Source organism: Cajanus cajan, chromosome 10 (genome assembly GCF_000230855.2).
Source record: "Cajanus cajan strain Asha chromosome 10, NIPB_CcT2T_4, whole genome shotgun sequence".
In the NCBI taxonomy this organism is placed as follows: Eukaryota; Viridiplantae; Streptophyta; class Magnoliopsida; order Fabales; family Fabaceae; genus Cajanus; species Cajanus cajan.
In genome coordinates, this window is record NC_138526.1 from 41,349,615 (window position 1) to 41,421,703 (window position 72,089).

At 32.8% G+C, this 72,089-nt stretch overlaps 7 protein-coding genes and 1 non-coding gene across 11 annotated transcripts in view; 3 read left to right on the forward strand and 5 right to left on the reverse strand.

The window, feature by feature from the left end:
- The window catches only part of LOC145952496 (uncharacterized), a 1,482-nt gene extending 604 nt beyond the window's left edge, over nucleotides 1-878 (forward strand). The window contains exons 2-3 of the mRNA XM_083064867.1: nucleotides 1-383; nucleotides 661-878. The exon at nucleotides 1-383 is cut by the window's left edge and continues 215 nt beyond it. Coding sequence (XP_082920993.1) covers nucleotides 1-383; nucleotides 661-878 — 601 coding nt within the window. The remainder of the gene's footprint in view (nucleotides 384-660) is intronic.
- Nucleotides 879-19,664: 18,786 nt separating this feature from the next.
- LOC109787813 (rab GTPase-activating protein 22) lies at nucleotides 19,665-28,687 on the reverse strand. 4 transcript variants are annotated; one of them, XM_083065274.1, is made up of 11 exons: nucleotides 28,259-28,685; nucleotides 26,699-26,765; nucleotides 25,334-25,437; nucleotides 24,756-25,018; nucleotides 24,287-24,409; nucleotides 23,305-23,393; nucleotides 22,191-22,296; nucleotides 21,815-21,912; nucleotides 21,175-21,435; nucleotides 20,870-20,953; nucleotides 19,665-19,984 (listed from the first exon to the last, which is right to left on the reverse strand). In XM_083065274.1, exons 4-11 carry the CDS (start codon nucleotides 25,015-25,017, stop codon nucleotides 19,970-19,972), a joined length of 1,038 nt encoding a protein of 345 aa, XP_082921400.1. In that variant the 5' UTR covers nucleotide 25,018; nucleotides 25,334-25,437; nucleotides 26,699-26,765; nucleotides 28,259-28,685; the 3' UTR covers nucleotides 19,665-19,969. The 4 variants fall into 4 exon arrangements, with proteins under 4 accessions (XP_082921400.1, XP_020201973.1, XP_082921399.1 ...); XM_020346384.3 differs by having other exon boundaries at nucleotides 26,670-26,765; XM_020346385.3 differs by having other exon boundaries at nucleotides 19,885-20,088; nucleotides 26,670-26,765; nucleotides 28,259-28,687.
- A 4,668-nt stretch (nucleotides 28,688-33,355) lies between these two features.
- On the forward strand, nucleotides 33,356-34,888 carry LOC109787820 (early nodulin-like protein 13). The gene is made up of 2 exons (XM_020346392.3): nucleotides 33,356-33,652; nucleotides 34,117-34,888. The coding sequence occupies exons 1-2, from the start codon at nucleotides 33,451-33,453 to the stop codon at nucleotides 34,626-34,628; spliced, it is 714 nt and encodes a 237-aa protein (XP_020201981.1). The 5' UTR covers nucleotides 33,356-33,450; the 3' UTR covers nucleotides 34,629-34,888.
- Nucleotides 34,889-35,413: 525 nt separating this feature from the next.
- LOC109787825 (protein disulfide-isomerase 5-4) lies at nucleotides 35,414-47,077 on the reverse strand. The gene is made up of 15 exons (XM_020346399.3): nucleotides 46,812-47,077; nucleotides 45,509-45,599; nucleotides 45,244-45,338; nucleotides 44,576-44,633; nucleotides 43,689-43,873; nucleotides 43,487-43,544; nucleotides 42,091-42,131; nucleotides 41,869-41,943; nucleotides 39,611-39,667; nucleotides 39,059-39,125; nucleotides 38,771-38,914; nucleotides 37,225-37,446; nucleotides 36,040-36,192; nucleotides 35,873-35,950; nucleotides 35,414-35,790 (listed from the first exon to the last, which is right to left on the reverse strand). The coding sequence occupies exons 1-15, from the start codon at nucleotides 46,850-46,852 to the stop codon at nucleotides 35,713-35,715; spliced, it is 1,443 nt and encodes a 480-aa protein (XP_020201988.1). The 5' UTR covers nucleotides 46,853-47,077; the 3' UTR covers nucleotides 35,414-35,712.
- A 1,081-nt stretch (nucleotides 47,078-48,158) lies between these two features.
- Nucleotides 48,159-48,229, forward strand: TRNAG-CCC (transfer RNA glycine (anticodon CCC)). The gene has a single exon. It is a non-coding gene; the product is annotated as a tRNA-Gly (tRNA).
- Nucleotides 48,230-54,581: 6,352 nt separating this feature from the next.
- On the reverse strand, nucleotides 54,582-56,173 carry LOC109787824 (vascular-related unknown protein 4). The gene is made up of 2 exons (XM_020346396.3): nucleotides 55,588-56,173; nucleotides 54,582-54,989 (listed from the first exon to the last, which is right to left on the reverse strand). Exons 1-2 carry the CDS (start codon nucleotides 55,891-55,893, stop codon nucleotides 54,855-54,857), a joined length of 441 nt encoding a protein of 146 aa, XP_020201985.1. The 5' UTR covers nucleotides 55,894-56,173; the 3' UTR covers nucleotides 54,582-54,854.
- Nucleotides 56,174-68,690: 12,517 nt separating this feature from the next.
- Nucleotides 68,691-69,218, reverse strand: LOC145952497 (uncharacterized). Its single transcript, XM_083064868.1, has one exon. The coding sequence runs from the start codon at nucleotides 69,216-69,218 to the stop codon at nucleotides 68,691-68,693; it is 528 nt and encodes a 175-aa protein (XP_082920994.1).
- Nucleotides 69,219-69,229: 11 nt separating this feature from the next.
- On the reverse strand, nucleotides 69,230-71,218 carry LOC145952498 (uncharacterized). Its single transcript, XM_083064869.1, has 4 exons — nucleotides 70,510-71,218; nucleotides 70,238-70,294; nucleotides 70,003-70,185; nucleotides 69,230-69,915 (listed from the first exon to the last, which is right to left on the reverse strand). Exons 1-4 carry the CDS (start codon nucleotides 71,216-71,218, stop codon nucleotides 69,230-69,232), a joined length of 1,635 nt encoding a protein of 544 aa, XP_082920995.1.
- Between the last annotated feature and the right edge of the window lie 871 nt (nucleotides 71,219-72,089).

Sequence of the window (72,089 nt, forward strand, 5' to 3'; positions counted from 1 at the left end):
CGAGGTCTCCCTACATGCCATGCTCATGGCACTCAAACCCGGGCCATTTGTCGACAGCCTGTGTCGTGAGTCCCCCCGCGACATGGACGAGCTCCGTGCCCGCGCTGCAGGTTATATCCAGATGGAGGAACACTCCGCCTTCCGTGACCAGGTTCGCGGAAAAGGACCAGCAAAGCCAGAGCAGGGGCACAACGACAAGGTCAAAGTCAACAATGACAGCCAGTTCAAAAGGTCGGCTAAGGCAAACAGAGGGGGGAGATACGACTTCTACACTCCCCTGAACGCACCCAGAGTCCACATCCTGGAAGAAGCCAGCAACAACAACTTACTTGCCCTTCCACCACTAGGTCACACTCCCAACAGCGCCGACAAGTCCAAGCACTGTCGGTACCACAGGAACCACGGTCACACCACAGAGGAGTGTCGCACGCTCCAGGACTGCATTGAAGAGCTCATCCAGGTAGGCCACCTCGGCCAGTATATCCAGCGACAACAGGGTCACCGAGGAGGCTATGGTGGTCGGGGGCGTGGCAGAGGGCGAGGCTCGGGAACTCACACGGACCAACCCTCTGACTCCCAACAAAATGCCGCCGGCATAGTGCAGGCCGAGGTAAGCTAGGAGACAGGGACAGCCCCCTTACGGGGAGTGATTAATTGCAGGTGGTTTCGTTGGGGGAGGCGCCAACAGCTCGGCCCGAAAAAGGCACCTGCGGAACGTCAACTGCATTCACTCTACCACCTCGGCCTCACACCAAAGCTCACCGCCGATCTCCTTCTCTGACGAGGACTACGTGTGTGTCAGCCCTAACCAAGATGATCCCATGGTTATCATGGTGGAGGTCGCCAACTGGGAGGTACAGAAGACACTCATTGACTAAGGAAGTTCGGCCGACATCCTGTACTGGCCAATGTTCCTTAGGCTAGACGTCCCCCATTCTCTCATCCAGCCACACACGGAGCCCTTAGTCGGCTTCGCAGGAGAGCGAGTTCACACTCGTGGGTACATAGACCTACTGATAACCTACGGGGTACCCCCGGATACAAGGAGAATCATGGTTCGATACCTTCTCGTGGAGGCCAACACCTCCTATAACATCATCATCGGGAGGCCAACCTTGAATCAGCTCGGAGCGGTGGTGTCCACCCCACACCTCACCATGAAGTTCCCAGGGAATGACGGCAAGATCATCTCCGTCAAGGCAAATCAGAAGACAGCTTGGCAGTGTTACGCCGAGAGTCTGAAGATCTCCTCATCCGGAGCAAGGGGGGTCCCCCACCATAGCTCATTAGGTTCTATTCTCCTTTCTGTATGAACAAAATTGTGCACTCTTTTCCCGCCTCAGTCCTTGACTGAGAGGGTTTTTAACGAGGCACACAAAAACGATCAATAAAATTACTCATTTTGCTGAATCCATTTTCTTATTTATTGTTTTTATAAAAAACAAAATCGAACCAATCTCTTTCACCCTTACTGAGGTCGAGTACGAACCTTAATACTCCAAATCGAGGTCGAGTCCGAACCTCGTTAAAATTATGAGGTCGAATACGAACCTCAACACTCTCATCCGAGGTCGAGTCCGAACCTCGTTAAAATTATAAGGTCGAGTACAAACCTTAACACTCTTATCCGAGGACGAGTTCGAACCTCATGAAACACATATTACTCTAAATCCAAGGACGAGTTCGGACCTTGGTGAAATACACAAATTCGTTTTACTCCAAAACGAGGTCGAGTACGAACCTCGGCAAAATTCGTTTTACTCCAAAATGAGGTCGAGTACGAACCTCGACAAAATCCGTTTTACTCCAAATCGAGGTCGAGTGCGAACCTCGGCAAGATTCATTTTATGCCAAACCTCGACAAAACTCATTTTACTCCAGATTAAGGACGAATACGAACCCCAACACGCTTTGCACAAATTAGAGGTCGAATGCGAACCCTAACGCCCATACCCGAGGTCGAGTCCGAACCTCGCTAAAATTACAAGGTTGAGTGCGAACCTTAATACTCTAAATCCGAAGTCGAATACGAACCCCAACACGCTTTGCACAAATTTGAGGTCGAATGCGAATCCTAATACGTCAATTTGAGGTCGACTTTGAACCTCGGCGCTAATAAATTAAGGTCGAATTTGAACCTTCACGGAAGCACTCACTTAACAAAAAACCAAGGGCGAGTTCGAACCTTGACTTGGTCAACACAAGACAAAGGCATCACAGCATACAAAAGCCTACAACAGACATCAAACGTGTGCCTCAAAATGCGCAAACAACAAAAATCAAGAGCAAACGTAAGCAAACAATGAAAATATGTATATACAAAGCCATGTTTACGGAGTTCGATACATAAATCCGACAAAACAAAAGAAAAATAAAACACAAAAACATTAACTGGCCTAGGCTGAGGCATTCTCACTAGAACTGTGATCGACATCGTCCTCCTTAACCAGCCTCCCAAAGCGGACAACCTTCTCCACATGCATGGAGGAAAAGTCGAACCCGGGAGCAAGGAGTCGTGCCTGACGAGCAGCCTTTTGGAAGCCCCTCCTGTGCTCCATCACAACAGAGCGTTCGACCTCCGCAAGCCTCCCTTCCACAGCCGCCTTCCCCGTCGCCAGCTCCGCAAGCTCCGTCCTCAAGGTGGCAATCTCGTCCTCCCGACCACCAAGAATGACCTCGCTACGAAGACGCTCCTCAGCCACCGCCGCCAACTCTCCTTTAAGAGAGGTCACAACATCCTCCAGAGCTCGCACTTGACCACGAGAAGATGTCACCTCATCCTCCAAAGAGCGGGCGCGACCCTGAGAGAAGGCGACGAGCTCCTGCAGCTCCCCCACCTGGGAAGCATAAGCCTCGTTGGATCGCAAGGCGATCTCAAGAGACTTCTGCACCCTTGCAAGGTTGCCCCGCGCAGATCGAAGCCCGGCCTCCTGCCGCTTTGCCTCACCAAGGGCAGCACTAAGAGCCTTGTTCTCCTCCCTCAGGATCTTATTAGCATCCTTCCAGGGTTGAATTCGGCCCCTCAGCTTGGCCAGGTCCTCCTGCTGCTTGGCCAGATCCTCCTGCTGCTTGGCCCACCTAGGCTTCCAGTGGCCCAGGATGCCCATAGCCCTCTGTAGAAGGACCTGGGCAGCGTCGAAACTATCCTCGGGGCCGACCTCGTCTATCAATCCCTAGTCCTCGGAGCTCAACGAGCCCTGAGGAAAGAACTTCTCAGCGGTCACCCCCGCGCTCCACAGCGAGTCCATGTCGGCCGAGGCGCTCACGTGGTCCAGCCGCACCTTTGAAAGGCCCTTCCCGAAGCGATGGGCTAGGTATCGGCTCCGGGAAGCCCCTTGTGACGAGCAAGACGGCGGCGCCGAAGCTGCAGCGGTGGACACAGGAACCTCACGACTCGGACCCCCTCCACGAGCCTCAACAGAGGCGGAAGCCGGCGTCCCCTGCTCGGCATCTGAATGGTCCGCAATAGGAACCTTCGACCTCGCCTGCGAAAACCAGCCCCATGTCAAAAAATAAATAAGGTGACATACAGGAAACCACGAAAGTCAGGGAACACTACTTACCTCAGTAGCAGGAACACAGAAAAACACAATAGATGACATTAAAAAAGCAAAAACAACAAGGTACTCACCACCTCGACAGAATGAGCAACCTGCTCGGTGGCCGGAATCGCCACCTCGACAGCCTGAACCACCTCTTCAAAAGCCACCTGAGGAGCCCCCTTGGGCGGTGGACTCTCGGTAAGGTCCACCGCACCAGCATCAGAAGCCTTGGAGGTCACCTCCTCGGCGTCCGGAGGGGCAGAGGTCCCCCCGACCTCCTTCGCTCCCCTCTTCCTCTTCCGGCTGACCTTCAGAGAGGGAACATCCTCCTCTTGAGGCTCGGGGACCTCGAGCTCGGTTACGTTGTAGCGATGCTTGAGCTCACGCCACAAGTTCTTCCCCATGATACCTACAGATAAGAAGCAAAGCACATCAGCAAAAGAAAGCTACACAAACCCCAAGCCACCAAAAAACAAAATACTCACTCTCCAAGCCCCTCTCCCTGTACGCCGAGTTCGCAAGCGACAGAACGAGCTTGCAATCCAGCGGGCGAGGTAGTGCAGCGAGGTTGTCGATGACGGCCACCTCCGAGGCCGTCAGCTTCACCTGGCCTACCCCATGAAACCTAGACGGTCGGGGGCACCAGTAGAAGGGAAATTTTGGCAGCTCGCCGAAGTAAAACGCCCCATCCTCCAAGGGGTCGACGTTCACAAGAGCGACCCAGAAAAACTCTTGCTTGAAATTTTTATACGACTGGGAGTAGAGAGTAAACAAACCATCATCCCTACTCCCGCTCAGAGATAGTATACCGTAAGGCGGAACGCCTAACTTCAGTTGATAAAAATGAAGGAAAACGGGAAGAGACACCTCTACCCCCAAAACTGTACACATGACTTGAAAAGCCCTAAAAAAACTCCAACTATTGGGGTGCAACTGGCAAGGAGCCGAGTGGACATGGTTCAAAAAATTACACTCGAATTGAGTAAAGGGAAGACAGACACCTAAATCCCTAAAAAAACAGTGGTACATATAGAAATGGGGAGGGTCGGAAGACCTCCCCATATACACGCCCTCACCGGCCTGACAGGGTTCAAGCCGGATCATTCGGGAAATAGAAGGGTCGCAAACCCTACACGACCTGGAGATCCTATTAACCTCAAGAAAGGTCCGAAAGACGCTCTGGACCCCCGCCATCTCACACTTGACCCAGTCATAGCCAGGAATGCCTGGCTCCGGGCCCCGGGGTGGAGGCAGATCCCTCTTCTCGGCGGCGGCTCTCCCGGTAGCCACCGCCTTACCGCGCGCCTTGCCCCTAGCAGGCGCAGAAGAGCCGACACCACTCCCACCAGCCATTAAAAGAAAGAGAAGATCTGGGGAAAAGAAAAAAAAGAGAACTGTAGAAAGGAAGTACCTAGTACTCCTCGTCAGAAAATAACCCTAACAACGACGGGGTTACCGGAAACGATGGCGGAAACGGAAGAAATCAAGACAGAAGATGGACAGGAGGACGAAAGAGACAACGTGCGCAAGAAGTTGGAAGAGTGAAAAATGAGTAAAGTGAAAAGGGGAAGAGGCGCGAGGGAGAGAAAAAGGTCCTTCCAAAATTCAAAACGGTCATGCCATGTGTCAGCCAAGGGACAAGCCTGACGCCACATTAATGGAAAGCCATTATGACGGATATAAACCATCATTGCATAACCGTCACTTCCCTCCAACGCGTCACTTGCACGTTTCCGGGAAATGAACAGTTATGACACATAGCATCTTGGTAGGCCAGCGCATATGAAAAGTCACTTTCCCCAACGAGCTCGGTCTTAACTCCTCGACCTACGGTCTTCGGAGCTCGAGGGGCTAGTGTACTATCCATGCTGTGATGCCGAGCTCTGGGCTAGTGTACTGTCCGTGCTGTGATGTCGAGCTCTGAGCTAGTGTACTGTCCGTGTTGCGAAACTGAGCTCTGAGCTCGGGAGCTCGGCATCACAACACAAGATGACCTCGAGTACACGCTACGCGACGTCAGCTCGACATTTGAGCAGATCACAACTGATCTCAAGAGATCTCACTCCCGACGAGATCTGCTATCTAATCTTATCATATCTTATCTCGGGCCCAAGGCCCAAAGCAACCCTAATTCACACTAAGGTACATGCATTACATATACGAGACTCATACTCTCAAATACTAACTTTAGCATCGGAGTCTCTTTTGCAGGCACCACCCCCATCTTGGAGCACAAACGTACCAGTGAAGGAGGCTCACCGATCTTACCTGGCGGATCAGCTCCACAACAGATTTCCGGTAAGAACAGAAATTATAAGTCATCGTATGATGATGAGAACCAAGTTGGCAATAGAAAACGACATACGTAAACAGTTCTCACATTTTCAGAATGGAGATGTTTGTTATTAGGGAACTGATACGGTACCATGAAAACTGAAGGATTTTGATACATCACATTATGTGAACAAATAAATTTTAAAAAATAAATTTAAAATAACATAAATTTTTGATTAAAAATTTATATAAAATAAATCAATTAAAAAGACTAATTCAAAACAAAATAATTAAAAGGTCAATTTTCATAACAAATTTTATTTATATTTAATCAAATTAAAAAATTTAAAACAAAAAATTATAATAATATTATAAAAACATTAAAATAAAAAAAAATAAATAATATAACTGAAAAACTAATTTATACTATAAATTTAAAAAAGTTATCACAAAAAAAAATTAAAATATATTAGTAAAATATTAATATTAAACTTTTTTAATTATAATAGATGCTATATTAAGATATAAATTAAAAAATATAAAAATAATATAAAGATATAAATAAATTATTAAAAATATTAAATAAAAATAAAAATAAAACAAGTAATTATAAAAAAAAATAAAATAAAATGACTGTTCCGGTACCCTCACAATAGATATCGTAGAATTTCTCTTGTTATTATGTCCACTTATCGTTTGTGTGAACTAGCACACAAACACGCTATTTAATTAGTCAAAACGATTGACTACTCTCCTCCAAAAATAAGGTAACGTTAAATAATGCTTTGGGTATAGATTAATACAAGCTAATTATGCTAAAATTAGTTATAGTTATTCATGTATTAAAAAAGAGATTTTATTTTCATTATCAATTGAAATCTTAACACGATTACTTTTGCAAGTCTCATATATCACTGAGTCCTCCAAATTTAAGGTACTTTTGTTTAAACTATTTTTCATAGAAAAAACTTTTTTTCTTTTTAATGAAACAACACTTTTCCTTTTTTTTTTTTTAATAAAACAATTTTCAACTTTTTTAAAAATAAAATTTTCTCTGATTCTTAAAACTATTTAAACAAATTGACCCTAAAACTTAATCCTCCAAATTAAAATAACAATATGTAATATGCTCCCTCTAACTAATTTCACAGCAGATTAATTAAGAAAGTTTAATAAATACATTAATTTTTTCAATTTTATATAAAATATACACTGTTTTTTTTAAATATCATTAATTATATTCATAATAGATAATATCATCATTTATTACTATAGGAATATTTTTAGATTAAAAACATTAAATAAGATTGACTTGATTGAAATTTGTTAATATTTTAGTAAAAAAATTTAAGTATTTATATATTGTTCTTACCGGAAATCTGTTGTAGAATTGATCCGCCGGGTAAGATCGGCGAGCCTCCTTCACTGGTACGCTGGTGCTCCAAGATGGGGGTGGTACCTGCAAAAGAGACTCCGATGCTAAAGTTAGTGTTTGTGGGAGTATGAGTCTCGTATAAATAATGCACATACCTTTGTGTGAATTAGGATTGTCTTGGGCCTTGGGCCTGAGATAAGACATGATATGATAAGATATCATATGATATGATATGATAAGATATCATATGATATGATATGATACGATATGATGAGATATGATATGATATAATTGGAGGGCGGTTCTGATCTGGGACGAGATCCCCGGGTTCGGGAATGATCTGCCCAAATACCGGGCCCCAAATACCGGGCTGACGTCGCTCAGCGTGTGCCCGGGGTGGCTTTGTATCGCTAATCCGGGCTCGGAGCCCGGGTGCGAAGTACGGTCAGTACACTAGCCCCCCGAGCTCTGAAGGCCGTTGGTCGAGGAGTTAAGACCGAACTTGTCAAGGAGGACGATGTGGAGGATAGCTCCAGCGAGAATGCCTCTACGTAGGCCAATTTTGTTATGACCTAGTTTAATTTTCCCTTTGCTTTGATTTTCTATTTTGAATTCAAGCGTTGAACTCTGGGAACTTTGTTTGTATATGCATATTTTTCTTCTGCCTGTATGTGTTTGCGTTTAGTTTTTGCTTTGCACACATTTTTAGACACACGTTCGATGTCTGTTGTACACTCTCATTTTTGGTGAAAGCTCACGCTGAGATCTAAATTCGACCTTAATTATAAGTAGTTTCTCGTGAAGGTTCGAACTCGATTTCAATCGAACCAGGATTCAAATTCGATCTTAGATCTAAGTAATTTTTGTGAAGGTTCAAACTTGACCGTAATAAGCCGAGGTTCGAACCTGACCTTAGATTTTCATGAAGGTTTAAGCTTGATCTTAAGTAGTAGTGCCGAGGTTCATATTTGACCTCGATCATTTCAAGGTTCGGGCTCGACCTCAAGTTCGCGTGTTTAAGGTTCATATTCAACCTTAAACAAATACGTTAAGGTTCGTATTCGACCTCGAATAAACGTGTTAAGGTTCGTATTCGACCTCGAATAATCGTGTTAAGGTTCGTGTTTGTCCTTAATCGTACTATAGTTCGGATTCGACCTCAATCATACCGAGGTTCGAATTCATCCTTGGATTTTTCTGTTAGATAATTTTTGTGAAGGTTTGGACTCAACCTTAATCATGCTGAGGTTCGAACTCGACCTCAGATTAGCATACTAAGGTTCGTACTCGCCCTCGAATAAACATGTCGAGGTTCGTACTCGACCTTAAATAGACATGTTAAGGTTCGTATTCGACCTCAAATGAATGTGTTAAGGTTCGTATTCGACCTTAAATGGGCGTGTTAGGGTTCGTACTCGACCTCAAATTTTGAGTAAAATGATTTAATTAAGGTTCGAACTCGACCTTAGGCGAGGGCATCGAGGTTCGTATTCGACCTCGGATGATGAGGTTCAGACTTGACCTTAACAAGAGTGTCGAGGTTCGTATTCGACCTCGGATTTGGTTCGTACTCGACCTTAGATTTGGTTGAAACGATTTTATTAAGGTTCGGACTCAACCTTAAATAAGGATGTTGAGGTCCGTATTTGACCTCGACCTTTAACGAGGTTCGGGTTTGAATTCTGCTGAACAAACTTAAGGTTCGTACTCGACTTTAAATAAGGATGTTGAGGTCCGTGTTTGACCTCAAACTTGGACGAGGTTCGGGCTCGTATTCGACCTTGAGATAGGGTTAGGTAATCCTTCACAAGGTTCGTTCTTGACCTCGGATAGAATGTTTAGGATTCGTATTCGAACCTCAAATAAACGCGTTAAGGTTTGAACTCGATCCTCAAGTGAGCCTGTCGAGGTTCGTACTCGACCTCGGAATTTTAACGAGGTTCGTACTTGACCTCAAATTTTGAGTAAAATGATTTAATATTAGGGTTTTTACTGTCTACCGGCACATTGGCATTGTTAGGGTTTTACCTTGTGATTGCGGTGCGGTGACAAAATTGTATTTTTATTTGTTTGATGACGTGGCATCTTTGGGCCGATGTGGTATTTCGATATCCATGTTTCATGGCCGAGCTGAGGAACTCGACAATAATGAGTTTGCTGCTTGGTCAGGCTAGTAAACCTTTGACCGGGTCAATAGATTGGTGAGGGACAAGTTGGCAACTCTGATGGCCAGTACACTTGCCCCCCAGCACCGAGTGATGTAAGAGCAAAGGGGCTTCTGAGGAGCTCCCAAATTTGATGTTTGAATGTTCTAATTCGATCTTGTTATGTAGATGTGATTTTTAAGGGTCGAGCTCGACCTTGGCATATCAAGGTTCGAACTCAACCTTGGTTAATAAAATGTGATCTCAAGGTTCGAACTCGACCTTGGCATATCAAGGTTCGAACTCGACCTTGGTTGATAAAATGTGATCTCGAGGTTCGGACTCGACCTCGGCATAACAAGGTTCGAACTCGACCTTGGTTAAGAAAATGTGATCTCAAGGTTTGGACTCGACCTTGGCATATCAAGGTTCGAACTCGACCTTGGTTGATAAAATGTGATCTCGAGGTTCGGACTCGACCTCGGCATAACAAGGTTCGAACTCGACCTTGGTTAAGAAAATGTGATCTCAAGGTTTGGACTCGACCTTGGCATATCAAGGTTCGAACTCGACCTTGGTTGATAAAATGTGATCTCGAGGTTCGGAATCGACCTTGGCATAACAAGGTTCAGACTCGACCTTGGTTAAGAAAATGTGATCTCAAGGTTCGAACTCGACCTTGGTTGATAAAATGTGATCTCGAGGTTCAGACTCGACCTCGGATGAGAGTATTGAGGTTCGTATTCGACCTCAAAACAAAGTTGGATGAACTTTTAACGAGGTTCGGACTCGACCTCGGATGAGAGTATTGAGGTTCGTATTCGACCTCAAACTAAAGATGGCTGAACTTTAAACGAGGTTCGAATTCGACCTCGGATGAGAGTATTGAGGTTCGTATCCGACCTCAACTTTGAGTGAAACGATTGAACTAAGGTTCGAATTCGACCTTAGGTGAGAGTATTGAGGTTCGTATTCGACCTCAACTTTGAGTGAAACGATTGAACTAAGGTTCGAATTCGACCTTGGGTGAGAGTATCGAGGTTCGTATTCGACCTCAAACTGAAGTTGGATGAACTTTTAACGAGGTTCGGATTCGACCTCGGATGAGAGTATTGAGGTTCGTATCCGACCTCAACTTCGAGTGAAACGATTGAACTAAGGTTCGAATTCGACCTTAGGTGAGAGTATCGAGGTTCATATTCGACCTCAACTTTGAATGGAACGATTGAACTAAGGTTCGAATTCGACCTTGGGTGAGAGTTTCGAGGTTCGTATTCGACCTCAAACTGAAGTTGGATGAACTCGGGTGAGATACTGAGGTGGAGCCCCAAGTTGCTGAGCAGGTCGCTCCAGCTACTGATGTGAGTGGTGTGGCCTGTGGCTTTTTCTATTTGATGTCTGGTTTCTCTGTTTGATCTTTGTCTGAACTTTAACGAGGTTCGGATTCGACCTCGGATTAGAGTATTGAGGTTCGTATTCGACCTCAAACTAATGTTAGATGAATTTTAACGAGGTTCGGACTCGACCTCGGATGAGAGTATTGAGGTTCATATTCGACCTCAAACCAAAGATGGCTGAACTTTAAACGAGGTTTGGATTCGACCTCGGATGAGAGTATTGAGGTTCGTATCCAACCTCAACTTCGAGTGAAACGATTGAACTAAGGTTCGAATTCGACCTTAGGTGAGAGTATCGAGGTTCGTATTCGACCTCAACTTTGAGTGAAACGATTGAACTAAGGTTCGAATTCGACCTCGGGTGAGAGTATCGAGGTTCGTATTCGACCTCAAACCGAGTGAAACGATTGAACTAAGGTTCGAATTCGACCTTAGGTTAAAGTATCGAGGTTCGTATCCGACCTCAAATTCGAATGGAACGTTTGAACTAAGGTTCGAACTTGAACCTTGGTTAAGAAAATATAGTCTCAAGGTTCTGACTTGACCTTGGCATATCAAGGTTCGAACTCGACCTTGATTAAGAAAGTATAGTCTCAAGGTTCAGACTCGACCTTGGCGTAACACGGTTCGTTTTTGACCTTGGTTAAGAAAATATAGTCTCAAGGTTCGGACTCGACCTTGGCATAATAAGGTTCGAACTCGACCTTGGAATTTTAACGAGGTTCGTTCCCGACCTTGGGTAAGAATATTTAAGGTTCGTGCTCGACCTTATAATTTCAACGAGGTTCGGACTCGACCTCGGATAAGAGTATTTAAGGTTCGTGCTCGACCTTACAATTTCAACGAGGTTCGGACTTGACCTCGGATTATGGGTTAGACGGTTTGGCGAAGTGATGAGCGAAGCAGTTTGATTAAGGTTCGAAGTCGATCTTGTGGGGATGTCGAAGTTCGCATTCGACCTCGAATTTGTGATAAACTGGCTAATGAAGGTTCGAATTCGACCTTTAAGTGAGAATGTTGAGGTTCGTACCCGACCTCAAATTGAGATGGACGAAGGTTCAGACTTGACCTTAGGTGAGAATATTGAGGTTCGTATTCGACCTCGGATTTATGTGTTCGAGGTTCGTGCTCGACCTCAAATTGGGATAAACGATGGAGGTTCGGATTCGACCTTTAAGTGAAAATATTGAGGTTATGAAGGTTCGAATTCGACCTTTGAGTAAGAGTACCGGGGTTCGTGCTCGACCTCGGGGTTTATGTGAATGATTTGATTAAGGTTCGAATTCGACCTTTGAGTAAGAGTACCGGGGTTCGTGCTCGACCTCGGGTTTACGTGAATGATTTGATTAAGATTCGTATTCGACCTTTAAGGACAGTACCGGGGTTCGTGCTCGACCTCGGGGTTTACGTGAATGATTTAATTAAGATTCGTATTTGACCTTTAACGAGAGTACCGGGGTTCATACCCGACCTCGGGGTTTATGTGAATGATTTGATTAAGGTTCGTATTCGACCTTTGAGTAAGAGTACCGGGGTTCGTGCTCGACCTCGGGTTTACGTGAATGATTTGATTAAGATTCATATTCGACCTTTAAGGACAGTACCGGGGTTCGACCTCGACCTCAGATATTAATATTAAGGTTCGTATGCGACTTAAATAGAGTTTAGTGGACTTTCATAAGGTTTAAATTCTTCGGAATAGGCGTATTAAGGTTCGTATTCGACCTTAGAATAGAGTTAGGTAAGCCTTCACGAGGTTCATTTTCGACCTCAGGTAAGAATGTTTAAGGTTGACCTCAAAATTTTAATGAGGTTCGTTCCTCGGGTAAGAGTGTTTAAGGTTCGTACTCGACCTTAGAATTTTAACGAGGTTCATTCTCGACCTCGGGTAAGAGTGTTTAAGGCTCGTACTCGACCTCAGAATTTTAACGAGGTTCGTTTTCGACCTCGGGTAGGAATGTTTAAGGTTCGTACTCGACCTAAGAATTTTAACGAGGTTCGTTCTCGACCTCGGGTAGGAATGTTTAAGGTTCGTACTCGACCTCAGAATTTTAACGAGGTTCGTTTTCGACCTCGGGTAGGAATGTTTAAGGTTCGTACTCGACCTAAGAATTTTAACGAGGTTCGTTCTCGACCTCGGGTAGGAATGTTTAAGGTTCGTACTCGACCTCATAATTTTAACAAGGTTCGTTCTTGACCTCGGGTAAGAATGTTTAAGGTTCGTACTTGACCTCAGAATTTTAACGAGGTTCGTTCTCGACCTCGGGTAAGAATGTTTAAGGTTCGTACTCGACCTCAGAATTTTAACGAGGTTCGTTCTCGACCTCGGGTAAGAGTGTTTAAGGTTCATACTCGACCTCATAATTTTAAGGAGGTTCGTTCTCGACCTCGGGTAAGAATGTTTAAGGTTCGTACTCGACCTCAGAATTTTAACGAGGTTCATTCTCGACCTCGGGTAAGAATGTTTAAGGTTCGTACTCGACCTCAGAATTTTAATAAGGTTCGTTCTCGACCTCGGATAGGAACAAGGTTTGTTCTCGACCTCAGATAGGAATGTTTAAGGTTCGTACTCGACCTCAGAATTTTAAATGTTTAAATGTTTGTGGCCTGACCTTGGTCTTGCTTTCCTTGTGGTTTTCCGCGATCCTGGTCACGGAAGGCGGAGTGTTCTCCCATCTGGATGTATCCAGCAGCACGGGCGCTAGCTCGTCCATGTCGCGAGGAGCTTCGCGACATAGGCTGTCGACAAACGGTCCGAGCTTGAGTGCCATGAGCATGTCGTGTAGGGCGACCTCGGGATTCAAATTTCAAATTTTCACCGAGATGCTGACAAAGCATTGCATGAACGTCCGTAGTGGTTTGTCATCGCTCTGTCTGAGGCTGGCCAGAGCAGCTGACGTTATGTGATGAGGCTGACTTGTTGCATATTGCGCTGTGAACCGTCTGACCAGGGTGCCGAAGCTGTCAATTGACTCGGCGGGTAGCTGGGTATACTAGTTGAGTGCAGCCCCATTGAGCGAGGTTGGAAAAACCCTGCACAGTATAGCATCCTCATTAGTATAGAGGTTTACCTGGGTGGTGTATAGATTGATATGCTCGTCCGAGTCGGTTGTGCCGTCGTAGCGGTCGAGGTGGAAAGGCTTTCGCCCAAAGGGGAAAGGTGTCTCCATGATACCGTCCACGAAAGGATGGCGGCGGAAGGTTGTCTGATTCCCCGTGCTGTGGGCAGGGGCGTTGCTGACGTCGTGCGTCGACCTGTTCGTCGGCGCGTGAGGCTGATGTGTGGGAGGCTTGGGAGTCAGTGCCCTAGCCGCTGTTGGCGGTTGTGAAACCGAGTGCCCTTCATCCTTATTCAGCTTACTCTGCGGGGGGTTGATCTGAGGGACGCCGAAGGAGTTGGGTGTGAATGCACTCGTTCTCGCGCATAGTGCCACTAGGTCGGCTTCATTAGCGGTGCGCGTTGCTGCTAGATCAGTTTTGTGCTTGGCACACATGCTTTGTAGGTCGGCGGCGTGTTGTTTCTGCATCTGTTCGACCTGGTCGATCAGCCTCCTCAATGTTGCTGCATCCCTATCCATGGTAGTTGAGCGATCTAGGTCGTCTGTTGCGCGTCTGTTATGGCTTCTAGTGAAAACCATAAGAATGGCCGATAAGAGCTGGTCTTGATCGGCCCCACGGTGGGCGCCAAATGTTCTTACCGGAAATCTGCTGTAGAGCTGATCCGCCGGGTAAGATCGGCGAGCCTCCTTCACTGGTACGCTGGTGCTCCAAGATGGGGGTGGTACCTGCAAAAGAGACTCCGATGCTAAAGTTAGTGTTTGTAGGAGTATGAGTCTCGTATAAATAATGCACATACCTTTGTGTGAATTAGGGTTGTCTTGGGCCTTGGGCCTGAGATAAGACTTGATATGATAAGATATCATATGATATGATATGATAAGATATCATATGATATGATATGATACGATATGATGAGATATGATATGATATAATTGGAGGGCGGTTCTGATCTGGGACGAGATCCCCGGGTTCGGGAATGATCTGCCCAAATACTGGGCCCCAAATACCGGGCTGACGTCGCTCAGCGTGTGCCCGGGGTGGCTTTGTATCGCTAATCCGGGCTCGGAGCCCGGGTGCGAAGTACGGTCAGTATATATATATATATATATATATATATATATATATATATATATATAAGTTTTAAGGGAGTACCATCCATGTTTTTGGGCTCGACCGAATTATAAGATAACTAAAATTTAAGTTTTAGGTCCGTATAAAAATTATTTACTATATTTATTTGTATAAAGTTGACACAAAAACTCTCATGCATTGGAAAAACCAGTGTTTTAAAACCCGGACCGACCCGGCCGGTCGGACCGGTTGGACCGGGAACCAGTGGTCCAGCCGGTCCGAATCTGAAGTTGGATCGGTTATGCAGTCGACCCGTTTCAAACCGGATTGAACCGGTCAATTTTCCGGTTCAACCGGTGAACCGGTGGGTCAAACCGGTTCAACCACTTTTTTTTTTTTTTTTAAGGGACCATAAATCACAAAAATAATAATGAAAATTGAATCTCTTAATGAAAAAGCAAGGAGTCTTATTAAATATAACAATGACTACTTGTTCTAATATATTTGTTTGCAATATATACAACTTAAATAACTTTTATAGTATATTATTAATTTTAAATTATATATTTAATAATTCAATATCTATGTAAATATTACGTATATTATTTTGTGATATTAATTGCAAGCATATTATATATGTACATATTATTTATATTTTTAATTTGTATTAATATACCGTTTAACATGTAATTTTTTTATGTATTTTTTTACAAAATAAAAAAAAAATAATTTTAAATAAGATAAAAAAATTTAAATTTAAAATAAGATATGAATTTATTAAAATTTATAAGTATAAATATATTTAATATAAATATTTTTTAATAAAAATCGAGTCATGCGGTTCAACCAGTGACCCACCGGTTCAACCTTTGACCCACTGACCCAATACCTTAACCGGTTCGATGACCGGTCCGGTTTTTAAAACTATGGGAAAAACTATCCTAGATACACATTTTTTATTTAAATAAAAAATTCTTTTTCAAAGTTTGCTTTAGTTATTGTTGGACCAACTCCACTTGCATGTATTCTTAATTGCAAAATACTAGGGTATTTTGAAATATTAAAAATCAGAAGAGTAAAATGAGAAAACAAAAGATGAAAATAACGCTATTAGTTGCATGCATTTATGTTTTATATTATAACTAGTATTTAGCATGCAGTATACAAAATAATTGTTTATTTATATAATTAAAATTGATAATAATTAAACACTTTTAAACATATAAATTATTTTATAATTAAAATTCATAATAAGCACATATTTTCAACATATAAACTATATTTTATATTTGTAATTAATAATTTACATTATAATTAAAAATATTACATATATAACCAAAATTTATAATGAATACTATTAAATATAAAAATTATTTTATAATTAAAATTTGTAATAAATAAATAATTTTAAACATATAAATTATATTTAAATTTATAATAATAATTTAAATTATAATGTAAAATTATTTTTGACTATTGGGGCTCTTACATTGATAATAGGAAGTCCACATTGTGTTTTTGTTTTTCTCGGGCACAACCTTACATCGATCGAAGAAGCAGCGCTGGGTCTTGCTCAAGTCCCTATTACAAGAACTTCATTTGAAATCCAACACTTGTTGTATATGCAATAATTTGAGTAGTATAAACTTATACTACCACGATTCTTAGTTTTTAACGGTCAGATCGGTCAAATAAGGTCTAACATGGGAGAAAAATTGCTCTCAAAATAAGCTGTTTTGGGTTTTTATTTTTATTTTTTATTTTATTTTCTATCCTGTTTCACATTTTTGTAAACACTGGTGCTTGGGTTGTCTGACTGATTGTAATAACACTATTTTGTGAACTTGCTTGAGACTAAACTGAAAAATAATATTCACCCAAATCGAATTGTATCTTTGGGGTTAAGTAGACAGTTGAAAATGGTCTCTTTTTGTAACTCTTGGTTTATGGTTTATTTTAGTTCACCAATATTTTTTGAACAATCCTACTAAAAAGAATACTTAACTAGTGAAAAGGGCAACATCATGCTTTTCTTAATTATGTATATTTATAACATGTAAATAAGTAGGATATTTTATGTTATTTGGTTGTTGTTAGTCTTTGTGAGGTTGAGTTAGAGTTGAGATATCTCCAAACTTAAATTATAGAATATATAACTTAAGTGCATAAGAGTTGGTTTGAGGAGGACTGAAATATATATGGTTAATTTAGAAAAATAAATTTCATAAGTTTATAATTCTAGAATTTTAGAGAGAAGTTAGAAAGTTCAATCGTTAATTTGATTCCACCGAAAAGATCTCACTCTCTCTTTTTTTTTTCCTTGATCGGGTGTGTTAGAAGTTGAGATTCAAGTTGAAGAATCAAGAATCTTAAAGAGAAGTTGTTGTACGATGACGGCTCGGGAAGTCTTGTTCTTTATTCTATTTCTCATTTTTTAGGGATCCAAGGTAAGGGAAATTTTTTGTTTGATTCTTTGAAGTTGTTGCTTGTTGAATTTGTTGTTGATTTGCCCATAGGTGGCTTGATTTGTTGTTTTTTAAGGTGCTTGTTAAAGTTGTGAAGTTAGGGTTCGCGAAAAAGGTGAATCCAAAATCCAAAATTCAAAGTTGTTGATCTCTCATTATTAAGTGAATACATGTTGCATTTAAACTTATTTTCATGTTGTATATGTTGTTTAGAATCATTTTGATGGGATGCATACTAATTCGATGGTTTTAATTTAATTTTTGGGGGCTTATAGATGAGTCTTGGGATGGTTTGGAACTCTTTTGGAAATGTTGTTGAGTGGTATATGCTCATAACCCTATGTCCAAGAATCGTCATGGGCGTGACTCGTTAATCATAGTCATGATTGACACTACTTGAGGTTGAAATATGTTGTAAGCAATAGAACAGAGCTTCTTATGGGCATGACTCAGTGGTCATGACTGTGATTTTTTCTGCCAAAAGTAAAAAACATTTGTAATAACAAAATAGAGTTTGTGATGGATGTGACGAAATTGTTACGACTATGATCACCTTGGGATCCCCTTATGTTAATTGAATTAGCTTTTGTGGTATTCATGAAGGTTGTAGTCCTAAATGTTAGCTTTCAAATGGCTTTAGAATCTCCTAAAAAAGAAGGTTTAGAACTCAAGTTATGACCTTTTTATTGAGCAAAGATCAAACTGTCAACATTAGTCAAAATGTTGCGATTTTTATAATTTTCAATATAGTAAATGATAGAATTAAAACTTTAGATCTTCATAAGAGTTATATACTATCTTATTATCTTTCATGTGAGAAAAGGTTGAGATAATGGGATCAATACAACACCTTTTATGTTGATTTTCGTAAAGGTTGTTGTTGTAAAATAATCAAATTTCTTATGGTGGGACTCTCTCGGTGAGACCTTTGGTTCACAAGTTGATCTTTTGTGTTGTTTCTATCAAAATGTAATGCACATGAGATTATGTGTGGTTTATGTATGTCATGGTATTATGATGTTAGTTGTTTATCACATGATAAAATTGAGAGTTGAATATACACATGCATATTGTGATGCGAATGTTGTTCATCTTTTGTTTTTAAAGAAGTTATGTCATAAAGAAGAAATAACATATTGAATTAATTATATTAGGTGGCAAACTGTGTTGTTATGTACATGAGGCATGTTGTGTTAAATAGTGTTGTGAGTGCATAATATTGTATGAAGAAGAATTAAGATGAGATGAATTAGTTGGAATGTGTGATGTTAAGTTGAATGATTGTATATAATGAATGTTATTTAAGTTGAAAGATCCTATTTTCGATTTTTATCCAAATTAGCTATTGATCTATCAGGTGTATGAAGATCATGTTTTGTATTTTTATCCACATCGGTTGTTGATCTAGTAGGTGTAAAAATATCGCATTTTGGATTTTTTTTATCCAAATTGGTTGTTAATCTAACAGATGTAAGGAAATCACGTTTTGGATTTTTATCTAAATTAGTTATTGAACTAACAAGTGTAAAAAGATCATGTTTTGGATTTTTATCCAAATTAACTAATGATCTAACAAGTGTAAGAAAATTTTGTTGTGAATTTTTATCCAAATTGGCTTTTGATATAACAAGTGTAAAAAGATTGTGTTGTTATTGGATTGATAGGATCAAATCACTTAAACTGCTCACATATATTATAAGAGATCTCTTAATTGAATATGTGATGACACATATAGTATGTGGTGTTGTGTATATGATGTGTTGTATTGTTCATATGCTACATGGCTTTTTTGATGAGTTGCATTGTTATAATGTGAGTTGAGGTGTTATATTATTAAAGTTGAAAATCATAATTAAGTTTTGTTATGTGGTTCATATGTCGAGGTTGGTATTTGATATATTGATAATTTCTTGAATGCTAGCTTATCTTTGCATGTATTTTTGTGATTTGATTATGATAATCATATTTATATGAAAGTAAGATAGAATTAAATTGGAAGCAAAATTTATTTTGCAAGCCATGTTAAAGTGTGGCAATGTTAACCTTCTAAGATATCTCATGATAACTAGTTAATCGTTTATAGTGTTTCTTAATTGATAAACTAAAGTTATTATTTTAGTATTAAATTATTATACATATTTATATATTTATATAGTTATTAATATTATTTTACTCGTCAATAAAAAAAATACACAAATTTATTATTGAACACATTTAAATATTATTTACATATTAATCGATGTAAATAGATATTTATTTCCACTACGAGTAACTAAATTTTAAAGCATGATGAAATTGTTACAAAGAAAAAAAGATATTGAATTTGAAGCAAGAAATGAATATCAAAATCAATTTCATTGGCTCCAAATCGAATAGCTGTTTTCTGTACCTTGTTTCCTTTGTGCAATAACGAGTACACGTGGATGTTACAACAACATGAAAAAATTTAGGTACAAATAGATGGTTTGTACACAACAATCCTATTTTCATATACAATCTTACTTTTTCGAATACACAAGAAAAAAATTAAATTGGTTTCACATACAACAGTTGATCGGGTATTTTGATGGTTGATCAAGTAATGTGTTGCATCCCTCGGAGACAATAATGAAGTTGATTATTGTCTTGTACGTATTTGGAGCTAGGGTTTCTTGGCCTGCAGCAATTACAAAATTACTTGTATAGTTAGGAGATGACCAAATGAGAATATATTAGAAAACGAAAGAACGGGAACAAAGAAATGAGCTAGGGTTTCTTGGCCTGCAGCAATTTCAAATGTTGGCATAAAGACGATATATATATATATATATATACACACACGAGGAGGGATCCGTTTACTTTAGGTAGGCTTATTCCGTTCAATAATTCATGTTTTATACCAAATTTTAACGATCCAACCGTTGAATTTAAAATTCTTAATGTATAGATCAAATCTGCAAATTTTTAAAAAATTTAAAATTTATTTGATACTTTATTTCATTAATTCAAATTAACGAATAATTATAAAATCAGTTTATACATTTATTTGAATTAATGAAACAAAGTATCAAATGGTTTTCAAATTTTTAAAAATTTGTAGATTTGATCTATGCATTAAGAACTTTAAATTCAATGGATGGATTGTTGAAATTTGATGTAGAACATGAGTTATTTAACAGAGTAAGTTTACCTAGACTTATTCCTAGAGTAAACGGATCCCTCTCCTCTTCTCTCTCTCTTTCTCTCTCTCTCTCTCTCTTTATATATATATATATATATATATACATATATTATTTGAAGAACAAAAATCCTCTCAAAATTAGCCCTTAAGCAAAACGGACAGTGTAGAGTGTTGATGGCGATGGATATTTAATTTAGCAGTGACACTAGGCACTGACGTGTACCATTCAACAGGGTCATTTTTCTCTACAACATCTTGACTCTTTTGTGGAATTGATCACTATAATCAGTCGCTACCAACGATGTAGTTTGCTATTCCACCTATTATTATATGGAAATAGAAGATATGAAAAGTGAGAAAGAGCAGCAGAGAAAACACTACCTTTTTCAAATATTTCTTGTGAAGTTTCATAGCCCCACTGCAAGCTTTTTTGGCATCTAGATTTCCAGTTATGTCATTCAAAATCTGAGAATAACAACATCATAGGAGCAAAGAAGGAAGTTAGTAGATACAAGAACAAATGAGTGTAAAGTTTTTTTATAATCTCATAATCACCAACCATTTATGTGATAACTTTGTTGACTTTTATAAAAGCTACCTTAAAAGTCATAATAAGAATGATTTTTAATTGTATCCAAGTGATTGCTCCATCTAATTTAAACCAACTTGGATGTGACAAGACTAACCTTGACAACATCATCCAAACCTCGTGCTTCATGGAGTAGTTTTGCACTTTTATCTTTCAATACACTAGCAACAAGGAAAACAGATATAGGAAGAGGCGATTCCGCATTCTTTGCTCCACTTTTCAAATTTTCTCTCTCATACTTTCCACATTGACGTATTGACTTTGTTTTTCCTTTAGAGCCCTTAGCTTTTTCAAAAGATAATTGAGATTCTTCATACATCAAGAACAAGTCAGGATCATATTCTAGAGCCCACATCATCTGTCAAAATTTAAGGTAATTAGTTATTGATCAACATTTTATAAAGCTTCCCAAGATGGCCACTCCTAAAGAGAAATGGAAAGGAACTGTGATTCATAAACTGTTTTCATAGACGGGGGAAATCATTAATCCCATAAACTTAGGATACGACAAGATACATTATTAGTTATTTGATCCAACAGCTTCTAAATTTCTAATAATACAAAGTAATGTAAACAGTGAAACAATAGGTTATGAAATAATTAAACAAACAAAAAATGAAAATCATAATATACAGAGGGCACATTTGTCATATGCAGAAAGCAAATTAATGTTCTTTTGTTCAACAAATGTAACATAATATATCTATATCACAAAGTACAAAAGAAGCCAAGCATACCTCCCAAAGGTACAATGAATCACAAAAGGAGAATTCTCGACGAAACAAAACCATTAGCATTCGAAAAGCAAATAGATAGTCACCTCCACCAAGATGCTCTGGGCTCCAAAATTAGATGACAACATATTAGTACTTTCCATTTCTCAAACATCAATTAAAAGCAGTGCAATTAAATCTAATTGAAAAAAGGAGGGATTTATTCAACAACATTGAATGACAATCATCATAACAGTGATCATAACAAATCATTTTCCATTAACATTTTTTTGCAATCATCATTTCTTAAAACAACAATCACAAAAACCACATAAGTTTAAAGATTATATCCATATTTGGCAACAAAATAAAATACATAAGCATATATGCAAAAAAGTACCTAAATGTTTATGTAGTTTAGGATCAATTATTTGAGTAACTGAAGCCAAAGTACTTAGTTGAGCCTCCACTCCAACAGATTTCTCTGTGCATCTGAAATTGCCTCGCTTTACATATTCAAGAACACAAATCATAAGAAACTGAGATGAATTTGAATGTATGAAATACATCTTATAAAAACTAGCTTCTACCATAAAAGGTGTAGCCATAAAACTAAATCACATGGAAACCTTGTGCAGACACTTATTAAATAAAATTTCAAGCAGCTATTGTCAATGACCAACTGACCAAAATGTTTAAGCTGTTGGGTGAAGGCTCATGAATGGGTTTATTACATCCCTAACACACACCCCATTACACAAGATCTCTTTTACTTCAAGCACATGCAATGCACAGGCACATTTTTTTTTACCATGTGTTGACATTCAATTTTTATTTAGAAGAATGGTGGGGACAAGGATCAAGCTCTAAACCACTCAATCATGGAGGCTTTGACACTATCTTCGTAACCAACTCCTAAAAGCTTAAGCTGTTAGGTGAAAACTCAAGAATGGTTTTATTACATCTGTAACATATACAAAATTACAAATAGATTATAAATTTATAATTCATCTCTTCAAAGTTGTATACCTGCAAACAAGGCTCAATTGTAATTTTATAAATATAAGTCCATCTTTCATATTTGGGATAGTTCCAACTATGTAAGGCAAATAAGAAGTGATATTGGCATAATTTTGTAACAGGAAATTCTGACCAAGTATGCTCAAGAAAAGAGTAAACCAGTGAGTTTGACCATTGTAATGAATGGATTTGCATATTAAAACATTAGTGTCAAACCTCAAAGAGCTTAAGGCCAATTTTAACTAGCCTATATGCACTGTGCAACTTAAGCAAGAGATAATATTTAAAAGTGAACAATCAAGGTGAAGCATACTAGGAATACAACATTTGCTAGAAATACCAACAATGCAAATTACAACACTCGATCCTCTAAAAACCCTGTACACATAAAGAGGAAGAAAATCCAATTACCAAAAATAGGATCCACCCCCCACCCCCAAATCTTTTCAATAATAAGTTAATAATAAAATAGAGCACAGAGATAAGATGTTTACAAGTCTGCGCATCAAACGCTCAAAGCACCAAAATGCATCTGCTTCATCATCAAGAAGAATTATCATAGGTGAGCACAGGTCACACATTCCTGTTCAGAATTGTAATATGTTAAAATCCAGAAGCTTAGATTAGTAGCAAATAGTGCTAGCAAATAGCAATTATTTATTGCAAGATCACAAGAAAAACAGAGGGAATCAATACATAAATCAGTAAGTCCTGGAATTATTATATTCCTTTTCCATAAAGAAATCCATAAAGGCATAAACCAAGTTGGAGTGGCAGATTCAGAAATTTTCTTAGTGGGGGCAGAAAATAGTCTTTGATATTTTTATAAAAGAAAAATATTATAAATTTCAAAAAAGCACACAACTTTTAAGGAATGCATTTGTGTCATTGTGTCACTAACTCAATTCTAATGTTTGTTTAGTAAGGAGAATGAGCAAAATTAATAGAATAAAGTGATAAATTAATACCATTTTTTCTCTTTTTTAAAATTTTTTTTTTTACCTATATTCCCCAAAAAAGATATTATGGGGGCAATTTTTTTTTATTGAACATAATTAAGTAAAATGTAAAATCTTAAACCCATTAAAAACAATTCTTCTCTCATGGATCAGATTTCTCTACTTTTTTTTTCATCAATGAAAATTAAGAGGTTTTAATTTGACTGACGCTTAAAAACAGTTAACTAAATACACAAAAGAACTGCTATGTGATTTCAAAAACCCATACTATTTAAACATAGAAAGTTACCACACATCAAATAATAATTAAATATTCTATGAAAGTTGGCCATCTGTTTAGAGCAAGGTTTGTTGAGGTTAACATTAGTGTCAACTAGTCAAAATATCATAAAACAGTGGATGCTAGTTATGTGGAATTATCACATGCATATTAAGTTAAGATATCAGAATTTAATAGGAATATCAAAATACAGTACTAGTCTATGTCCAAAAAATGCAAATATGTATGAACCCCCACCTTGACCATAGCCAACGTCTTTATCAATCCAAGCATAAACAGCAAGAATATCCCATAGTTTCGACAAGTTTTCTTGCTTCTCATAAAAAACCAATGTCCTATCAGTGCGAACCACATCAAGACCTGAAATGTGTTACATGCAAGAAAAGTGTCATTGTTGTCATTCTCCGTATTAATGCAATATGATCTTATATATTACTACATGAGAAAACTTTCACAAAATAACAGTCTACATTCTAGTATTCTACCCATTTTAAAAAAATAAAATCAAAGACAAAGCCACCAGGTCATGCCATGCAAATCAAATTGCATTTGTACAACAAAGCAGTTCAGGCATAATGATATATGAAGAAAATAATTGTGGGGCAGGGTTCTGCCTAAAATTTAGACAATACGGGCCAAGAAAATAGATAAAATATAATAGCTGAAATACAACAGACAGTTCATTGGGAACAAATTATCCACAAACCTATTTGATGGAGAGTTAACATCCATTGGATTACTATCTTGTCTGTCACCTTTTCTAAATTATTTGCAGCATCTGTTCTAGAAGGACTATTATTATCTAGTGGAAGTACAGCCAATTCCTTTGCTGGATTTATTTCTTTCAGAACCAACGGATCATGAGTTGGTTGACCATCTTCAGTAATAACAGGTGCTGTGACAAATCTACCACTTCCAATAAGAGGAAACAATTGGCGGCATTCTTCTTTCCATGTAGCATATTGCATTCTGATGACATAAAAAATAAAAGTGATATTCAAGTAAGGATTGATTAGATTTGTAATTTAGAAACCAACGCTTTATATTACAAAAAATATAGATATTATCCCTGTATAAAGGATTAGGAAGCAACTCTTGTCATATTATCAAGCCTGTGGTGACATATTATACTCATTGCAATTTTATTTAAAAGGAAGACCAAGGTAATAGAGAAGTGAAGCCCCATAATAATTTTCAATGTTTTAGGATGTGGCAATGATGATAAGGTTAAAAAAAAAGGGGGGATTCTTATAAAAAAAATCATTAAGTGGGAAAAACAATAACCTTCGGCGTTGTCTTATCTGATCTCTTTCCTCAAATGTACTCTTGGGATCAAAGCAACCAAGTAGAAATTCCCAAACTTCTCCCCTAATTGATGGATGGACTCCCTGGTTTGAAAATTTTAATTAAGCAACCATCAACCACAGCCACATACACAGACAAAAACTGTCTCTTTGCACTTGAGCACATAACAAACCATAATCTTCAATAACTTTTGGGCCACTTACAAATAATATGATCAGCATAGCTCATGCATTACTCAAGATCATGAAGAAAAAAAGATTAACTATGTAAAAAACAAATCAGTGGAGAACTTTCCATGACTATACCCACATTTTTATGTACATGCATATGTATGCATATGCATAAATACACAAAATTCATCTGAAAAACAAAGTGTAATACATCAATTTAGTCCCTAAAATTATAAGCACTAGTCAAATTTGTTCTTAAAATTATAAAAATGTCATTTTAGTCACTGAAACTATCAAATAATGGTTATTTTAGTCCTTGAAGTTACCAAAGGACAGTCATTTTAGTCTTCAAAATTGTAACAATAAGGACTAAAATAATTTCTAGGACTAATTTGATGTATAACTCGAACAGCAAAAGATATCTCTCCCAAACAATAATTGTTGTCATATTGTTGACAAATCTTCTGAATCTAAATTGAACAACATTTTCCTTTCCTTGTTTATCATTCATAGATTAATAAGGAGTGTTCTGCATTAGTTTTCTTACTATCATACTAAAGTACAATATTTTCCTACATTACATTCAATTGTTATCTTAGAATGGAATTGTAAAGTTTATGTCAAGTCTTAGAAGAGGTTTAAGTAAGAAAACAAAACAAAAGCAGTACAAACAAGTTTTTTTTTTTTTTAAACAAGTCTGAATAAAAAAAAAAGGAGCAAGTCCGAATGGGAAACTTTCCATAAAAAGCCTGCTAAAAGGAGGAAGTTGTTTCACAACAAGAATGCATATGAAAATGGGTGGAAAAAGCAATTTCAATTTATCCCATTCAACATTATCTTGAAATCTGCAGCAGGTAGAACATGGCCAGTTTGATTCATAACTGATACTCAGTTGTCTGTATATACTTCAATCTCCGCCATGGTAATGGAATCTCATGCTCTAAAGAGAGAAAATTAGACCCACACAAAAAGTTCAATTACATTCCAATAGTCAGTTCAACCATACAAAGCAGATACCCTTATGTTTTACCATCAAACTATAGTTCCATGTTGCACCAACTCAACCATAACGGAAAGAAGGAGACAGACTAAATTCCATATTGTCAAACATATTGAACCAGCATTTTAACTATAAAAAAAATTACCCCACGGTAGATTCGGCTTAGAGTCTTGCCTATATCTAGATATCCTTCTGCAGTAAACGCGTTATGCCATTTTCTTGCACTTAGTGTTTTACCAGCCTGGACCATATAACAACAAATTAAAAATAAATATACATTATATAAGTGTTACTGGATTAGAAATTCAACTAAATGTACAAGTTCTCAGCTGAAGGCATATAATTTTCTTTTTTTCTTTGTTTCTCTTATGATCAAGAAACCGCAACCAAAAATTAAGGAAAAAAGAGAACAAGTAATATACAACACAACATGGTAATCTCTCTATAAATCTAAAAAAGACACCTTCCCCCATAAAAGACTATGAGCAGAAAACCACAAAGAAGCAAGAAAAACTACTTGATCCCAAATGAACTCAAGACAAACAATGTCCGGTAAAGATTATAGCATTTTTTTTCCAACTAAATATGCCATAGAACTGCAATAAGGCATATAACTTTTGCATTGAGGTATAGAACCATCTAATTGATTAATTTTATTTAATGTCTCGTAAGATAAAAAAAAACAAAAACAAAAACAAAAACAAAACAAGGACAATCAATCATGTGCTACTAGTCATGATCCGTTATAAATCACAAAGTGTACAGGTCCATTTGTTAAAACTTTTTTCCATATAAAAGTGTTTTTTTAAAATAAACATTTTTATTTTTATTTTTTGATGTTTTTGTCGAAACTTCTTTATTTCAAATAAATAGTTTTCTGTTGTTTTTTTTTAAGAAATAACTTTTATCTGCTTCTAAAATAAATTTTTTTTTTTTAAATCACTTGGTTAGAAACGACTCTTTTTAAGTTTAAACAAAAAGATCATACTCAGATTTAATACCCTTATAAGTTACTTACGTAACTTAGAAATCAAGCACTTGATAACGGTCCATATGCTGCATCATTTAATACAGCAGAAACAAAATGGAAGTCTTAATAGAATGAGTGTTTCACTAAATCAACTTCAACTTGATGATCGGACTTATTAAGTGCTTCTAATTCACGCAACTACTATGAAAATCAGGATTGTATCCATACAACTGGGGACAATCACATACTCAACATCATTTACATTCAATTTAGCCGTCATGATATGTAATTTCTTTACAATAAATTCCCGTCCCCAATTTCATTGATTAAAAAAGACAGTTGACATCACTGAATTTGAAAAACATAGCAAGCAAAAGATACAATATCCTAAAAGCTGGAATAAAAACTCTTTTCCCTTTGACAAAATTCCAACATCAAGAACATTGTTCACAGCTTTGTAAAGGCCAACAATCCATCATCCCCCAAATGAACAAAAGTTTCTTCCAGTTATCCACTTAACAAGCTCAACATAGCTTAGAAAGAAATAACAGCCATGTGCGTGCCTGACATCCTTAAATAACCAAATGCATTCAAAATACCTAAAATTCACACGCATTGCTCATAAAATACAACCATAACACCAATTTCCACCAACCCAATACTTCTCATTCACCAATGAACAAAGACACCCATATTAAAAAACTCAATACCAAACAAACATATATCAAACATATAAAATGAAAAATGGGAAGAAAAAAACGTACCTTGATCTTAAATCGAGAAGTGGGAACATCGGTGCATTCAGGGCGAATTTCATAGAAAGAATCAGCTGAAACTCCCGGATCTCTCCACATCCCAATTAACCAAACGAAAGGAATAACACAAGCAACTAAAAGGCAATGATTCGTGGTATCAACAATGCTTGTCAGCATACACAAGCCGGACCCCTTTGAAACGATCGAGCAAACCCACAAACAAAAACATGTCAAGTGAAGAATTCAAGGGGATCCAGCTCCAAAAGCGACAACTAGAACAAAAAAAAAGCTTTTTTTTTTTGGTTGTATTTAATAATTAGTTAGAATGCCATGGCGTTGTGGGGGTGAGGGTGGTTGGTAGTGGCGATGGTGTGAGAGGAAGGTAGCAATACCCTGTCAAAAGGGTTGAACTGGAAAGGAAGATTCCCAAAGTTTCATGACCCGTTTAATGCGTAAATTTACACGAGATTATGTTTTTCCTGTTTTCTCTTTTAATTCTTTTTAACTTTCTTTTACCCTTAATATTTTTTTTGTCTGAGAAAAATACAAAAGAACAAAAAACATAAGAAGATAATTACACAAATATATTTAATAACATGGACAGTAAAAAAAGGGATTTATCAATGTATACTTACTTTTTAAAAAAAAAGTAATTAACATATTATAACTTTAATTTTCTTAAAATATATCATAAGCATGGTTAGTTAAAATGATTTTAATAAAAAAAAATGGTAATGAATACTAATTTACTAAATTTATCCTTTTTTTTTATAAAACGAGTACCTCTAAAAAATATTTTTTATTCAATAGATAAAAAGACTAATAAAAGAATATTATAGCAAAATTCAGAATTTTAGTTGGTATTTGTTATTCCAAATAAGAATCTCTTACCAAAAGATACACTTTTTGGTTACTTTATTATTATGATTATGTAACTTTGCAAGTGTAGTAGGGATACAAATTGGTAATTTTCAGAGGTAAATAAAGTGACAGGTGCATTAGATGGTCAACGTGAGACTTGGTCTTGAGAAGAGTCTTCTGATCAAGCTTTTTGTGTGGGAACTGAAAGAGCAGCCAATGACTAAATGAACATGACATTGGCATGTGGTTCAGGTTCGGGTCAAAAATTGAATTTTATGTGGATGAATCTTCCTTCAATACAAGGAAATTACTGTATAGTGAGCTATTTTATAGTGACATAATAAATGTCACTAAAAACTACTTTTACTTACATAATAAATATAATATATATTGATATATTATTAAAAAATATGAGTATAAATTATAGTAATACATAAAATATGTTGTTAAATCTCATTCAAAATCAATACTAAAATTGTGTATAGTTATATGCCAAATAGATATATATTTAGATATATTATTTTTATAGTGACATTTTTTGTATGTCACAATATGTAATTGTAGTTCTAATATAAAGGTTTAAATGTTAATGCTAATGTAGGCTAAAGAATGGATAATTTTGATTTTATATTATATGATATGGTAAATAATTTATTAAATTTATTAACATTTTTTTTATAATTGGTGATATTTGTGACTTAAACATTTATTTTTTAAAAATATTTTATTAAAGGAAAAAATAATTTAATCAGTTAATACTTAATATTTTATGCCTTTTAATTAGTTTTAACTCCGTTACAAACACTATTATTCAAAATTAATAAAGGTGTAAAAAGTAATAATTTTGATTTTTTTTTATATTTATCTACATTTTTTTATATTATATAACTCTTCTATTATTATTTAATTCGTTTATATTCATGAGTTCAGTTTCTAGACATGAGAAAATATAGTTGGGAAAATCAATACACTTAATGATTTTTTTACGTCTCGAAGGAATTAAACTTCAACTGTAGATTAGAGAATATTTTCGTATAAACTATAACAATGTTGTTTTACATGAGTTTTATGTGTGATTACATATTTTTATTTTAATATTATATGAATTTCTTGAACTTTTATAAATTTTGTTTATAAAATGAGAATTTCAAATATGTTGCTTGAAATTGTGAGAAAAAAGGGTGATGTTAAGGATTAGTATAGACAAGATCCTTGAGCCGAATTAGAATATTATGGTGTAGAACATGGTAGAGTTAGAAAAGAGATGGTTAAGGAGATTATGGAGGGGAGGAAAAAAGAATTTTTAATAAGTTTCATATTCAAAATTCTTGAGAAATAAAGTTATAGAAGACATTTTCTTCTCCTTAATTATCCTTATATAAGCATTTGATTTTTACCAAATTGAAGATTTAAGTCTAAATAGTTCAAGGAGGATTTTAAGAGTACAGAATTGTTGAAGAGAAACTAAAACTAAAGATTAGGTTAGGAGCCAACCTTGGGACATTTCTCTTTCTCTCTCTCTTCTTTTCTAGCCATAATAAGAAACTATTTTTGACGTAAGGGAAGCTTAATTCTTAACCCTTTGTGTTGTAACTATAGTGATGATGTTTATTTGTTTGATTTCTCTTTCTTGAGGGGTTGGATTTCTAGTTCTACCTTAGAAAGGGTTGGTCCGCTGTTGTTTATGGTTGCATGTGGCTTCTAGTTGAGTTGTTGATTTTGTAGGTGGTTTGGGTGTTTTTGACTCAAAGAGGAGTGTATTTTGTTTTAGAAAACCTTGTTAATGGTGAGTTTCTAGGTTTTTTTTTTTTGCATAACAAACCATTTTTGTTGAGTGAATCTTCATGAAGAACAAAAGTTAAAATTCTTTTAAACGATGAGTTTTCACTTAGTAAGACATTATCTCTCTTAGCAAAATACCATGAACACCATGAATCTTGGCTAAGTGAATCATTTTTCACTAAGTTGGTAGATGGTTTTGAGACCTTCTAATCTCTTTTTTATGAAACTATTTGGCTAAGTGAATTATTTCCTCTCTAAGTAGTCTTTTATATTCGGTCAATGAGCTTTTGTCTCTCTTATTAGTGAAGACTTTTCATTTAACGAAGCTTAGCCTTTATTTTAAAGTCTTTTATAATTCGTTTAGTGAAAGGTATTCATTGAGTGAATTTCTTTATCTATTAGCAGAATTTTCTTAATAAATTTTAAATTTCATATAGAAATATAATAACTTATAAAAAAATATTTACTAATAATAATTAAAATTAAATTTTAATTAACATAATCAACAAAAAAATATAAATATAAAATTAAAACTAATTCATCTAAAGATATATTTGATAGTGTTTATAAATCATCTTTTTAAATTTTATATGATAACAATATTAAAATTCATTGTGAGATCTCTTAACTATTTTAAACTTTAGTATCTCCAATAAAGTCAAAATTAAAATTTGGCTTCGACTACAAAGTATAAATGTTTTATTTTAATTATATTTTATTGAAAATTTATTAAATATTAATTTCATGCTAATTATATTTTATTGAAAATTCATTGATATATACAATATACTTATTAACTAAATTTATTTGACTATATTATAATGGTGTTTGATTGATTAATTGATGCATCGAATATATTTAATTTCAAATTTTATTTAATAAAATTCATTAATTATCACTTTTATAATTTAATTCAATCAAATAGAGTTTTTTATTTTACTATTATACATATTTTTCTCTTTTTATTTCTTTATATTTGACACAATTATATAATCAATGTTCACTTTAATTAAATATGTATCTTAATTGTCATATCTTTTAAAAATATTAATTAAATATCAATCAACTAAATAATAATCAATTTCATATAATCAATATATATATATATATATATATATATATATATATATATAGGTATGACCACTTAATTAACTAAATCTTACAAGGCATGTCTAATTATTTAATTAACAATATTATAGGAGAAATAATTGACTTAAATTAAATTAAATTCTAATTAAAAAATTCATACGAAAATATCACAATTAAATTATAGAGGTTATAATAATAAAGTATTGAATTAACAAATTAAAAATAATGAATAATTTTATGTAAATTATTCAAAATTTAAAATTAACATTTATAAATTTTAATATAATTCAATTTTTAATGTCAAAGTTAAGATTAGGTTTGGTGACCATGGTGTAGTGTAGAAGCAGGTGATGCGTGGAGGAAGGGAAGATACAAGATTTTGACGGTGATGTATAAAATTAAGATGATAGTTTGTAAAAAAAAATTTAACTTCTCATCTAATTCAATTTTTATTTATTATAATTATTTATAAATTAAATATTAATAATTTAAAATAATTTATTAATAAATAAAAATATTTTTTTAATAAAAATTATTTATCATAAATCTAAAATATAATTTATATATTTAAAATATTTATATATTAATTTTAAATATAATTTATATATTTAAATATAATATTATATATATTCTTAATTTATTATAAATTTTAATTATATATAATTAGCGCATTGTATAAGAGAAAATGCTAGTTAAAACTATTTCTATATTTAAATAAAATTTTGAATTCAAATCTTATTTATATGAAAAAACGTAATTAAAAAAAGAGATTTTATTAAAAATAATCAGTTAAATTTTTTAATGAAGATTAGTTATTAGTGAAATACTTATGATTACTCAAAATTTATACACTTATTAATAAATAAATAACATTAATGCTTTACTATTTTTGTAATATATGTAAATAATTTATCCCATGGACATGAAAGATGAGGCAACATCAACACATAACAAGTTATTTCAGAGGTACCAGTGGAATTGGATAAAACTAATGTCGAAAGGACTGATAACTGATTTGTTGGATGTTTAAAAATTATAAAACCAGATTAAAATAAAGAATAATGTTAGATGCTCAAAGCATTAATTTTGCCAAAATTGTAACATATTTTGACATTGAAATAAGATCATCTTCAGCTTTATTTGAATTTGCAAAACCGAAAAAGCTAAGATGCCAATAAGCAAAGTATAAACGGACGCACGTTCTTGTATGAAAGATGAAAGATTCAAAGAAATCACTCTTAAGAACGAAAGAACTTATGCTTTGCTCCAGAATCAAAGTAACCCAAAGAGAGGAGAGAATAAGAAAAAGTTCCAAAAGCTTCTCTGCCACAGTTTGTAAAGTTTCCATGCATCAGGTGCCTACAAAAACCCATGATGGTGTCCACTTCATTGCATCCCACTAGCATCAAAATTTCTAGCATTTGCTTGCAATTTGTCCCATCTCAATTCCTCATTGATATTCCTCTCCAATGGCTACCATCATTTTAAAGTCTAATGAAGTAGTCCATGCCTTGGTCTTGTTCAGTATCTTGCTGTTGTTGGTGCACAAGGGTGATGCCTATGATTTTGTTGTTGGAGGCCAAAAGGGTTGGAGTGTCCCAAGTGACCCCAATTCCAACCCTTACAATCAATGGGCACAAAAGAGCCGATTTCAAATTGGAGACTCTCTAGGTAAGTTCATATTCAATCCCAAGTTACTAACTTATGTATGTGTGGACGTGAATTTGTTCTAACTTATTCCTACTGCTCGAAAATAATTACCTTATGCGAAGATATATGTGATTTATATATATAAAAAAGAAAAATAAATAACATTTTATTTAGTTGGATTTATGGATTTATGAACTAAGTCAAAAGAAATCATTTCTTTCTCCTTTTCCTTCTGTGTATAAAAGATCTTTGTACCTTTACCAAGTGGAAGTTTTAGAAATTTTTGGACCATAGTGCTATACTAATCCAAATGATGAAAACACTGTGTTGTATTGTATTGATATTAATATTGTAACTACCACTTTCCAACACTAGAATGTTAAAACTTTGCAACAAGTAAAATGACACAATCAATCATTTTAATAACTAGATCCACTAAAAAAAGGTGGGGTTACATTTCAATTTACACTTAATGCCAATTGCAGTGTTCAACTACCCTTCTGGCCAAGACTCAGTGATTCAAGTCAGTAGCCAAGACTATGCCAACTGCAACACTGATGCATATTCTCAAAAATTCTCTGATGGCCACACAATCATCAAGCTCAACCGATCAGGGCCTCACTTCTTCATCAGTGGAAACAAAAACAACTGTCTCAAGAATGAGAAGCTGGTGGTAATTGTACTGGCAGACAGGAACAACAGAAACACAAACACTGCTTCTCCATCTCCTTCTCCTTCTCCTTCAGTTACAACAAAGTCACTGGCTCCTTCACCAGCACCTTCTCAGAAAGAGGTTCAATCTCCAGTGGCAGCACCTGCTCAGCAAGAGGCTCCTTCTCCACCATCTCCAGTCACAAACACAACTCCAGCTCCAGCACCCGCTAGTGATCAAACTCCTGCTTCTCCTCATAAATCTAATGCTGCTTCTTCAATCTTTGTCAGCTTTGCTGGCTCTGTTGGAGCATTCTTGGTCACAGTTCTGGTTGCTTCTTTCTAAGTGGAGTCTATGTTATATGATATGAGTGTAATTTTTAGTTTTGCTTTTGTTTCTCACAGATTATTTTTTATTTTTCATGGATTCTTATACTTAGAGTTCATTATTAGTGAACTGGCCTAGCTTTGGTCCAAAGTTGGGATGCTATTTGATATTTGTTTGTGAAAAAATGAGGAAATATGTACCCATTTGTGTGCTTCTTACTTGATGATTGTAAGAATATTCTATACACTTGAGATAAATAAAACCATTTTTATCAGTAATAGCGTCAGTAAATATGCCAGATTAAAGTACTTTTTTTTTGTGTCTTTGTTTAGAGGTAAAGTGGTATATTTGGACTTCATAATGAAAATTGTTCTTTAATTAAAGAATTTAGAATACAAGTACCGAAGCGCTTGTATTAATAATTTAGGCCGTTTTGATACCTATTGATGCATAATTTAACATGCTGACGAGGTTAATATAAAAAGTTGTCCTGGTATCAAGTTCAAATGTTGTGTTCGCCACCTTTTTTCATTCTCCATCAAGTGATCTCCTTCAACCTCTTATGTGTGTTACCAAGTTTATATAATGTCTTAAACGTTAAACCATTAATGAAATCAAAAGCAAGAGAGAGAAAAAATCAAATCAAAAAACATGAAAGTTTTTTTTTTTTTTTTCTCTCTCGTTTCTTTGATTAACCTTTTAGTCCCTATTAGTCTTCTCGATATTGCAATCACGTCATCTAATAGTAACTGAAATGCAACGAATGTAGCAGGGAATTCAATATTCATAAATATTTTTCATTTTTGTCACCATTTAATCAGTTCAGTCCCAATTTTGCATTCAACATTATTATTCATCATACATCAAAGCAACATTTTTTTATCAACCATAACCAAGTATAAAAATTTAGTGGAGGGAAATACAAGATGCATTTATGGTGTTCACAGTCAATGTAATGATCATTTTACCAAATTAAAAACTAAAAAAACTACATTTTTATGCTTTATGGTGTATCTATAGATAACAATCTGCCAAAAGACCTCGGTAAAGCGGATCAAGAGAAATCAAAAGCCCTATGCTATAATAAATTGTCAACTATCTATCAAAAGTTTTTGCCAAGCTCAACTTTTTTCATTAGCCTAATAGTGTTGTGCAAAATGGAGTCCATAATTCCAGCAACCTGAAACCACAGAGAAGATTGATCAACCAAACAAATAGTGGACTTTTCAAGTACTGAACCACTAGTAATATGAGATACAAACCGTGAAAATGCCCCCAATAATAGCACACACATTTGTAATAAAGTGAGAAAAGGACTTTTGGTTTTCCGTTATTAAAACCTGCTCACAAAAATAAACAAGTAAACCAAGAGGGAATTTAAAAGGAAAGTAGAAACTTATATTCAAATCTATAATCTCCATGAGTGAACCTGCATGGGGGAGAGCTCAAGATGGAACTTAGCAACAGGAATGTGTAAACTCTGTGCCACACTGCTATGTGCTGTGTACTCATACTCCTCAATTAATTTATAATCTTTTCTTGTTATCACCTCTGTTTTAACTATCTGAAGGTAATGCTCCATCTGCAGCCACAGATATTCAATAAATGTGTAAATAAATCTCCAAGCATGGGAGATGCTCATCTTTCTGTAAACATCCATACCGAAAGAAATAACCATGATTAATGTCATCAAAACTATGTTAAAGTTACACATGATAGTGTGTTGCTACACTTTTCAATAAAAACTTTCCACTTTTTATTCCTTCTCAGGTATTTTAAGGAATTGAATTCGGTGCTTTTAAGCAAGCATCTGATTTGAATCTTGTAGATGGAAAAAAAACATAGTTTGGTGGAGAGGTCTAACTCAAAGTGGTCAACTACGTTCTTGATAGAAGTTAATTATTTATACAATCAGTGGATACTTCACATCAATAACATGATTGTAAAAAAAAACCAGTACCTTGAGGACACTGGTTAACATCTTCCTAAAAGTTATGTTGTCTCATGTGAGACTAACACCTAATAAAGGAACTTCTAGGTGGTTTCCACCTCCATGTTGCTTTCTTTTCAATGTTTTCATTTGTTATCTTTTTGGCTGCTTCAAATAGAGATTACAGGTGCAATCAAGATAATAACTCAAACATATTTAGGTTCAACAAGTTGGCACATTTAAATAGTAAAGCTAACAGTTGAGAAGATTGAAGATTTAAGGAGGTCTCCTCACTTCAGTGATGTAATTTCACCATGCATAGGAAGCAAACCTTTCATTGACTTCCGTGTTTATTGCAGAAGTCTAGAAGCATTATGTAATGTATCAAAATTATTTTCCAGATTATGAGTGTAGGAGTGGGAAGGCCCCGCCTTGTCCTAAAATGGTGTTGGTATGTAATTTATAAAGGAGAAGACTATAAGGTATTATAGTCTCAAAAATGAGTAGAACTTCCTTAGGCCATGGACATTCATGCTATCTATTTTTGCATCTTACTCTTCAAGATTCAGGTCAATATGACTTGTCCATTAACAATCAAACATGATGATGCCAACCATAAAAAAATCATATTATCAAATAAAGAAGTTACTAAATTAGAATTTTTTATTTTAAATATTAACTTACAGTAACATTTGCTCCTAAATCTTGTGCATTGATAAATGAGCGACCATTCAGTCTGTCATGGCTGCTTCCAACATAAGGTATCAACCGCTTCACATCACTCATGACCCTAGGTGACACTTTCCTTCCAAACGACAAATGGTTTATGACATGTGACATATTCATTTGAGAAGCATCAAAGGAATGAGCATCAGATCTAGCTGAGACGATCAAGTTTCCGGGAACCTGCGAAGAGCATAACAGCTTAAATTCTGGGATCCTCAAATTTAAAATTGACTTTTTAGTTTCAATAGTTTGAAAAAGGCTTATTTCAATATCCTTGCTTAAATGTCGTTCATGATCTGTGAAATAAGACTCGCTTATTATTGAATCTTTGCATAAAATCTATCTATTATTGTATCCTTTATTAATAAAAACATTACATTAAATTCGGTTAATGATGTACAAATGACTCAATTTATTACTACCAGGCATAGTTTTAAAAACCGGACCGGTCATCGAACCGGTTAAGGTACTGGGTCAGTGGGTCAAAGGTTGAACCGGTGGGTCACTAGTTGAACCGCATGACTCGATTTTTATTTATTTTTATTAAAAAGTATTCATATTAAATATATTTTATACTTATAAATTTTAATAAATTCATATCTTATTTTAAATTTCAATTTTTCCATCTTATTTAAAATTATTTTTATTTTTATTTTGTAAAAAAATACATAAAAAAATTACATGTTAAACGGTATATTAATACAAATAAAAAATATAAATAATACGTACATATATAATATGCTTGCAATTAATATCAGAAAATAATATATGTAATATTTACATAGATATTGCATTATTAAATATATAATTTAAAATTAATAATATACTATAAAAGTTATTTAAGTTGTATATATTGCAAACAAATATATTAGAACAAGTAGTCATTGTTATATTTAATAAGACTCCTTGCTTTTTCATTAAGAGATTCAATTTTCATTATTATTTTTGTGATTTATGATCCCTTACAAAAATGTAAAAAAAAAAAAAAAAAAAAAAAAAAAAGTGGTTGAACCGGTTTGACCCACCGGTTCACCGGTTGAACCGGAAAATTGACCGGTTCAATCCAGTTTGAAACGGGTCGACTGCATAACCGATCCAACTTCAGATTCGGACCGGCTGGACCACCGGTTCCCGGTCCAACCGGTCCGACCGGCCGGGTCGGTCCGGGTTTTAAAACACTGCTACCAGGGATGCAACTAGTGGTCTTGAATGACTAAAACAATTTTTTTTTTAAATTACAAGAACTAAGAAGATTAATTTTAAAATTGAGAAGCAAAATAAATTATTTAAAATTTGAGGAAATTTTAAACCGTTATTTTAATATTAGCAACTAAAACTTCTATTAAAAGCAAAAGACAATTTAAAAAGAAGCTAGGAATCAAAAGTATCAGCTATTTTCAGAGCTACGTGAATCTTAGTTCATCCTCACATCTGAAAACAAGGAAGCACCGGAGTTTTTTTGCATTACAATAGAAGATTTAATTTTATCCATATGGGAGTATACCTTCTTGACACGCACATATCCTTCGATTCTACATCCCCCTGCTGATGGTGCTGGCCTTTTTATATTCCTGGCAACACTGGATTTCTCCTCGAAAGCTAACTTCTGAGATTCAGAAGGGAGATATGCCACTAAATGCTCCATTGTCTGCAATGAAGATACTTTATATCAAATATGTTTCACTCTAATGGTAAAGGAGCGATGTTCAATCACATATAAAAACAGTGAGTAGACTCTTTTATGTTAAACTTGATTCAAATAATGTTAATTTAAACTAAATATAATGTGTACCTTGATTAGGCTTTCTGTGTCACGATCTCCATAATAGGACTCGTGTTCATGGTGTCCATGATCACTTCTGAAATAGGAAAAAGATTCAACAAGACATGATCAAAAATCCAAAGCTTTTAGAACACAATCCCTGACCAAAGAGGTTCAGTATTCTAGCTGTACGTAAACAAAAGCTATCTAGATATTGATCATGTAGATTTCTTTTAATTGACATTGTTGTAGGTTTCCTTTCATTACTACTACATAGGACATCACAAATTCCCATATGATCTTCATTTCAAAATTAAGCTGATCGATCACCTATTCAAATACTAGCACCCTTACATCCTTCCAATGCCTCTGTCATTACTATCGTTGGCCTTTGATCCTTATTCCCATTTTAGACACGATTTGAGGACCATTACCATAATTTTTCAAAGGAAAAAAAAAAACTATATATCATTCTCATGGAAAAATGTAATATGATTAAACATATACTTAAAATGATAAGCTCATGAGTGTGTAATTTCCAAAATAGAATGTAAAAATAAATAAATTAATTTGTATTATTACCTAACATCACTTCCTTTACGAAAGATACGAATTGAAGGATAACCTTGTATATGATGCCTGGATAAAAAGTAGCAAAATTAGCAAAAATGACAACAGGAAATATCAAATTACAATGAAGAACATGTGCTTTCAATCATGCTCAATTAATAAGTGTGTTTAAAGTTCATCTCCATCTTCATAGTAAGCTAAGCAATTATCCATAAACCTATATCATAAATTTTTTTTGTGAAAATCTATGATCTCGACATGATTCTAACCTCCTGGGAGTAATTCTGGTATGCAATGACAGAATACATTAAATAATATGACAAAGGATGAATATCTTTGTTAGAATGCATCAAAACATCCGATATTATCCTTATCATATGTTAGATTAAGTTTTAGAATTTGTTTCTATTTAGTAGGATTATGATTTGTATAAATGAGGGTTACTGGTCTAAGTTTTATGATCATATAAACACATCCAAATAGTTAAGAGATTATATCCATTCTTTTACTCTCTATCTTCTCTGCTCTCTCTATACCTAAAATCCCATAATTTGAACATAGTATTAGGGCAACACCCTCTTCTGTGACTTGTTCCATAACTACTCCTCTGCCATGCTCAAATCATATTTCTGCTTTATTTTCACGATTCTTCTTTCAATTAGTCATGTCTACCATTGTGTCACCTTTCTGGCATCCACTTCAGAAAAAGAAGCATATCCAGCCACACTCCACAGTTGTGACATCCCTGGAGAGCACTAGCATCCTCTGTTGTGATATCATTTTGGCCACATCCTTGCCTCACACTGCCACCACTGGTCAACAAATTTTCCAGACAGCAACATCTAGCTCTAAATTGCTTTGTTAAGAGTAAAACCGGTCCACGTCCTTTTAACAAACACCATGCAACCCCTTATGTGTGCCTTCTTTGTTTTGTGTCAAACTTTTCTTACACACCTCCCTAACGTGTGTGGCGATTAATGGAACCTCATTTCCCCTATCTGTCAATTACCCCAAACTCACCTTGATCTCCAATTCTCCATATATTCGATTTGCCATCAATTCATCAGTTTCAACTTCATGTCTACTCTCTTTGTTGTTCAAGAAAGCTATTTAGAGTGTGTTTGTATTCACGTCCGAAACGTGAAAAACACGCTATTAAGGGATTGATTGTCTACAATTTTATAACGTGGTTCCTTGTTTCCTTAATTATAGTCTCTCATTTATGGTTCTAAATTTTGGTTGTAGACGCGGTTAAGACTATTACAGCTGTTACGACGTGGATTCCATTCATTACGACGGGAAATTATTATATATTCACATTCAGCTAAAACAAATAGTTTTATAATAATAAAAATTAACTAAATTTCTTTTTCTTAATTCTTCACTTCAATTTTTTTTTTCTTTCTTAAAATGCATTATATACTTTCCAATACTCCAACCAATTATTATTAGTTGACTTTCTTCTTCTCTTAATATTTCATGTAACCAAACTTATTAGATTAGAAGATTAAAATTTGAATTTATGTATGTTTTTTGGGAAAAAAAAACATGTAATAAAATGAAATTACAGTTGATTTGCAAAATTTCTAGTGATCTAAAAACACATTACAATTGCGGATCGTTACGGTTGCGAAGAGCACCACAACAACAATATTACAACCACATTATTTATGATTTGTTTCATTAATTAAGATAGGTTCATCAGGATTAATATCCAATATTAGGATTAGTGGCATGAGACCACTTGATGGAAAACACATTTTGAAAATGGTAAAAATCAGAGAGAGAAAAAAGGCATTTTTCCAACCCATACACATTTTGATAATGATAAAAATGAAAGAGAGAAAAAAAAAAGGCATTTTTCTAACCCATACACATTTTAATAATGGTAAAAATGAAAGAGAGAAAAAAAAAACATTTTTCTAACCCATACGCATCATTTTATTTCACTACAACCACAAGTGACCAGCCTCAAACTCTAGGAGAACAATTTTGGATGACAATGAAGTTATCTCATTTTGTTTCCTATTTTTTTTCACCAAAAAGTTTAAATTTGTGGTCATTTTTTTCACCAATCCATTAGTGTCATTGCCTTCGTAATTATCTTATCTTAGTACTCTCATCCAAGGTAAAAACTTTGAAGATGGTTTATATGACATGGTCAAACCATAAAGTATAGAAAACCTAAATAATCAATAAATATAATAGAAAGATCAAAGAGATAACTAAATTAGTTGCAAGTAAGAAACTGAATCCTTAAACAGAGGTACCTTCGGCATAAGTCTCCTTCTGCAGTGCAATCTACCTTTCCCATAACAATACGACCATCAGTTTCTGGATCATATCTACATAAAAATGCAATCGTACAAATAAGACATCAAATTAGTAAAGTGATGCTATGATAATTAACATTAAATAAAAGAGATGACACCATAAATTTTCTAAAATGTAATTTCCAGGAATGAGAAGGAACACAGTAAAATTAAAAGTACCTTTCCTTAATTATTTTAGCTGCCTTCTCCCATGAAGGTCTCTGGAAGGAAATAGATGAAAGTGTCGCATAAAAACCTTAAATCACTAAACAAAAAAACTTCCACATGATTTCTTTCATCATGATTAAGTAAATCGTCAATAATCTTATATATGGGCAGATGATATGTACTATGTAGCACTTACACCATTTGCATGCCATATCGTTTAAGTTTTTGTATCATGAAATTACATTAGTCATTATTAAAGTGTATTTCTTGATGAGGTTGCATTGCACTAAGCACTGAAATTAGCCTTTACCCCCTACTACATGGTTTCTACCGAAGGGAATGCTTGTTTCTTAAGTGATAAAATAAAACTATTGACAATAGAAAAATAAAAGTATATGTTGTATACTGAAATTTCACAAATATCTTCATGTTAGTATGATATTATTCACTTTAGAACTAAATCCTTATAGTTTTATTTTTTGGTCATCTTCTAAAAGATCGTTAATTAATGAAGATATTTGTGTGTTTATAAACACATATTTCTCCTCTTGTTCTAATAATGTGAGACTATGATTGTATCTAAACAATAGCGAGACATGCTTCCTAACTCTATACATGAACCTACCATCAGGAAGACTTTTGATATAAGGAAATTTGTGTCCAAATCCATAGCCAATTTCATCATACTCGTCTTAGCTAGTCGTTTGGTAAAATCCGTCAACTTTGATATCACTTATTTGGCATCAATTTTCACATTAATATGATATTGTCTATTTTGAATTTAAGCCCTCAAGGTTTTATTTTTTATCATCAGCTAAAAGTCTTTTTATTGATGGAGACAATTTGTATTTATATAAACTCATGTTCGTCCTCTTGTTCTAATGATATGTGACTTTGATTGTATCTTAACAATTACCTCCTTAAACAAAAGACTATGATTTAACTCTCTCTAATAGAAACTGTCTTTTCAATCCATGAGTATTTTAATGGCTTGGTCATGCTCAAGGTATTTACACTACAACTCCATCATTAGTTCACGATAACGTACGGAACATGCCTCTTAATATATGTTAAAAAGAATGTTATTCATATATGAACCTAGTTTCGAGAAAATTGATGACACAAAATTTTTTATATATACTTGAATTTATCACCAATTTCATAGTACTTGTTTGAGTCAATCACATGATCGAATCATAAGCTCTAATTCCACTTATTATGAATCAGAGGTTCCTATGAACATATAGTCCACATTGATATAGTATTATTTATTTTAGGTCTAAATTCTCATAATTTTGTTTTTATTCATCTCTCATTAATAAATTTATTTAGACAACAATAAAGACATTAAGAAGTGCCTTATTTGTTGAAGTGGTGAGGAAACAAAAAATGATGATAAAATAATTACCAAGCGTTGACTCCAGTAACACCAAGGAGCATAAAAGTTAACAACTGTAATAGCAAACCTGCCAAAAGATTATCCAAAACAGGGTAAATGATACAAAAAAATATTGTGCAGTTTGAGGCAGGATGAGAAAAAGAGCTATACAACTCTCAAATAACATAAGATCAAATAAAAAATGAAAGAATTGCATTATTAACCCACTTACTGATGAGCATATTTATCAAAGTTTTGTGTTGTGAGTACAACACAACCTTCAATGGACTCTTCATGTGCTTCATTACCGTGCTTAATGTGGTCAGTAGATGTTCCCGATTGGAATTCAGCACCAGTGGGTGTTAAATTTGAATCAATAGAAAATTTGTGAATTGTTTTTGTTAGATTCAGCCTGTTCTGAAAACAAGATGTAACAAATAAGGACAAGGATGAAACATCAAGAAACCAAAGATATGAAGGTATGGCACAATTGCACACAAAATCATAACGCTCATAAAAAGATATTAAGGATTTTTTCATTTTGGAAAATAAAAAGAATAGTTCATAAAGAAGTATTAAATCTATGTCTGTACTTCTTATATTTCATTGCCTTATTTCCCAATTCATGGGGGGAAAGGTAACATATTAAAATTTGAAAGTCTATTAATGAATAAATGTTATGAGGTTAAACTATTTAAGGTATATTTATTTATAAAATAACAAAGAAATTTCTAAAAGAACTAATAAACAACATTTTCACTGTACAAAAAAAAAACATTTTCTAGCAGTTAATTATAGGTTGTTTACTGTTTAGGTTTGAATTCACAAAGTTATAGCAAACTCCTTCCATGAATAATATCCCATTATGTTTAGACAATATACACTTTGATACTTAATTAATTTTAACTAATATCCATTGATAGATATTAGTGATAGTAAACTAACATTTTATGACCATATTAGATTAACCAAATGAATATAATAAATAAAGGGAGATCTTAATTTTTTTCGATTTGTCTTAAAGACGATTTAACTACACTAAGGTTAATTAATTCAGGAAGTATATGAACACAAATCTTTCTTTTCAAGAGATGATCAAATGGAATAAGAGAAACTTACTGTTCCCAACACGTCACTCACATCAACTGATGCAAACTCACAAGAGAGGGCAGGAAAACTACAACGTAAATTGGAGCCATCAAGAAAAAACAATTGATAAAGAAAAGAAAAGTTAATAAATAGCCATGAAATTAAATGAGCATAGTCAAAATAATACTATAACTATTTATTGTTACTACATGAATTGAACAAGGAATAGAAATCATTATAGAAAAATCAAAAGATTGAAAACCAAAATTATTACCTCGTGAATCCTTGATTTCTTGTTTATTGGACAAACAATCACAACGTATCAATTATAAATTAAATTTTTTTTTTCAACATCCCATCCCAATACTATTTTGAAAAGAAATGTACTACATGAACGCAATATTGATACAGAAACATAAAAAAGTTTTAACCTCTTCATTAAAGAAAATAATTTCTATCTAATAAGTATTTTTTTCAACAATTAACCAAAATTTTGATGATAAATTTATGAAATCCTAAGAAATACCCTTTATAGATTCTCTCTATTGCAGAGTTGCACATTCTTGATTAAAAAAAAAAAAAAAAAAACTGATGGCACAAAAATATTATACGACCCAAGTTATTATATGTAGTATGCTAATCTCCTTTGCTAATAATTTGTACATATAAAGATAGTAAATGCCTATTTAGCCTTGTACCTGATATTGAAATCCATACGTAAATAGTCCCCATCAGAACTCTTGTCAACAATCACAGATGTAGAGGTGCTGACAGACATATAACTATTAAGTTCCTGCAACAAGGTTGCATGACATAAATCAAAATGAATTTTGACGATCAACTCTAAGATAAAATTTGACAAAACTAAATTGAGGAATATAATCTAATATCAGCTAGAACACATGCATGCATTAAAAGCTTTACTTGTCATAAACATAAATATTAGTGGTAAAAGCTACAAACCATTCCAAATAAAAACACCATGCAGAGAGCTGCTGCTATAGATAAACCTGCTCCAGATAATGATGCCTCAGTTAAATCTCTTGGAATTTTCCTGTAAACAAAAGACAACCAGTAAACACATATATCTATTGGCAAAAAGAAAATGTTACATGTCACATGCATTCACAGATCTACCCTTATATTTTTTGAGTCCTTTTACTTGAGTGATTTAATTTCTTATTCCACTCTTCCCAAAGAATAACATATTATTGCTTATTTGGTTCCAGGAAACATTTTTCTTTCATTTCTTATTTTCACAAATAATTACAAAAAAAATTACTTTGTTTTCACTTTATTTCTTACTTCCTAAAATTTACATAAAAAAAAGAGAAAAAAAAAAAAAAGGTTTTGGTGTTTCATATACCTATATTTAAAGATAGGGAACAATTTTCTTAAAAATGAAATTTCGTAATTAGTTGTATAAATAAGAAATAAAAAAAATGAAAAACATTTTTTTAAACCAGGTAGACCCTTAATTATTCTTTTTCAAATTTTAAAATTTCTTTCGATCTAACCCAGCATGTCCTCCTTTTCAGTTTCAAATATATTCTCTCTTTAAATGTATGTTTTCTTACATACTAAATGAATTTTGAAATGGGAGTGTTGAAGGCACAAGATATTCACTAGTTATTATTAAAACTTATATATATATATATATATATATATATATATATATATATATATATATATATATATATATAATTGTTAAGAAAGATAAAACTCATTTTAATGATCTTTACAGTCAATACTAAAAAAAAAATCATTGATTATGAGCTACACGATACTTAGTGATCACTGTGCTCATCCTCCTACAAAATTCAAAATTAAATCCTTTATTCAGTAATGTTTTTACCTTCAAATTTGCACAAAGACAATATATAAATCATTTTTCTTTTATGTTGCATATATCTCTCGAATCATTCTCGATACATAAAAACCTTTTAAATCAAATTCATAATATCAGCAAAACAATTGAATTACAGCTACAATAAAACACACAGTCACGTGTTACGTAAACCTCACCTAGGGATGACTATAACCAACAAGAGAATATCAGGAACAACGTTATTTTCTGAAGCAATCGGTAATCACACTCTTATAATCAAATTAACGAAAACATCAACATTGTAATTGAAAATTCGCAAGTGAACACACAAGCCATGCATTCAAATATATATATAACATGATGATCCAAAAAGGCAAAATGCATGAATATAGAAGGAAAAGAAAATATCAATACATATGAAAATAAGGATATCCTAACCTGTAAAAATCCACGGATTTGATTTTGCTTGAAGAAATCATGGTTGCAAGAAAATGGAATTTCACAGGAAAATTAAAAGGAAAAGTTAAAAAAAGGTAGAAGAGGAGAAAGCTCAAATCCCAAAGGATTGAGATTTAAGAGTGTAATTACTGTTAAGATGTAATAGTAATAGATCGCAGGGGAAGGAGAAAGAGCTTTTCTTCAACTGTTAGCTTTTCTGTTATGAGTTTTCGTTCAATACTAACTAAAACTCCGCACTCTCTCTCACTTGGTATGCGCAAATATTAATTTTTAATACAAAAAAAATATAAAATATAGAATTGATTGAACCCTTAAGTAATTACTTTTGAAGGGAAAAAATTGTGTTTCCTATACAAGTAATGAAAATGCATAGAAAATATTATTCACGATTTTAATTTTTGCTATTCTTGCTAATGTGATTAATTAGTTAGACCATCAATGGTTCTTATTTATCGTAGAATAAATTATATCGACATCTTTTTAGGTTTTATAAAATTTCACAAACATTCTTGCTTTTTTAACTTTTAGGAGGTAACCTCATTTACAAGGAGCTAAAAATATTATAATGTAATGTTTTAAAAATAACTAGGAGAATTAATGTAATGTTTTAGAGATATTAATGTAATTTTTTAAACAATTAAAGAGGATTATTATAGGAGTAGAAAAAGTAGGAAGTATTTTTGTAATTTCATAAAAAAATTTAGAGTATTAATGTAATTTACTCTATATTTTTATTTCTTTTAAATTTTAATTTAACATACACATAAACATATGATTTAATAATATAGTCTTACTTTTTGTGTAAATTTTTTATTAATATATGATTACTTATTTTATAAGAGAAATATATATGTAAGGGAATTATAACATTTGATTTATTAAAATATTTCCAAAATGTTAGAATACATTAAAAGGTATGATTAAAATATTTGATTCATTACATATATGTAATTGTAGTTTTGTTGTAATATAATAAAATTTTATCAAATATGACTTTTATATTTGGGGTATAATTCAACTTATTCAAACCAATTCAATTACATTTTTATGTGTTGAGTTGGGTAAGATAATTTTTTTTCATTAATAAAATATAATTAGATTGGATAGTGCATGAAGAGATTTATTACTTGATAAATTCGAACTAACCTAACCTATAATAAATGAATTTATATTGAATTTTTCTTTGAATGAATGTACACAAGAAATTACTACAACTGAAAGAAATAAAACATGATGAATGACATAATTTCACTTATTGTATAATTCAAAATTTGTTTAGCTCTTTACACCGATAAATAATTGCAACAATGTTCAGTCTTCACACAAGCGCATCTGGTGTAGTGGTATCATAGTACCCTCCCACGGTACTGACCAGGGTTCGATTCCCTGGATGCGCAAACAGTGCTTTTTAAGAAAGTACTGTAATGGTTTTTAATTTGTCTTTTAAATAAATAAATTAGAAAATACGGTAGCTTCAACGTTGCCTTCTCCTAATTGCTAGGGATAAATTTTCCATGCAAATCACAAAAAAGGGGTCATTGGCCTTTTTCCAAATCAATTTTCAAAACCACATCTCTTCTTTTTCTTTGCTTTTTTCATGCCATTCAAAATTTCCCGAAGAACAATTGCATTATCCACAGTACGTACCACTAGATTCTCTCATTACAAAATAAATAAATAAAACAAAAAAATGTAGTTATTTAAAATGTGTGCCTCTATCGTTAAAAGAAAAAAAAAAAAAAGAAGGAAATAGTTGAGTGATGTTTTTATTTAAAAGGTGCAGTAAGAATGGAAAAAAAACATGTGGTGTTGCAAATGAAGGTGTAAAAGAGACATAATGTCAAGAAACCAAATTTAGAATATGTCTAACAAAAATAAATTTGGCATTAAATACGCAAAGTTGAATTAATATTTCTATTATGTCAACATAAAAAAAAAAAGACAATATTATAAAAAATTAACAAAACTAAAAGATTAAAAAATTATAAATATAGGGACTAAAAATTTATGTTAAACTATAAGAACTAAAAATGATTGAAAAAGATAAGTATAGAGACTAAAAGATTCAATTTAAATTATAGGGATTAAAAGATAAAGTAAGTGAAATTATATAGATTAAAAAATATTTTAACTTTATATAAATAACAAAACAAAGTATCAGGTGTTCCACTAGGGTGACAAAACTTAGTTAAGTCTTTTTTGCTTCTACTAATTAGGATTAGGAATCGAATATGATTTACTTTGTATTTTATATCCATTCATACGGACTTATATTAAGAATCTGGTAGATAATCTCTAATTCCATTAAAAATCTTCAAAGAGGTCGTGATTGGTTCTAATTATACGTGAGGTGTATCTTGTTTTAATATAAATTTTAATTAAAAAATGCCCTCATTGTTTGCCTTTGTTTTTTCTTTTTCAAAGAAAAAGTCAAAGTTAATATATTAACTTTTTGAATTGTTTCTTAATATATATATATATATATATATATATATATATATATATATATATATATATATATATATATGTATATATGTGTGTGTGTGAGGGGAGAAATCTACTAATTCTAAGAGTAAATTTTGGTAGAATTACTCTACTCGATAACTCATATTTTATATTAAATTTCAATAGTCTAGCCATTCAATTAAGGGTTAATAATGAATAAACCATGTCTACAAATTCTTTCAAAATTTTAAAATTATTTGATACTTCATTATATTAAATTAAATTGATGGATATCCATAAAATATTAGAAGTTAATTTAAATTTATATAACAAAGCATTAAAAAAATTTCAAAATTTATAAAAGTTTGTAGATTTGGCTTATTAATTAAAAAAAATTAATTTAACAATTAAATCGTGATATATATATATATATATATATATATATATATAGAGAGAGAGAGAGAGAGAGAGAGAGAGAGAGAGATGATGAATCCAATACTTCAAGAATAAGTCTTGACAGACTTACTTCACTCAATAACTCATGTTTTATATTAAAGTTCAATAATTAAACCGTTAAATTAAGAGTTCTTAATAATAGAACAAGTCTACGATTTTTTTTAAAAGTGAAACTATTTGATACTTCGTAAACCGGATAGGTACAAGAGGAAGATCGAAAACTTCTTGGTATAATTACACAAACATAAGAATCAAGTTGAGGAGTCCTTGGCTCATTACAATGGCCCACATAACTTGATATTACAAACATTAACACTAATGGATCCAGTCATATGCCTACTTATGGCATTATGGTTAATATAAATAAGGATGATTAGTGACGAAAAAAGTATGTTTTCATAATTACCAGAATTGATTAACATTGATCTTTATGACCCCGAGAACTGACTTGAGCGTTGGAGTGTTTTTTATAGATACACCACTTTCCCCTAGGACAAGCATGTGGAAGATGAAGATCTAGGAGAAGTAGCCAAATTATCGACGTACCCTCGTACAGGTACATTTCGTTTCATTAATTCAAATTTACAAATAATTATAAAAATATTTTATACGTTGATTTGAATCTATATAACGAAGTATCATATAATTTTCAAAATTTTTAAAAATTGTAGAGTTGATATATATTAAGAACTTTTAATTCAATGGTTAAATTGTTGAAATATAATGTAAGTGGTGAGTTATTGAATGAAATAAGTTTATTAAGACTTACTCTTAAAGTAAGTAGATCATTCTCTCTCTCTCTATATATATATATATAATATATATATATATATATATTATATATATATATATATAGAGAGAGAGAGAGAAAGGGAGAGAGAGTCAAGATCCACTGAAACCATAACTTTTAAACAAATTTGGAATACTTTAGCTCCCCCAAAGTTCATATTATTTTATGTGGAGGTTGCAGCAAGGAGGACTACCAACAGTTGATAATTTGGTAAAAATAAATGCCATCTTAAGTTCTCAAGAGATATTATGTGCCTTTTGCAAAGTAGGACCTAAAAGCTCTTCACACATTTTGTGCACATGTCCTCTAGTAGATAAGGTATGGACACAATGGCTCAGTTGGCTAAATGCCCCTTTCCCCTACCACAGTCATTAGAACAACATTTTGGGTCCATTATTGTCCAAGTCAAAAGTGGAAACCTGGCGCATAATATGGAGTACGACTATGTAGACCCTGTGGAGGCATAGAAATCTATATGTGTTTGAACATGAAGGCTTTGATCTAGACAAAATTATCAAGTGCATTCTCTTTACCTCTTGGTTGTGGTTGTCAAGTTTTAAGGAGAATTTTCGATTTACATTTTCACAATAATGTAACAATCAGTGATCTTTGCATCTGTTCTAAGGTATAAAGGAGGAGGTTTTATGATGATGACAAACAAATTTACGTGTTCAATTTATGCTTTTAATATTTTCTCCTATTGTAAATAGGTTTATGGTACCTCTTGTACTTGATTAATAAATTTTTTTTGTTGTTAAAAAAAATCAGTGTCAAATTTGTAAAATAATATCTTTAATAACTTTTTTTTATAAAATATAAATTTAATCAATTCAATTGTTGTATTTGATAATATTTATGGTCATATATATGAAATTTCAAATGATTTAGTCTCTTTTAAATATATTATTTAACAAAAAATATTTACATATATTTTAAATAATATTTTATATATTAAAATAAAATAATATAATAAACTATCAAATAATTTTAAATTTTGATATAATTTTACACACATTAATTATGGTTAAGTATAGTCAAAAAATTAAAAGAGTGACAAATGATTCAAGTTCATAATATATTATTAATGCCTCGAGTTTATGTATGAGTGTTGTTTATATTATTTAAAATTTTTCAATATGTGATATTACATATAAAATCGATAACATCAATTATTTTGAGATTATTTTAACGTTAAAGTTGTAGTTATTTTCTGTGGGAGAGAGTAGTAGCGCATGAAACGACCTTGTCATGGAAACCAAATAATGTTAAATAATGACCAACAGAATGTCATGCATTTCGTGGCTACCTAACTGGTTCCTACACAGGAAATTTCTATCGAGTAACACACCTCGTACGTGGTTCACGTTGGTATCGGTATAATCATAGAGCCATTCATTTCCATTTCCGGAAAAATTATTATGTTTGTATTATCTGCAATTTTTCGACATATTTAAAGAGAAGAATCGAAAAAGAGTTATTTGAATGATCTAAAACAGGGCGATTAAGTTATCAACAAATGAAATTTTGAACATTAAAAAAGAAAAAGTTAGAAAAGTTACTTTCAGTTAAGTGATTTCTCAAGTAGTATATGTGTAAAAGCCGATATATTAAATGATTATTGTAAATTGTTTTCTTTAAATATTCAAATCGAAACATAAGTTAGGGGTTAGAAATATTACATAAACCTCTATACACTATTCTGTCTATTTTTATGATTTTCGATTCAAGAGATGTTTGTATGTATTTATGTATCATTTCTTTCTTTTTATTTAATGTAATATATATATATATATATATATATATATATATATATTTTTTTTTTTTTTCTCTTTTCTTGTTTTATTCTTTTTATTGTTAATGTTTTTTATATGATTTATTTAATCAATATTCATATTAATCATTTAATCATTATAATATTTATTTTATGTGATTCAAATTTCATTATAATGATTAAAAAATGCATAAAAATCATAATTTATTAAATATATTTAAGTTAAAATTGTTAGTTGGAATATAAAGAATTTATCAAACCAAATTTACTGAAAACAGTTTGATGACACATTTTTAATATGGGTGTCTGAAAAAAGAAGGCTTCAATTCCCTCTAGAATATTTTCTTTTGGATGAAATTTCTAGACCTAATTATAGCCATAGAGGAAATTAGTCACCTGAAAAAGACATGGATATGCATGAGAATTTATCTCAAAAATAATTTCTTACACGTGCTAGCTAGCATATTCCTTAGAAACTCTCAAATCATTTTCAAAAACACTAAACTAGCTACCTGCACCTAATAAATTTAGGTATGCATAACAAGAAAACTTTGCTCTTTTCCAATTTCTTCTCCTTGCTTTGTTGGAAGGACCTTACATAGTTCAAAAATGTATGTTACCTACCGATCCATTGAGCTGGCTCCCTTTGTTCATATATGTCGGTTGTTATTTTCATAATCGATAATATATTCTCTCACACCCTACCGATATATATATGTAATTTCTTAATAGTAATATAGAGTTGTTGGAGTTGGTTAACCTAGCTAAGCAAGAAAACTCCAGGAACTGATTAGTATATTAAGATTTAAATAATTTTTTAGTCACGTTAAATAGAGTATTTTTTTGCTTTTTTTTCTTTTTTATTTTTATCTTTGTAAAAAAAATTATTTCTCAGTTTCATTCTTATTATCAGATTAGTCGTTAAATTTAACAAAAACAAAATTAAAGAGACCAAAATAAGAAAGTGAAAAAATTATAGAGACCAAAATAAAATAAAAAAAATCGAAAACAATTAAAATACGAGAAGATAAAAATGAAAATAACTAAAGAGATTTAAAACAAAAATAAAGAAAATTAAGAGAATTAAAATTAAAATAATCTTATTTTAAAGAGATTAAACTTTAAGGTAAGTTAAATTTTTAAAATTTAAATTTGAACTTGTACTTACACAGAATAACAATATAAATTTTTATTAACTATAAAAAAAACTTAAACCTTTAACATAAAACTTCAAGTCTAGTAAAATTATAATAATCATCCTCTAGTTGTAAAGAAAATATAACAAATGAAAGACAATAATGTAGTTCCTTCCTCTGCAATGCATGGTTTCAGCTTTATAAGTTGATTATTTGTCAAACCACAATTATTGAACTTTTTTACCTATTTGGCGTAAAAAAATTAAAATTCTCAAATTAAGATATTTTTTAAAAATTTCCGAATTAGAATACGTTGTGTTCGTGAAACACGACTTTTTGTATTAAAGTAAAACTTTCACAAATTAACACGACTTCTACTTGTTTTTTAAAAAAGTTAATAAAAGGAGGTCATATTTTAAATCACGACTTGATTTTTCAAAAAAACAAAATCATGTAAAAGATATTATTTTAACGTTAAAAAAAAAAAAAAAAAGAGCAAGTCTGAGTTCCATTCACGACTTCCCATTTTAAAAAACTAATAAAAAAATGTGTGTTTAGTATTCATTGATCTTGATAATTAAGCACTCTTAGAATAAAATGTTAGTGGTTTGGTTACTCGTATAAAATATTTAGTTATCTTATCTGGCTTATTACTCTTTCACTCTTTATAGTTTTTACTTTTCATTACAAAAAAAAAAAAGGCAGAAATAATTACGAAAAATTAGTCAACGCAAATATCGACAGTCAAACTGTCTCTGGACTGTCCTAAGCATAATTTTTTTTAATAATTTTTTAAAAACAATTTTAATATTTCATTATATTAAAAACTAATTTTTAATCTTTAAAACCAACTACACAGACTATAATGGTGTCGATAACTAGTTATTAAAAGCCGACACTACTCATATTATGCTTTCCATTTCTTATGCTTAGTCGTGACAATGTTTATAGATATTTTTCTATTAGTCATTTTATGCTTTCCGTTTCTTATGTGTAGTCTTTGCGTCATTATGTTCCACACATATACACAAGTCCTATCCTAGAGTAAAAGTGGTAATGTACAGCCATGGCATCATTAATTGGAAACAAATAATTAAAAAGGACATGATATACACAAATTGCATGTGTTTCAATTGCAAGAAAGACTGAAATTTATAAATAATGATTGATTCATTATATACAACATGCTCTAGCTGTTTAGCATGATTATCTATGTGCGCTAATCAAGAGAGAAAAATGCATGAGTACTATTTTTTTTTTTCAGACCCAACAATACAAACACCCCATTGATACTTAATTATCATTTTTCTCTAACTCTTTTTTCTTCATGTCATTTTGTATCCTATTGTATATATCTATACTTATTTCTCTTTCTGGGGTTTGCTAGCATGGAATAATGTACATGGGGCATGGAACTAATCAACCTATAGATATTTCACTATCATCGACAAAGGAACTAAGCAAAGGCCTTTCTTCTTCAGTTCTGCGTGGTCATTATCCCTCCCATTAAAATACACTTCTTTCCTTTCATCTCTTTCTCCTGAGGTGTTTCCTTTTTCCTGCAAAATCAAAACAAAAAAGCAACTTGTTAATTGAAAAATGCTTAATTAAGTTGTTCATTAATTAATTTAGTTGCATAATCAACATACATGTATATGGATTGCGAGGCATCTGAAATAAATTAAGGAGTACAGTAGTACATCATTAATAAGGAAAAAGAAAGAATGAAAAAAATCTATTAAAAGGGAAATGGTCTTTGATTAATTAAGCACAAAAATCTCATGCATTTTCCTTTCCCTCCCAAATAGCTAAAAGGTAAAAGATAAAATAAAATTATATATTATCAATGTAAATTGAGTTGCTCAAATTAAGATGGTATAAGTCCTTTTTCTCTCTTACTTTTTATTTTTATATATTTTCAAGTGGTTTAATTTAAAACCAAGTTAACTTTATAAGACTAGTTTATAAAATTATAAGTCTTCCACACTTATATATATTATTATATATATACTCATTGGTTGATATGAAATTTTTAACATAAACCTAAAATATTAGGATAAATTATAGAATTAAAACTACTTAACATATATAACTTCAACTAATTGAAAGGAAATGCAATGTAGGAAGAATTATTAAGAAAAGAGGAAAAACAAGAACCTTGGGGCCTTTGATAGGAGAACTTGCAGTATCTTCCAAAGCATCATCAAAAGCTGTTTTGATCTTCTTTCTCTTCTTCAAACTAGATTCCTCAGCTTGTGTGCTATAAGTTAATTTTTTGGTAGCAGCCAAGGAAGCAGCATCAGAGGCAAAGGAGGTGGAGTCAATACCAGAGAAAGACATAGAACATTTCTGATCATCAACATTATGGTCGTTAAAGAAATCCTCAAAGTACTTAGTCCAACCACTCTCCTCTGAAGAGTCACACTCACTGGTGGAAGAAGGAGCTTTGATTTTGGTACTCATTGAAGCCACCTTAGTTTTGTATCTGAAATCCAACAAGAGAATAAGATGAACAAATAATGAAAATATATATTAGTGGGGTTCGGTGCAATAAGTTTTTAAGAAGCAAGTCTCCCACGGAAAGCATATATGAAGAGAATATTTAATATATGTAATTAACAATGAAGAAATATGCATAGATATGATTAAATGTGTGACGACTTTGGAATCATGGGGTGGGACATAGAATTCGAGAAGTTAAAATTAACTTAGTGTGTGTGTGTGTGTTTGACCTTTGTGGTATGTGCCAAGAGATTTGCAAAAATTTTCTTTATGGCGGACTTAACTTTCCACTATTGCTTTGAATTAGTCATTCAGTCACCCTAGCTAGCTAGAGAAGTTTGGAAATGTTCTTTCGGCTACCTCATTCCCTAATCCCAATGTCTCACGAGAAATTGCATCTAGTTCTAATAATTTATCACAATTAATTAATTTCTCCCGTGAACATACAAGAGGAAGAAATTTACTTATACTAGCTAGAAGTAGTTTCCTTTCATAACCTTTTTTTTTTTTTTTTTTACAAAACAAATGTAATAAATTCAACCGTTGATTTACTCATTCTATTGTTATGCTATTCTTGGTATGATAATTAATTTGATAAAAATAAAATAAAATTTGTAATTGATTGATAGAGTAAAATTAAGTAAAAAGATAGAAGGAAGTTAATATTTTAAAATTGTATTTTATATAGTTAACTTTTTATGTAGAAATAAATAATATATACAAATATTATTTTACTTTTCTCTCTTTATTCACATTTGTTTATACAAATATTAACATAATACATCACCCACTTTAATTTACCATATTTAAATATGATAATTTTTACGCATATTATAATTCCTATTAGCATAATGTATTATCATTATGTCTAATGCTTTATCCATGAAAGAAAACTTTTCTCTTAATATAATACATTATCCATTATTATAATCATTATCTACGAAAGAAATATTACTTCTTAAACTTACAAGTGCATATAATACAAATGAAATAAAAATTATTTTTATCTTTCTTACTCATTTAGTGGTTTGTTTGTCAAATTTTAAATAAATTTAATAAAAACACATGTATTTTTTCCCCTCACTCTCTCTCTTTTTAGTATGTACTCATACAGATATTTAATTTCTTTCTGAAATAAATCATGATGACGTGTTAGTAGAATAATTTTAGTTATAGAATAAATACTTGAAAGTGAAATCAATGGATATAGTTCAACTCAAGCTTTCACATCCGATGACAATTATTAGTAAAGGCCAGCTTTCAAGTTGAACACTATTATAAAATACACACATATATATTGTGTGTTTGAAAATCTCGATTATCTGTATATTGTAATTCCCTCTAGTTTCCTATAATCCTGTCATATATCTTATCCTAGCTACAAAATAGGCATTCTGCCTATTATATTTAACAAAGGAAATCAATATGTATATTGTAATGGCATGATATATGCCCCTTTCGCTGACACAACTCGATAGCTCAGCTTAACTATCATTTACAATTTTCTAGCACTTCCCCAAATTAATTTTCTATTATGAGGATAAGAAAATTGCAATTTCAATATTTTAAACTTAAAATGAAGATATCAACATGTATTGATTCTAGTTAGAGTTACTTGGATATGATTTCTTAATTGTTATTTACTTACTTAAGTTTAATATAAAGGCAGTAGAAAAGAAGTTTGACATGGAAGAAACATACATTTGATGGAAATTAAGAGTTCCTTTTGCAGCAGAACATTCAAAATCTCACGAGAAGTCGAGAATTAAACGGAATACGAGTTAGCCTTTGCTTTTTTATCACTCACTTTGTGTGTTTAATAAAAGGGAAAGAAATAAAATTGAGAGAAATAAAAAGTGAATAAAAAAAAACAAAATAGAAATTAAATTATTTGATTGAAGAAAAATAAGTTATATATATATATATATATATATGTATATAAGAGGAGAAAATAAATAAGAGGATTATTCTTTTATTTTTTTTCAATCAAACAATTTCACTTGTTTTTATTTTCTAAATTTTATTTCATCCACTTTATTTCTTACCCATTTTTCTTTTAACTAATTAAATAACAAATTTAAGTTTCCTCCACTCATAATTTAAGAGTGCTCATCCGTTGAAAAAGATAAACAAGGCATCATCATTGGATGGAATGATGTATGGAGAGTTTAATTTTGTTGACTTAAACCATAAACAAACACATAAATAAAGAAGGAATCGTTTTGAAAAGAATAAAGATAGGTGATGACTTTGGTGTTTGTTGTTGGCCATTTGATTTAGGACTTTATCTGTATTTGCTGACGTTGCTTCATAATTGTTTTATCGTCTTGACCTCAAAACTACGTCAGCAAATATCTTTTTAACGAGGGTCCACCCATCTGTGAATGTTGGAGATTAGTTTTTATTTCTGATTAAGAGTTTAATAGCTACTCCCGTGCCCCACAAAAACCTACTTCAGAAGATCTAAATTAATTCTTCCATATAAACATCAATATGCTTCCATCTAATTTTTTTTAAACAATAAACATTGAGAATACCGGATTTTCTAAAGTTTTTTTTTAAAATAGATCTTACAAATTGAGAATAATATTTGACGAGATAATCAATATCCAATCTATCTTATTCTCTAAATAAATCATTGATATGAGTTAAACTTATGTAGCATTTTTTAAGTAAAGTTTTGGGTTTAGGTTTTTAAATGAAAAAATCATGATTATTGGGATAAAAATCCAGCCATCAAAGGCGACCCAACAAAAATTAGTCACGGATACAAATGAAAATAGAGTGAGTAATTTGTCACGAGTCTTCAACCAAGTCTGTTTATATATATATATATATATATATATATATATATATATATATATATATATATATATATATATATATATATATATATATATATATATATATATATATATATATATATATATAATTGTTAGATTGAAAATATATTACTTTATATATTTATATCAAATTTTGTTAAAATTAAATAACAACTTAAAAGTAATTAAATAATTTATATTTTATTATATTTTAAAATAAATATATTACGTTAATTTTATTTTATAAGAATGAAATATCAAATCATCTTGGATTAATATAAAATTTTGTCTATATAATTTAAGAAATATAAAATTTTAATTTAACGATTAAATTTATAAAATTTACATTCAATATAAGTTATTAAACGGTATAATACTTAATATAAATTACACTAGTATTATTATAACCCATATATATATATATATATATATATTACTAATAAATGTTAGTAATTATTGTTATATTATCAATAAATATTTATAATCAATAAGTTATGGTTAGTTGGAAAATTCATTCTTATCACTCTAGTTTTATATCTCCTCTCTCATATCACCAAGATTGCCTTATAATTTTGATTAAGTCTGTTTATTAAAAAGGTAAAAACACTTAAGATTCAACATTTTAAAAAGTCTTTTTTAACTAAAATAATCCTTTAAAAAAACTAGTAAGTTTGATAGGCTCCCCTATTTAAAATATAAAAAAAAATATTAAATATTATATAAATTTATAATTAATATTTCATATTTAATATAGATAATTATTAATAATAACATATTTAATACTAAATGTGGCAAAGAAATTCATTTATATATTATCTATTCGATCCATTTATAAATAAATTCATCAAATTCATTAATTACAATAAATAATAGATAGATCCAAATTATCCATTTAATTTTTTGGATAGTTATTAATCAATCTACTACTTTTTTAAAATTCATTGAATTATAATATGAGATGTTTATTAGGTTTAAATTTTAAAAGAATATTTTGACATAAAAAAATCTTAAAAATTTTAAAAGACTATATAATAATATAATGACTTATAAAAGAGATAGAGATAAATAAAATATTTTTAACATAAATATTATTTAATTTTTAAAATATTACTTTATGGATGAATTGGACATCTATCCTTGAAAAAATAATTTATAGATAGATTGGATTTTTTTTTTAAAATGAATTGGATGAATTGTATTTTTATGCATAATTTAATAAATTAATGAAGATATATTTAAAAATTTATTTAATTTATCCATTTGTTGCTCCTATTTAATACTTAGATCTATTAGCTTATTTTTTACTACAAATTTATTGAACTATTTACATCGTATAAAATAGATTACATAAATAAGTTTTTAGGTTACAACTTAAAAAATGATCTGTAATAGATAAACAATTCAGATTTAGATTTAGTAATTGACAGATTCTAACATTGAAGTAGTAAAATATGTTTCTTCTTAGTAATTTTGTTGTAAGCCAAATTTAGTTCTACCAAAGCTTGACATGTCCTTTTTCCACCACTAGTCTAATCAAATAAGTTATTAGATACTTCAGAGTAATAAATGTTATACACATTGTTTATCTTCACTATTAATCACAAATAGCAATTCATCTCTTATTTATGAACTTTTATAATGAGGAACCAAAATATTTATCATGAAACGTGTAATATAATACTATTCTCAAGGACCTAGCTGCGTGATACGCGAGTCCTATCATATAATAGATTTTTCATCAATGGTTGAAGTATCAAAACTAGGAAGTTCTTTTATCAAAGAAAAACACGAAAACTTACAAAGAAATAAGATAATGAAGAAAAATACGAGAAAGACATGGTATATCTCAAACCTCCAATTAAAAGAACAAGATTTTTAACTTGTGCATTGCACAAGCTAAATTTTATTATATATAACAAAAGTTATAATCAATTATACAAAAATAAAATAATATTTAAATATATAAACTATATTCATTTAAAATTTGTATAAATATTTTTTAAAACATAGTATAAGTTATATTTTATATTTATTTAATAATTTATATTGATATATAGTATTATTTTTAGTTACAGATAATTTTTTTTTGAAAACATTAAAATTTAATTAAATAAAATATAATAAATAAAAATTAAAACAGTTAAGAAGTTGAAGAAAAAAATCTAATTTTTTTTATTAATTAAAATTCTTACAAACACTCTAATTAAAGATATACTTTAAAAACAGTGTGTTACAATATAGCTATCCTTAATTATATAGAAAGTGATGTAAGACAAAGTTGAAGGGATAAAAACAAACAAATCAAAAGTATAAAGAAGCCAAGTCAAACTAAAATTAAAAAAACATATATCTTTTAGTTATCACTAAATTAAATAAATGAAATATTAACCTTTTGAAATATCACTACTTATGGTTAAAATATATTATCCTATTCTTGATTGATTTGTAGTTTCTCATTCATAAATATTCATAAATCAAAACGAACTTAATTAAAAGGCGAACAATTTTTTACATTCAAGTTATATCTATTTTTTTTATCTCGAAAAAACTTTAAAAAAGGAACTATATATATATATGTATATTGTCGAAACACTGAATTTTTTCCCAGAGACAAATTCTTAAGTAATGATGAATCCAACTGGAGAACTATTCTCTGGCAACATGGAAGTACCTGTACCCACACTGTAGGACATAGTTATGAAAGGATGCAATCTTCATCGAACCATATAGCCTTTGGTAAAATGGAGGGCCATCTGCTACTAATTAACCAAAATAATGTTCACTTAAAAAATAAAAAGATTTGACCCAAAAGATAAATGGACCACAAAACACATGCAAAATTTCTAAAAGTTCAACCTGGGTGAGTGTTTTGTTCAGGACAATAAATTAATAAAACACGACCCTATATACCACAATTAATGTCGGTGTGTCGTTGAACTTTTCGTCTCTTCCACCGGACCCCAACATATTAACCTGATGAGTGGTTCGATTTATTTTCATCTCTGTTCTCAATAAAATCCAATTCCTTTCAAAGAAGCCACTATCTCATAATTCATATCACCGAAAACTTCCTAGAAATCATAAATTTCTCATTACGTGATCCAATTGTATTCTGTTTATAATGCTAACAACGTTGTTTCAAACTAAAAAAATATCTTAAAAAACACATGGTTTTAAAATTCATCTGATATATAACCGTGAATGACATGTGTATTTTTTTTTAGGTTTAATTATTCTTTTAGCTTTATATTTCATGAAATTTATCTTTAACTTTTATAATGAAAAAAAATCATTTTAGTTTTTATATATTTTGTTTTTATTTTCTTTTAGTTCTTATAATTTCAGAAGTTATATCTTACAATTTTCACATGACAGAGATACTATAAAAAATGTTACATATAATAAATATACAAAAAGTGTCATTATAAATATAATATATGTATAAATCTATTTAACATATATTTATATACAATTTTAATCTTAATTTTGAATAAAATTTAATAATATATATTGTGTGTTAACATAGTTTATACCAGTGATGGATCTAGAAATTTTAGATCGTGGGGGCAATACTTATTTATATATTTGTAGTATTAAAAATTTTATGTATAACTTTTAAAGGCATAAATATATATCATAATTATTTTTTTACAAGTTTTTATATCTACGATTACAATTAAAGATAAAAATAAATTAGATTAGACTAGATTTTATTATAACTTAGTAGGTTTGAACCTAATTTTCTTTAAAAATATATATCCTAAGTATGACTTATTTATCTATCATAGACATTTTTTAAATGTTTGGATAGAACTACAATTCTAAAGACCTACTTTATAATAATTTAATACTATTAAAAATATAAAAATAAATATGTTAAATTTTATAAAAATCAAGTTTAATTTATTTATGATATAAACATGTTTTTAGTATCTAATATATATTTTTAGATGATAATTTATTTTAAAATATACTTTATAATAACAATTCTAAATGAAACATAAATCTTTCAATTTTTTTATTTTGATTTTTTTAATCAACATATACAATTTTACTATTTTAATTTTTTTAGTTAACGTATACAATAAATAGAAAATACAAAAGGTAAGCATGCATACTACAAATTTTATTTTATCAAAAATTAATTTTTTAATATATTACATTATATATGTGAGTATTAATATATATATATATATGTGTGTGTATTATAATTAAACTTTTTTTAAAAAATTGATTCGTTATTAAGAAATATTATTTATCATATAAGAGAATTAATCTCCTTTAAAAGTTTGACAGACATCAAATAAATAAATATTTTCTCTGAATCTATATTTTATACATATGATAATTTAAATATATTTATTTATTTTATTAGAATATAATTTTTATTTTTTAAAATAAAAAATTATGTATGTATCAAATAGTAGTGGGGGCAAGTGTCCCCACACTCTAAAACGTGGATCCGTCCTTAGTTTATACATACATTTTTTTAACAATTATGTGAATATATTTTTTACTATATACCAACATATATCATAAGTAAAAGTAGTTTTTAGTAACATGTTATTATAAGATGTATGTTATTATAAGATTTTTTTTTATAATGAAACTAGAAGGTGATGAAGATTTTCGCAAACCTATCACTTGGCAAGTGAACCAAGTTTCGAAGTAGTATTTAAAGATCGTCCTCAGGGATTTGCGTGTTTAGTAACTCTCGCTCAAATGATTTAAAAGAGAATGAGTTTAAAAATTCAATTGAGTGAAAACAGATTCAAACAACACAATAAGGCAAATGTAGTAAAGACAATGATTAAGAAACAAGGATTGGCTCAGATGCACTTGCTAACTCATAGATCTTCTTAGCATAAATGCAATTCTAATTTCATTATTTCCACGTTCATTAAATAATCCAACAAGATTCCTCAAGGTTGAATCCTAAAGTCATTAAGCTCAAAACATGATTCCTCAATGTTTTGAGTCTAACACTTTGCATTAAGAACAATAACTTGAACAATGTGACTAACCAAATCAAGTCTATTCCTAGAACAAGAGGTGATTAGGTGCAAGATTCAGTTCGGGTTTTCGAAAGCGTTTTCCAACTGGATTCAAAAGCCAAAAATCATACAACGGTTGATCAAGCCGATATAAGCGTTAAGCGAAGAATCATTACACAAATAATGAGATCAAAATGCATATATTTAAGAAGAAGAGGAGTTAGTAGTTACATCTAACCAATCCTTAAGAAGTTTAGCCACCCATGGCCATTACAGAATCAAAGAGTGAAAAGAAGAAATTACAAAGCAAAGGATGGAGAAATGGAGTTGATCTTCGTTCCCAAAGGATCCAGCTTCCAAGTCTCTGTTCTTCCTTCGTTCTTCCTTCTTCCCAAGCTTTTCCCCTGTTTTTCTCTGTTAAATTCGTGATCCGTCCTCCCTCATGTTCCCTTTTATATCAGCTTTAAAACAAGGCCAAAAAGTAACTTTTATTTCCACGGCTACAGCTGCAGATCCACGGCTATAGCTGTGGAGAGTCCTTCAGGGTGAAGAAACCTCCAAGGCTGCAGCTGTGGGTTCACAGCTATAGCTGTGACAACTCCTTCAATCTTAAGGAACTTCCAACGCTCAAGCGGTGAAGCCACAGCTATGGCTGTGAGTCTCTGGAGTTTTTATTGGGTCCTGGGTGCTTCCACGGCTTTAGCTGTGAGTCCACAGCTTTAGCTTCAACTCTCTGGAGCTTCAAAGTACATTTCAGATTTCCACAGCTATAGCTGCAGATCCACAGCTATAGCTCCAACTTTCTGGACCTCTATATTCTTCCCAGACTTCCACAGCTCGAGCTCCAGATCCACAGCTATAGCTTCAAGTCTCTGGAACCAAAAATGAGCATTCCAGATTTCCACAGCTATAGCTGCAGAACCACAGCTATAGCTGCAAGTTTCTGACCTTCACAATTTCTCCCCAGATTTCCACAGCTCGAGCTCCAGATCCACAGCTATGGCTGTGGATCTCTGCCTTCCTAAAAAACCTGCAAAAAATGAGAAAATTCCTTAAGATTTTGCTACTACTCCTCTACTCTTTTAGTATAACTTGATTCTTTAAATAAAGGGGGGTAAAATAACATATATAATATCTACAATTACCAAAAAGAGTACCAAAAGTTGAGTGTAAATCATACAAAAAAGACACTCAACAACTACCCCAACTTAATCTCTTGTTGGTCCCCAACAAGATACCAATCAAAAACCAAAAAGGTTACTTCCTACCATAAGATTTCTTCTATATCAACAATAGGTAAACACTCAATCAATTCACCATCAAAAACCAATTTCTACTCACTGAGGTGCCCACAACAACAACCATGCCCAAACACAAAAATTGCAAGGCAAATCATAGCATGAACATTACAAACCAATATCTGAACATACTCTCTCAACAATGGCTCTCCAGGGTGAGTGTTTCTCTCAAGTCCATTCATCATTTCTATGAACATAAGCATTGATATCATCTCTTCAGTACTACTTTTTGAGAGAAATTAAGGATCACAAGGACTTTTTTTTGGAAAGTTGAGGGTTGACTGAGGCTTGGTTAACAAAGGAATGTGGTTTTTCAGATTAACAGGGTTTAAACTCAAGAGAGTAAAATGAACATGAACCAAACACTCCACTTTGCTCACTCTAAATATTCAACTCCAACTAGATCTCTCAGCCCAAAATCTTCCTCTAATTACACACCCTCTTTCCTTAAGGTTCTTTGCCTAGATTTCAAGAGGTCCCTCTCTCTTTTAAGACTCTTTGTACAGGTGCTTGCTTATTTTGCTCTTGATTTGATTTTTTTTTTTGTTTTTGTTTTTTGTTTTTGTTTTTTTTTTTTTTTGAGATCATGAATACAGGATAATGGTAAGATGAAACTAACAAGCACACTTGACTATAAGCAGAAAAACATGAAAGAGAGGTGACTCTTCCCTTCAAATTGCATTGGCTTACTTTCTCCATTTTCTCTCAACTTGACAACTCTAACCAACTACCCCAACTTAATTCCCAATTCATTTTCATTTCACTCTCAAAAGTTTTGGTTAGGGTGATGAGTTGGCATTTGGGAAAGGTTTACGGTGATTTGAAGGTTAAAGCTCAAACAGGTTTTGAAGGATGGATTCAATTATGGCTAACTGTTTAGCTCTAGGCTTAAAAAGATTTCAGTTATTTACAATGGAATGCCTTGATCCTGTCCAAAACTTTCTCACAAGAACAATCATTCAAGATTCAACCAATGCAAACACATATATTATGATGATGGCTCTCAAAAGTGGAAATATATGATATATGCACTGTTTGGTCTCTCTCACTCACCAGCTTGGCTAAATGTTCAATTATTGATCTTTCATGCCATGCTAATCAAATAACTCACAATTTCATGATCAAACAAAGTTGGATGAGTGCAACCTCAAAACAAGTCTCAAAACAAACCATTTTAAGGTGAATCAAAAGATGTGTTTTCACTATTTGTTGATCTAAAAGCCACCTCATTTCCTACCTTTCAAGAATGATTTTCAATTTTTCCCAAAACTTTTTTTTTTTCACAAAAAGTATATAAACTACCACATAGTTCAAACAATTAACAAAACAGAACCTAAAACAACTAGAATTTAAAATGACTGGAATTTAAAATGGCATAAAATTAAAGTGGAACTTCTCTTCCTCAAAACGAGGGTGACAATGACCCTCCATTCTCTCCTTTTCATCATTGCTTGCTCATGCTCCTGCTCTCCACCATGAAGTTGTTCACCTTGATCTCCTTGATCTCCACCCCCTCCAGAAAATATAGGACTGTCCCCAGGCCACTTCAGATGGTGGTGGTGAGGTTGGTGCATCTGGGATTTTATGAGTGGCGTTAGAGCTTCCGCTTGAACCACCACCTCTTGAACAACTATCTGAAAATTTTACAACCAATTCTTGCAACCAAGTTAGTCTACAAGTTGATCAAACAAAACACAATTCTTCATGGGGCATAAGGAATGATCAATAAACATTCTAACATGTGAAACACTAAAGTTATTTCAAAGCCACCAATGAACAAGCAAATATTTCCTACTAGCTCCCATGATCAACCAACCACAATGATTTTACACTTTAAATAAAGAACACAAATTCACTCAAGCATTTAACCAAACACGTGGTGTACATGAGAAAGAAAAGCAAAATGCACGTGAATTCTTGCCATGCAAGGTTTACATTTCTTCACAAAAATGAAACATTTCAGTGATCACCTTTTTCAAAGCTTTCATTGTTTCAAATCAAATACTTTTCTCATTCAGGAAATTCTTCAAACACAAAATAGGCAGAAAATGAGAAGGATCATGCATGTGCAATATTGAAGAATCAAACACCCAAATTCAAGCATTGCATTCCACAAGTGAACTACATCACAACTGATGCCATCATCATGCTTTAAAGAACTCAAAAAGATAACAAAATCATGCTTAAGGTTCCAAAAAGTTGAAGTGAGCAAGCAAAGGTTTCATGCATTACACACGGAAGTTAGAAAGATGAAGATTGTACCTTGTAATGCTAATAAAAATGTATCCTTTCGTGTTTATGTGCAAAATGGATGATGAAGAACAAAGGATTTATGGAGATTATGAAGAGAAGAGATGAAACGTGAGGAGGTTAATGAGTTTCGTGAGTGGGAGAGGAAGAGAAACAAAGGAGTGGATAGAGGGGTTTAGTTTTAAAACTGACCCAAATGGTGGAGTTCCCTGGTCTTAAATTGGCGCCAGAAAATTGGCGCTAAGGCTGTGGTTTTGGCGCTTGAGCGCTGGGGATTGCATATGCTACCAGAGAGTTAGCGCCATGGCTGTGAGCTTGGCGCTCCAGCTGTGAAGTTTTTAAGCTCAAGGAATCCAGAGAGGTGGCGCTATAGCGCTGGAATTGGGCGCTTGAGCGCTGGAAAGTCAACATTCAACCAGAAAGTTGGCGCTAAGGCCGTGGAAACTGGCGCTCCAGCGCTGGGAATTTAAATCACATAAAGAGCTTGGCAGAGACTTAGCGCTTTAGCTGCAGATTGTGGCGCTTGAGCGTTGGAACTGGTTATACAATTTGATCAACCCGAGAATTGGCGCCTTAGCTGTAGAAGCTAGCGCTGAAGCTGTGGAATTTTGAGATCAAGGGTGATCTCCAGAGACTTGGCGCTATGGCTGTGAAGCCTGGCGCTGTAGCTGTGGCATGTGAAAGTCTAAAAACCTTGGCAGAGAAGTGGCGCCATAGCTGCAGAAGCTGGCGCTTGAGCGGTGAGACTTAGAGTTTGAATTTCAACACTCGAAACCAGTTCACAATAATTTCTATCATTTTTCGAAGATAATTAGCATTGACCATGAACATACCACTCAAAAGAACACATCCTCAAGGGATTCACTTACCAAACACATATATAGAAAACCAACTAATGATCAAATTTCTTATGACAACATAATACTCAAAGCTACCCAAGCAACTATAATTCACCCAAAGATAACATCTCACAGACCAAAGCTTTACAAAATAAGTATGCAGCCAACATGACCATGAAACTCAAAACATTACAAAGTATTATAACCACCAACACATTCCACTACACATCACAAAACACATTCTACTGCATATTATAAAGCATCAAAATGACCCCAGACATAGAGCTCAAAATACTGCACAACCAAAGATAAAACATCAAAATAATTTCCTACCTACTGACACAACAAGCACAAGACAGTAACCAATGTGATCAATAGTTTTAACACATTACATAACATTAAAAACACCAATCAACATGCATTAATGTTATAAAATTAAGCATATCTATGAACAAAACTCTTACTACACACTCATTCCACACAAAACTCATAAAAAACCAGAAATTAAACAGAACATGCTAATTTAATGTCTTTAGCTTGACAATCTTTGCTTGATCATGGCTCTTTCCAATGAGTGATGGTAGTGAGTCTTTCAACTTCACCACCCAGATAATGCTTGAGCCTCTGACCATTAACCAACCAAGTCCTTCCAGAAGCAGGGTCTTCAAGTTCAATGGCTCCATAGGATCTGACAGATTTAATTGAAAAAGGACCTGACCACTTGGATTTGAGCTTCTTAGGGAAAAGCTTCAACATGGAGTTGAACAGTAGTACTTGCTGGCCAGGTTGGAAGTTCCTGTTCAGAATCTTCTTGTCATGGTATATCTTGGCTTTGTGCTTGTAAGACTTAGAGGACTCATAAGTTTTCAATCTCCTTTCTTCCCATTCATGCAATTGACGCTTTCTTTTCTCCCTTGCTGCCTTCAAATCATAATTTAAGGCCTTCAAAGCCCAAAATGCTTTATGTTCCAATCCCACTGACAGATGACAAGCTTTACCAATGACCTTTTCCAATTCTTCGTTAGAGATAGACAAAGCCTTCTCTAGTGGCGATGAGCTCTTGAAATCATTTTGAGTTTCCATGTGCACATCATCTAATATACATCAATTCTAAAGCAATCTTTGTTGCCTTTTGGAAACTTCGTTGTTTCAAATACCTTGAAACTCACTTCCTCGTCTTGAACTCTCACCTTCAGCTTTCCATCATCCATGTCTATGATAACTCGAGCTGTCTTCATAAAGGGTCTGCCCAATATCAATGGAACCTCCACATCTTCTTCCATGTCCATCACTACAAAATCAACTGGAAACATGAACTTATCAACCTTCACGATCATATCTTCCACTATACCATATGGAAGCTTGATGGATCTATCTGCCAATTGCAAGGTCATCCTTGTGGGTCGTACCTCTACATCTCCAATCTTCTTCAGCATAGATAATGGCATTAAATTGATACTGGCTCCAAGATCTAATAGTGCCTTACCCACTGAAAGATTACCAATTGATACAGGGAGAGTGAAACTACCCGGATCTCTGGATTTTTGAGGCAAAGATTTTTGTATGATGGCACTACACCCAGCCTCAAGCTCCACAGTTTTTTCTTCAAGAATTCTTCTCTTCTTAGTCAAGAGATCCTTCATGAACCGAGCATAAGTAGGCATTTGTTCCATGGCTTCAGTGAAGGGAATATTTATCTGGAGCTTCTTGATGATGTCCAGAAACCTTGCAAATTGTCTTTCCTTCTCTTTCTTAGATGGGGCATGAGGGTAAGGTAAGTCTTTAATAGGAACAGTGGAAATGACTTCCTTGCCCTTCTTTTTATTTTTCTCCTTCTCAACTTCATTCTTCTCTTTTATTTTCTCACTATCTACACCCTCATTTTTATTGCTTTCTCCCTCATTCTTCTCAATCTCTTCCTCAACCCCCCTCAATTCAACATTTTCTTTCTTTTCATTTTTCTCACTTACCCCAACATCACTACCTACCACCTTTCCACTTCTTGTTGTTATGGCTTGGCAATACTCCTTGGGGTTGGTCTTGGTGTTGGCTGAAAATGGGCCTTTAGACATGTCAGCTAATTGTTTAGCTAGCTGACCCACCTGCACCTCCAAGTTCTTGATGGATGCCTCTGTATTCTTCTGGTTGTTCATAGATACCTGCATGAACTGGTTCAGAGTATCCTCCAACTTGCTGGTTCTTTCATGCATAGAAGGATAAGCAGGCTGGTGTTGTTGTTGTTGTTGTGGTGGTGGCCTATTGGATGGTCCAGCTTCATTCCTCCATCCATAACCTTGGTTGTTATTGTTGTTTCTCCAACCTTGATTCCCCTGCATATAATTGTTAGTATTATAATTTTGGGAATTAAAATTACCTCCTTTCTGTTGGTTCCCCACATAGTTGACCTCTTCTTCATTTGGAATTTCTGAACAGTGACCATTGGGATGATCTCCTCCACAAAAATCACATTTTAGGGAAGGGTTTGGTTGATTTGAAGAAGAAGCAATAGCATGAAGCTGTTGTGGAATCTTGGCCATCTGCTTAGTCAATACTTCAATCTGTTGGGACAGCAATTTATTCTGAGCAAGGATTGCATCATTAGTGCTAAGATCAAGAACTCCTCTTTTATGAGATTGGTGTCTCCCATGCTCTGCTTGGTGATCAGAAGATGCCAGAGATTCTATGATTTGAGTGGCTTCCTCTGGACTCACAGTCATCATAGTGCCACCAGCTGCAGCATCCAATAACATCTTCACCTCAGGCTTGATTCCATTCACAAAGAAATTGAGTTGAGCTATATCTTCAAACCCGTGGTTAGGACATTTCCTAAGCAATGACTTAAATCTTTCCCAGGCTTCACAAAATGGTTCATCCGCACCTTGCCTGAAAGTAGTAATTTCTGACTTGGCCTTAATATACTTGGATGATGGATAGAATCTGTTCACAAACTTGTTTTCCACATCACCCCAGCTTGTCAAACTCTGATTTGGGTGAGATTGTAACCAAACTTTAGCTTTTCCTGTTAAAGAGAAGGGAAACAACCTCAAATATACAGCTTCCTCATCGCCTTCAGGAATTCCCATAGTTCCACATAACTCATAGAAATTTGAAAGGTGTGAGTATGGGTCTTCATGATCAAGGCAGCAAATTGTTGTGAGCTAACCAAGGTAAGGAAGGCAGGCTTCATCTCCATTGCCCTAGAAGTATTTGGAGCTGCAATACTAGAAAAAAGCCTAGGACCATGTTGTTGTGCATAATCACCTAGGGTTCTTCTTGGCTGCCTACCTGGTCCACCTGTTCCCTCTTCAGCCATTTCTGTTTCGAAGTGTGGTTGATTTGATGAAGTAGAAGAACTCAGAAGATCTTGCTGTTGTTTTTGGATTCTCTCTAACTGTCTCAGCCTTCTTGTTCTACTGTTATTCCTCCTTGCCGTTCTTTCAATTTCGGGATCAAAATGCAATTCTTCGGCTGGAGTTTTTCCTCGCATACACTTTTAAAGAAGTCTGCACAGCAAGGTAAGTCCACAAAACACAACAAGACAAATATCTATATATTATAAATATTCACAAAATGAATTATCTACACAATTACAAAATCACAAGATTAAGAATTACTAAATAGCACCAAATCCCCGGCAACGGCGCCAGAAACTTGATGAAGATTTTCGCAAACCTATCACTTGGCAAGTGAACCAAGTTTCGAAGTAGTATTTAAAGATCGTCCTCAGAGATTTGCGTGTTTAGTAACTCTCGCTCAAATGATTTAAAAGAGAATGAGTTTAAAAATTCAATTGAGTGAAAACAGATTCAAACAACACAATAAGGCAAATGTAGTAAAGACAATGATTAAGAAACAAGGATTGGCTCAGATGCACTTGCTAACTCATAGATCTTCTTAGCATAAATGCAATTCTAATTTCATTATTTCCACGTTCATTAAATAATCCAACAAGAT

Excerpts from the sequence above, each read along its gene's own strand:
- LOC145952497 (XM_083064868.1), bottom strand. The coding sequence starts at position 69,218 with ATGGAAACTCAAAATGATTTCAAGAGCTCATCGCCACTAGAGAAGGCT.
- LOC109787820 (XM_020346392.3), top strand. The coding sequence starts at position 33,451 with ATGGCTACCATCATTTTAAAGTCTAATGAAGTAGTCCATGCCTTGGTC. Across the intron at positions 33,653-34,116 it reads TCAAATTGGAGACTCTCTAG|TGTTCAACTACCCTTCTGGC; the intron begins GTAAGTTCATAT and ends TGCCAATTGCAG.
- LOC145952498 (XM_083064869.1), bottom strand. The coding sequence starts at position 71,218 with ATGGGAATTCCTGAAGGCGATGAGGAAGCTGTATATTTGAGGTTGTTT. Across the intron at positions 70,295-70,509 it reads GGGGAACCAACAGAAAGGAG|GTATCTATGAACAACCAGAA; the intron begins GTAATTTTAATT and ends CAGTTCATGCAG. Across the intron at positions 70,186-70,237 it reads TCAAGAACTTGGAGGTGCAG|CCAACACCAAGACCAACCCC; the intron begins GTGGGTCAGCTA and ends GCCCATTTTCAG.
- LOC109787813 (XM_020346384.3), bottom strand. The coding sequence starts at position 28,426 with ATGCTGACAAGCATTGTTGATACCACGAATCATTGCCTTTTAGTTGCT. Across the intron at positions 26,766-28,258 it reads CTTCTCGATTTAAGATCAAG|GCTGGTAAAACACTAAGTGC; the intron begins GTACGTTTTTTT and ends TATATGGTCCAG. Across the intron at positions 24,410-24,755 it reads GTTAACTCTCCATCAAATAG|GTCTTGATGTGGTTCGCACT; the intron begins GTTTGTGGATAA and ends AACACATTTCAG.
- LOC109787825 (XM_020346399.3), bottom strand. The coding sequence starts at position 46,852 with ATGATTTCTTCAAGCAAAATCAAATCCGTGGATTTTTACAG. Across the intron at positions 42,132-43,486 it reads GTTACTGGAGTCAACGCTTG|AGACCTTCATGGGAGAAGGC; the intron begins GTAATTATTTTA and ends ATTTCCTTCCAG. Across the intron at positions 38,915-39,058 it reads ACACAGAAAGCCTAATCAAG|ACAATGGAGCATTTAGTGGC; the intron begins GTACACATTATA and ends TCTTCATTGCAG.
- LOC109787824 (XM_020346396.3), bottom strand. The coding sequence starts at position 55,893 with ATGAGTACCAAAATCAAAGCTCCTTCTTCCACCAGTGAGTGTGACTCT. Across the intron at positions 54,990-55,587 it reads CTCCTATCAAAGGCCCCAAG|GAAAAAGGAAACACCTCAGG; the intron begins GTTCTTGTTTTT and ends TTGATTTTGCAG.